This window comes from Nesoenas mayeri (genome assembly GCF_963082525.1).
Source record: "Nesoenas mayeri genome assembly, chromosome: 6".
NCBI classification, from domain to species: domain Eukaryota; kingdom Metazoa; phylum Chordata; class Aves; order Columbiformes; family Columbidae; genus Nesoenas; species Nesoenas mayeri.
In genome coordinates, this window is record NC_137545.1 from 5,729,951 (window position 1) to 5,802,039 (window position 72,089).

Sequence of the window (72,089 nt, forward strand, 5' to 3'; positions counted from 1 at the left end):
CCAATGGAATTTGTGACACACACGCTGTCCAGGTGGGTTTGTGACACACACTCTATCCAATGGGGTTTGCACACAGACGCTGTCCAATGGGGTTTGTGACACACACACTGTCCCATCGGATTTGTCACCTACACGCTGTCCAATGGGGTCTGAGACAAATACACTATCCAAAGGAGTTTTTGAAACACAGGCTATCCAAGGTGTTTTTTGACACACATGCTGTCCAGTGGGTTCTGTGACACACACACAGTCCGATGTGGATTGTGAGACGCACGCTGACCAGGGAGGTTTGTGACTCACACACTGTCCAGGGTGTTTGTGACAAACACACTGTCCAATGCCGTTTGTGACACACAGACGCTGTCCAATGGGGTTTGAGACACACACACTGTCCAGGGGGGGTTGAGACACACACGCTATCCAATGGGAATTGTGATACACACGTTGTCCAGATAGTTTGTGACACACACAAGCTGTCCAATAGGGTTTGTGACACACACGCTGTCCATTGGGGTTTGTGACACACACACTGTTCCTAGGGGTTTGTGACACACACACTGTGCAGAGTGTTTTGTCACACGCGTCTGTCTAATGGGGTTTGTGACACACACACTGTCCAATAGGGTTTGTGACACACACACAGTACAAGGATTTTTGTGAGACACACATTTTCCAGGGGGTTTGTGACACACACACTTTGCAATGCTGTTTGTGACACACACGCTGTCCAGGGTGGTTTGTGAAACGCACATTGTCCAATGGGGTTTGAGACACACACGCTGTGCAGGGGGATTTGTGACAAACACACTCTCCAATGGTGTTTGTGTCACACACGCAGTCCAATGGTGTTTGTGACACACACACACTTTCCAAAGGCCTTTGTGACACACAAGCTGTCGAGGGGAGTTTGTGACACACACACTGTCGAATAAGGTTTGTGACACACAAACGCTCTCCAATGGGGTTTGTGAAACACACACTGTCCAAGGGTTTTTGTGAACACACACACTGTCCAGAGGGGTTTGTGGACACACATACTGCCCAGAGGGTTTTGTCAAACGCACGCTGTCCGATGGGGCTTGTGACACACACACTGTCCAGGAGGGTTTGTGACACACACACTGTTCAATGGGATTTGTGACACACATGCTTTCCAATGGGGTTTGAGACACACACACTGTCGAAAGGGGTTTGTGACACAATTGCTGTCCAGGGTGATTAGTGACACACACACTGTCTAATGGGGTTTGTTACACACACCCTGTCCAGTGGGATTTGTGAGACACACATGGTGTTCAATGTGTTTTGTGACACACACCCTGTCCTGGGGAGTTTGTGACACACACACTGTCCAGGGGACATTTTGAAACATACACTGTCCAGGGGACATTGTGAAACATACGCTGTCCAATGGGATTTGAGACACACACAAAGTCCAAAGGGGTTTGTGAAACACACACTATCCAATGGGATTTGAGACAAACACGAAGTCCAATAGGCTTTGTGACACACGCGCTGTCCAATGGGGTTTGTGACACACACACTTTCCAATGGGGTTTGTGACACAAACACTGTTCAATGGGGATTGTGACACACACATTGTCCAGGAGGATTTGTGACACACACACGTACTCCAATGGGGTCTGTGACATATACAGTGTCGAGAGGGTTTGTGACACACACACGCTGTCCAATGGCGTTTCTGACAAACACACTGTCCAGGGAGGTTTGTGCCACAAACAATGTCCAGGGGTTTGTTTTACACACACACATTGTCTAATGGGGTTTGTGACACACACATTGTCTAGAGGGATTTGAGACACACACAGGCTTTCCAATGGGGTTTGTGACACACACCCTGTCCAGAGGGGTTTGTGACACACACACTGTCCAGGGGGTTTGTGACACACACTCTTTCCAATGGCGTTTGTGACAAAATCACTGTCCAATGGGGTTTGAGACACAAACACAGTCCTTAGGAGTTTGTGAAACACACACTGTCTAATGGAGTTTGAGACACACACGTTGTCCAATGGGGTTTGTGACAAACACACTGTTTAATGGGGTTTGTGAAACACAAGCTATTAAAAAGGGGTTTGTGACACACACGCTGTACAGGGGATTTTGTCGACACACACACTGTCCAATGGGGTTTGTGAAACACACACTGTCCAATGGGGTTTAGGACAAACATGATGTCCAATGGAGTTTGTGGCAAACACACGCTGTCCAGGTGGGTTTGTGACACACACTCTATCCAATGGGGTTTGCACACAGACGCTGTCCAATGGGGTTTGAGACACACACACTGTCCAGGGGGGGTTGAGACACACACGCTATCCAATGGGAATTGTGATACACATGGTGTCCAGATAGTTTGTGACACACACAAGCTGTCCAATAGGGTTTGTGACACACACGTTGTCCATTGGGGTTTGTGACACACACACTGTTCCTAGGGGTTTGTGACACACACACTGTGCAGAATGTTTTGTCACACGTGTCTGTCTAATGGGGTTTGTGACACACACACTGTCCAATAGGGTTTGTGACACACACACAGCACAAGGATTTTTGTGAGACACACATTTTCCAGGGGGTTTGTGACACACACACTTTGCAATGCTGTTTGTGACACACACGCTGTCCAGGGTGGTTTGTGAAACGCACGTTGTCCAATGGTGTTTGAGACACACACGCTGTGTAGGGGGATTTGTGACAGACACACTCTCCAATGGTGTTTGTGTCACACACGCAGTCCAATGGTGTTTGTGACACACACACACTTTCCAAAGGCCTTTGTGACACACAAGCTGTCGAGGGGAGTTTGTGACACACACACTGTCGAATAAGGTTTGTGACACACAAACGCTCTCCAATGGGGTTTGTGAAACACACACTGTCCAAGGGTTTTTGTGAACACACACACTGTCCAGAGGGGTTTGTGGACACACATACTGCCCAGAGGGTTTTGTCAAATGCACGCTGTCTGATGGGGTTTGTGACACACACACTGTCCAATAGGGTTTGTGACACACACACAGTACAAGGATTTTTGTGAGACACACATTTTCCAGGGGGTTTGTGACACACACACTTTGCAATGCTGTTTGTGACACACACGCTGTCCAGGGTGGTTTGTGAAACGCACGTTGTCCAATGGGGTTTGAGACACACACGCTGTGTAGGGGGATTTGTGACAAACACACTCTCCAATGGTGTTTCTGTCACACACGCAGTCCAATGGTGTTTGTGACACACACACACTTTCCAAAGGCCTTTGTGACACACAAGCTGTCGAGGGGAGTTTGTGACACACACACTGTCGAATAAGGTTTGTGACACACAAACGCTCTCCAATGGGGTTTGTGAAACACACACTGTCCAAGGGTTTTTGTGAACACACACACTGTCCAGAGGGGTTTGTGGACACACATACTGCCCAGAGGGTTTTGTCAAACGCACGCTGTCCGATGGGGCTTGTGACACACACACTGTCCAGGAGGGTTTGTGACACACACACTGTTCAATGGGATTTGTGACACACATGCTTTCCAATGGGGTTTGAGACACACACACTGTCGAAAGGGGTTTGTGACACAATTGCTGTCCAGGGTGGTTAGTGACACACACACTGTCTAATGGGGTTTGTTACACACACCCTGTCCAGTGGGGTTTGTGAGACACACATGGTGTTCAATGTGTTTTGTGACACACACCCTGTCCTGTGGAGTTTGCGACACACACACTGTCCAGGGGACATTTTGAAACATACACTGTCCAGGGGACATTGTGAAACATACGCTGTCCAATGGGATTTGAGACACACACAAAGTCCAAAGGGGTTTGTGAAACACACACTATCCAATGGGATTTGAGACAAACACGAAGTCCAATAGGCTTTGTGACACACGCGTTGTCCAATGGGGTTTGTGACACACACACTTTCCAATGGGGTTTGTGACACAAACACTGTTCAATGGGGATTGTGACACACACATTGTCCAGGGGGATTTGTGACACACACACGTACTCCAATGGGGTCTGTGACATATACAGTGTCGAGAGGGTTTGTGACACACACACACTGTCCAATGGCGTTTCTGACAAACACACTGTCCAGGGAGGTTTGTGCCACAAACAATGTCCAGGGGTTTGTTTGACACACACACATTGTCTAATGGGGTTTGTGACACACACACTGTCTAGAGGGATTTGAGACACACACAGGCTTTCCAATGGGGTTTGTGACACACACCCTGTCCAGGGGGGTTTGTGACACACACACTGTCCAGGGGGTTTGTGACACACACTCTTTCCAATGGCGTTTGTGACACAACCGCTGTCCAATGGGGTTTGAGACACAAACACAGTCCCGAAGAGTTTGTGAAACACACACTGTCTAATGGAGTTTGAGACACACACGTTGTCCAATGGGGTTTGTGGCAAACACACTGTTTAATGGGGTTTGTGACACACAAGCTATTAAAAAGGGGTTTGTGACACACACGCTGTACAGGGGATTTTGTCGACACACACACTGTCCAATGGGGTTTGTGAAACACACACTGTCCAATGGGGTTTAGGACAAACACGATGTCCAATGGAATTTGTGGCACACACGCTGTCCAGGTGGGTTTGTGACACACACTCTATCCAATGGGGTTTGCACACAGACGCTGTCCAATGGGGTTTGAGACACACACACTGTCCAGGGGGGGTTGAGACACACACGCTATCCAATGGGAATTGTGATACACATGGTGTCCAGATAGTTTGTGACACACACAAGCTGTCCAATAGGGTTTATGACACACACACAGCACAAGGATTTTTGTGAGACACACATTTTCCAGGGGGTTTGTGACACACACACTTTGCAATGCTGTTTGTGACACACACGCTGTCCAGGGTGGTTTGTGAAACGCACATTGTCCAATGGGATTTGAGACACACACGCTGTGCAGGGGGATTTGTGACAAACACACTCTCCAATGGTGTTTGTGTCACACACGCAGTCCAATGGTGTTTGTGACACATACACACTTTCCAAAGGCCTTTGTGACACACAAGCTGTCGAGGGGAGTTTGTGACACACACACTGTCGAATAAGGTTTGTGACACACAAACGCTCTCCAATGGGGTTTGTGAAACACACACTGTCCAAGGGTTTTTGTGAACACACGCACTGTCCAGAGGGGTTTGTGGACACACATACTGCCCAGAGGGTTTTGTCAAACGCACGCTGTCCGATGGGGCTTGTGACACACACACTGTCCAGGAGGGTTTGTGACACACACACTGTTCAATGGGATTTGTGACACACATGCTTTCCAATGGGGTTTGAGACACACACACTGTCGAAAGGGGTTTGTGACACAATTGCTGTCCAGGGTGGTTAGTGACACACACACTGTCTAATGGGGTTTGTTACACACACCCTGTCCAGTGGGGTTTGTGAGACACACATGGTGTTCAATGTGTTTTGTGACACACACCCTGTCCTGGGGAGTTTGTGACACACACACTGTCCAGGGGACATTTTGAAACATACACTGTCCAGGGGACATTGTGAAACATACACTGTCCAATGGGATTTGAGACACACACAAAGTCCAAATGGGTTTGTGAAACACACACTATCCAATGGGATTTGAGACAAACACGAAGTCCAATAGGCTTTGTGACACACGCGCTGTCCAATGGGGTTTGTGACACACACACTTTCCAATGGGGTTTGTGACACAAACACTGTTCAATGGGGATTGTGACACACACATTGTCCAGGGGGATTTGTGACACACACACGTACTCCAATGGGATGTTTGTGAGAAACACTCTAACCAAAAGGGTTTTTGATATACGCACTGTCCACTGGGGTTTTGTGAGACACAAACTGTCCAATGGGCTTTGTGACACTCACGCTGTCCAGAGGGGTTTGTGACACACACACTGTCCAGGGGGGTGTGTGACACACACACTGTCCAGGGGGGTTTGGTACACACACGCTGTCCAATGGGGTTTGTGATACACATGCTCTCGAATGGGTTTTATGACCCACACATGGTCCAATGGTGTTTGGGACACTCACCCTGTACAATTTGGTTTGTGACACACACGTTGTCCAGGGGGTTTTTTGAGACAGACACACGCTTTCCAAAGGAGTTTGTGACACACACACGGTGTCCAGTGGGGTTTGTGACTACACACACTGTCTAATGGCATTTGTGACACACACGCTGTCCTGGGAGGCTTGTGAAACACATGCTGTCTAATGGGGTTTGAGACACACACAATGTCCAATGGGGTTTGTGAGAAACAGGAAGTCCAATAGGATTTGTGACACAAGCGCTGTCCAATGGGTTTTGTGACACACACACTGTACATTGAGGTTTGTGACACGAACACTGTCCAATAGGGATTGTGACACACACATTGTCCAGGAGGATTTGTGACACACACACGTACTCCAATGGAGTCTGTGACATACACACTGTCGAGAGGGGTTTGTGACACACACACGCTGTCCAATAGCGTTTCTGACAAACACACTGTCCAGGGAGGTTTGTGCCACAAACAATGTCCAGGGGTTTGTTTTACACACACACATTGTCTAATGGAGTTTGTGACACACACACTGTCCAGAGGGATTGGAGATACACACAGGCTTTCCAATGGGGTTTGTGACACACACCCTGTCCAGGGGGTTTTGTAACACACACACTGTCCAGGGGGTTTGTGACACACACTCTTTCCAATGGCGTTTGTGACACAACCGCTGTCCAATGGGGTTTGAGAAACAAACACAGTCTCGAGGAGTTTGTGAAACACACACTGTCTAATGGAGTTTGAGACACACACGTTGTCCAATGGGGTTTGTGACAAACACACTGTTTAATGGGGTTTGTGACACACAAGCTATTAAAAAGGGGTTTGTGACACACACCCTGTCCAGGGGGTTTTGTAACACACACACTGTCCAGGGGGTATGTGACACACATGTTTTCCAATGACGTTTGTGACAAAACCACTGTCCAATGGGGTTTGAGACAGAAACACAGTCCTGAGGGGTTTGTGAAACACACACTGTCTAATGGAGTTTGAGACACACACGTTGTCCAATGGGGTTTGTGACAAACACACTGTTTAATGGGATTTGTGACACACAAGCTATTAAAAAGGGGTTTGTGACACACACGCTGTACAGGGGATTTTGTCGACACACACACTGTCCAACGGGGTTTGTGAAACACACACTGTCCAATGGGGTTTAGGACAAACACGATGTCCAATGGAATTTGTGGCACACACGCTGTCCAGGTGGGTTTGTGACACACACTCTATCCAATGGGGTTTGCACACAGACGCTGTCCAATGGGGTTTGTGACACACACACTGTCCCATGGGATTTGTCACATACACGCTGTCCAATGGGGTCTGAGACAAATACACTATCCAAAGGAGTTTTTGATACACAGGCTATCCAAGGTGTTTTTGACACACATGCTGTCCAGTGGGTTCTGTGACACACACACAGTCCGATGTGGATTGTGAGACGCACGCTGACCAGGGAGGTTTGTGACTCACACACTGTCCAGGGTGTTTGTGACAAACACACTGTCCAATGCCGTTTGTGACACACAGACGCTGTCCAATGGGGTTTGAGACACACACACTGTCCAGGGGGGGTTGAGACACACACGTTACCCAATGGGAATTGTGATACACACGTTGTCCAGATAGTTTGTGACACACACAAGCTGTCCAATAGGGTTTGTGACACACACGCTGTCCATTGGGGTTTGTGATACACACACTGTTCCTAGGGGTTTGTGACACACACACTGTGCAGAGTGTTTTGTCACACGCGTCTGTCTAATGGGGTTTGTGACACACACACTGTCCAATAGGGTTTGTGACACACACACAGTACAAGGATTTTTGTGAGACACACATTTTCCAGGGGGTTTGTGACAAACACACTTTGCAATGCTGTTTGTGACACACACGCTGTCCAGGGTGGTTTGTGAAACGCACGTTGTCCAATGGGGTTTGAGACACACACGCTGTGCAGGGGGATTTGTGACAAACACACTCTCCAATGGTGTTTGTGTCACACACGCAGTCCAATGGTGTTTGTGACACACACACGCTTTCCAATGGCCTTTGTGACACACAAGCTGTCGAGGGGAGTTTGTGACACACACACTGTCGAATAAGGTTTGTGACACACAAACGCTCTCCAATGGGGTTTGTGAAACACACACTGTCCAAGGGTTTTTGTGAACACACACACTGTCCAGAGGGGTTTGTGGACACACATACTGCCCAGAAGGTTTTGGATAACGCACGCTGTCTGATGGGGCTTGTGACACACACACTGTCCAGGAGGGTTTGTGACACACACACTGTTCAATGGTGTTTGTGAGAAACACTCTAACCAAAAAGGTTTTTGATACACACACTGTCCACTGGGGTTTTGTGAGACACAAACTGTCCAATGGGTTTTGTGACACTCACGCTGTCCAATCGGGTTTGTGACACACATGCTGTCAAATGGGGCTTGTGATACACATGCTGTCGAATGGATTTTGTGACCCACACATGGTCCAATGGTGTTTGGGACACTCACCCTGTACAATTTGGTTTGTGACACACACGTTGTCCAGGGGGTTTTTTGAGACACACACACACTGTACAAAGGGGTTTGTGACACACACACGGTGTCCAGTGGGGTTTGTGACTACACTCACTGTCCAGGGGTGTTTGTGACACACACACTGTCCAGGTTGTTTCTGACACACACACTTTCCAATGGCATTTGTGACACACACGCTGTCCTGGGAGGTTTGTGAAACACATGCTGTCTAATGGGGTTTGAGAAACACACAATGTCCAATGGGGTTTGTGAGAAACAGGAAGTCCAATGGGCTTTGTGACACACACACTGTCCAATGGGGTTTGTGACACAAACGCTGTCCAGAGGTGTTTGTCACACACACGCTGTCCAATGCCGCTTGTGACAAACACACTTTCCAGGTAGGTTTGTGTCACACGCACTGTCCCGGGGGATTTTTGACACACACACACTGTCTGATGGGGTTTGTGAATCACACACTGTCCAATGGGGTTTGAGACAAACATGGAGTCCAATAGGATTTGTGACACAAGCGCTGTCCAATGGGTTTTGTGACACACACACTGTACATTGAGGTTTGTGACACAAACACTGTCCAATAGGGATTATGACACACACATTGTCCAGGGGGGTTTGTGACACACACACGTACTCCAATGGAGTCTGTGACATACACACTGTCGAGAGGAGTTTGTGACACACACACGCTGTCCAACAGCGTTTCTGACAAACACACTGTCCAGGGAGGTTTGTGCCACAAACAATGTCCAGGGGTTTATTTGACACACACACACTGTCTAATGGGGTTTGTGACACACACACTGTCCAGAGGGATTGGAGATACACACAGGCTTTCCAATGGGGTTTGTGACACACACCCTGTCCAGGGGGTTTGTGACACACACACACTGTCCAGGGGGTTTGTGACACACACTCTTTCCAATGGCATTTGTGACACAACTGCTGTCCAATGGGATTTGAGACACAAACACAGTCCCGAGGAGTTTGTGAAACACACACTGTCTAATTGAGTTTGAGACACACACGTTATCCAATGGGGTTTGTGACAAACACACTGTTTAATGGGAATTGTGACACACACACATTGTCCAGGGGGATTTGTGACACACACACGTACTCCAATGGGGTCTGTGACATATACAGTGTCGAGAGGGTTTGTGACACACACACGCTGTCCAATGGCGTTTCTGACAAACACACTGTCCAGGGAGGTTTGTGCCACAAACAATGTCCAGGGGTTTGTTTGACACACACACATTGTCTAATGGGGTTTGTGACACACACACTGTCCAGAGGGAATTGAGACACACACAGGCTTTCCAATGGGGTTTGTGACACACACCCTGTCCAGGGGCTTTTGTAACACACACACTGTCCAGGGGGTATGTGACACACACGTTTTCCAATGGCGTTTGTGACAAAACCACTGTCCAATGGGATTTGAGACAAAAACACAGTCCCGAGGGGTTTGTGAAACACACACAGTCTAATGGAGTTTGAGACACACACGTTGTCCAATGGGGTATGTGACAAACACACTGTTTAAAGGGATTTGTGACACACAAGCTATTAAAATGGAGTTTGTGACACACACGCTGTACAGGGGATTTTGTCGACACACACACTGTCCAATGAGGTTTGTGAAACACACACTGTCCAATGGGGTTTAGGACAAACACGATGTCCAATGGAATTTGTGACACACACGCTGTCCAGGTGGGTTTGTAACACACACTCTATCCAATGGGGTTTGCACACAGACGCTGTCCAATGGGGTTTGTGACACACACACTGTCCCATGGGATTTGTCACGTACACGCTGTCCAACGGGATCTGAGACAAATACACTATCCAAAGGAGTTTTTGAAACACAGGCTATCCAAGGTGTTTTTGACACACATGCTGTCCCGTGGGTTCTGTGACACACACACAGTCCGATGTGGATTGTGAGACGCACGCTGACCAGGGAGGTTTGTGACTCACACACTGTCCAGGGTGTTTGTGACAAACACACTGTCCAATGCCGTTTGTGACACACAGACACTGTCCAATGGGGTTTGAGACACACACACTGTCCAGGGGGGGTTGAGACACACACGCTATCCAACGGGAATTGTGATACACACGATGTCCAGATAGTTTGTGACACACACATGCTGTCCAATAGGGTTTGTGACACACACGCTGTCCATTGGGGTTTGTGACACACACACTGTTCCTAGGGGTTTGTGACACACACACTGTGCAGAGTGTTTTGTCACACGCGTCTGTCTAATGGGGTTTGTGACACACACACTGTCCAATAGGGTTTGTGACACACACACAGTACAAGGATTTTTGTGAGACACACATTTTCCAGGGGGTTTGTGACACACACACTTTGCAATGCTGTTGTGACACACACGCTGTTCAGGGTGGTTTGTGAAATGCACATTGTCCAATGGGGTTTGAGACACACACGCTGTCCAATGGGGTTTGTGATACACATGCTGTCGAATGGGTTTTATGACCCACATATGGTCCAATGGTGTTTGGGACACTCATCCTGTACAATTTGGTTTGTGACACACACGTTGTCCAGGGGGTTTTTTGAGACACACACACACTGTCCAAAGGGGTTTGTGACACACACACGGTGTCCAGTGGGGTTTGTGACTACACTCACTGTCCAGGGGTGTTTGTGACACACACACTGTCCAGGTTGTTTCTGACACACACGCTTTCCAATGGCATTTGTGACACACACGCTGTCCTGGGAGGTTTGTGAAACACATGCTGTCTAATGGGGTTTGAGACACACACAATGTCCAATGGGGTTTGTGAGAAACAGGAAGTCCAATGGGCTTTGTGACACACACACTGTCCAAAGGGGTTTGTGACACAAACGCTGTCCAGGGGTGTTTGTCACACACACGCTGTCCAATGCCGTTTGTGACAAACACACTTTCCAGGTAGGTTTGTGTCACACGCACTGTCCCGGGGGATTTTTGACACACACACACTGTCTGTTGGGGTTTGTGAATCACACACTGTCCAATGGGGTTTGAGACAAACACGAAGTCCAATAGGATTTGTGACACAAGCGCTGTCCAATGGGTTTTGTGACACACACACTGTACATTGAGGTTTGTGACACAAACACTGTCCAATAGGGATTGTGACACACACATTGTCCAGGGGGGTTTGTGACACACACACGTACTCCAATGGAGTCTGTGACATACACACTGTCGAGAGGCGTTAGTGACACACACGCGCTGTCCAATAGCGTTTCTGACAAACACACTGTCCAGGGAGGTTTGTGCCACAAACAATGTCCAGGGGTTTGTTTGACACACACACACTGTCCAGAGGGATTGGAGATACACACAGGCTTTCCAATGGGGTTTGTGACACACACCCTGTCCAGGGGCTTTTGTAACACACACACTGTCCAGGGGGTTTGTGACACACACTCTTTCCAATGGCGTTTGTGACACAACCGCTGTCCAATGCGGTTTGAGACACAAACACAGTCCCGAAGAGTTTGTGAAACACACACTGTCTAATGGAGTTTGAGACACACACGTTGTCCAATGGGGTTTGTGACAAACACACTGTTTAATGAGGTTTGTGACACACAAGCTATTAAAAAGGGGTTTGTGACACACACGCTGTACAGGGGCTTTTTTGACACACACTTTCCAATGAGGTTTATGAAACATACACTGTCCAATGGGGTTTGTGACACACACACTGTCCAATGGGATTTGTGACACACACACTTTCCAATGGGGTTTGAGACACACACACTGTCGAAAGGGGTTTGTGACACAATTGCTGTCCAGGGTGGTTAGTGACACACACACTGTCTAATGAGGTTTGTGACACACACCCTGTCCAGTGGGGTTTGTGAGACACACACGCTGTTCAATGTGTTTTGTGACACATACCCTGTCCTGGGGGGTTTGTGACACACACACTGTCCAGGGGGTTTGTGACACAAACACTGTCCAATAGGGATTGTGACACACACATTGTCCAGGGGGGTTTGTGACACACACACGCTGTCCAATAGCGTTTCTGACAAACACACTGTCCAGGGAGTTTTCTGCCACAAACAATGTCCAGGGGTTTGTTTGACACACACACACTGTCTAATGGGGTTTGTGACACACACACTGTCCAGAGGGATTGGAGATACACACAGGCTTTCCAATGGGCTTTGTGACACACACCCTGTCCACGGGGGTTTGTAACAGACACACACACTGTCCAGGGGATTTGTGACACACACTCTTTCCAATGGCGTTTGTGACACAACCGCTGTCCAATGGGGTTTGAGACACAAACACAGTCCCGCGGGGTTTGTGAAACACACACTGTCCAGTCGGGTTTGTTACACACACATGCGGATCAATGGTGTTAGTGACACACACACTGTCCAATGGGGTATGAAACATACACGCTGTCCAATGGTGTGTGTGACATACACACACGGTCCAATGGGTTTTGTGACACAGACGCTGTTCAATGGGGGTTCTGACACACACACTGTCCAGAGGGGTTTGTGACACACACACTGTCCAGGGGGGGTTGGGACACACACACTGTCCAATGGGGTTTGTGACAAACACGCTGCCCAATGGCGTTTGTGACACACACACTGTCCAGGGGGGGTTGGGACACACACACTGTCCAATGGGGTTTGTGACAAACACGATGCCCAAAGGCGTTTGTGACACACACATTGTCCAGGGGGGTTTGTGACACATACACTGTCCAATGGGTTTTGTGACACACACACTGTCCACGGGGGTTTGTGTTCACACACGCTGTCCAATGGGCTTTGAGATACACATGCTGTCAAGGGGGTTTAGTGACACACACACTGTCCAAAGGTTTTTGTGACACACACGCTGTCCAGGTGGTTTGTTATCACACACGCACTCCAATGGGGTTTGAGACCCACGCTGTCCAAAGGGGGTTGTGACAAACATGCTCTCCAAAGGGGTTTGTGACACACACACAGTCGAATGGGATTTGTGACAGACACGCTGTCCAGGTGGGTTTGTGACACACACTCTATCCAATGGGGTTTGCACACAGACGCTGTCCAATGGGGTTTGTGACACACACACTGTCCCATGGGATTTGTCACATACACGCTGTCCAATGGGGTCTGAGACAAATACACTATCCAAAGGAGTTTTTGAAACACAGGCTATCCAAGGTGTTTTTGACACACATGCTGTCCAGTGGGTTCTGTGACACACACACAGTCCGATGTGGATTGTGAGACGCACGCTGACCAGGGGGGTTTGTGACTCACACACTGTCCAGGGTGTTTGTGACAAACACACTGTCCAATGCCGTTTGTGACACACAGACGCTGTCCAATGGGGTTTGAGACACACACACTGTCCAGGGGGGGTTGAGACACACACGCTGTCCAATGGGGTTTGAGACACACACGCTATCCAATGGGAATTGTGATACACACGGTGTCCAGTTAGTTTGTGACACACACACGCTGTCCATCGCCCATTTGCCTTGCCCTTTTGCGTTGCCTTGCCCTTTTGCCTTGCCTACCTTGCTCTTTGCCCTTGCCTTGCCTTGCCATGCCGTTTTGCCTTGCCCTTTTGCCTGGCCTTGCCATGCCATTTGCCTTGCCTTCCCCTTTTTCCTTGCGCTGTCTTGTCTTGCTCTTTTGCTTTGCCTTGCCTTGCTTTGCTCTTTTTCCTGGTCTTGCCTTGCCTTGCCCTTTTACCTTGCCTTGCCCTTTTACCTTGCCTTGCCTTGCCCTTTTGCCTTACCTTGCTTTGCCCTTTTGCATTGCTTGGCTTTGCCTTCCTTTTTTTTCCTTGCCTTGCCTTGCCTTCTTGCGTTGTCTTGTCTTGCCCCTTTCCCCTGCCTTGCCCTTATTCCTTGCCTTGGCCTTTTCGCCTGCCTTGCCTTGCCTTGCCTTACCCTTTTCCATTCTCTTGCCTTGCCTTGCCCTTTTGCCTTGCCTTGCCCTTTTGCCTAGCCCTGCCTTGCTCTTTTCCCTTGCCTTACCTTGCCCTTCTGCCTTGCCTTGCCTTGCCCTTTTGCCTTCCTTTGCTTTGCCCTTTTGTCTTGCTTTGCTTTGCTTTCCTTTTTTTCCTTGCGTTGCTTTGCCTTACCCTTTTGCCTTGCTTTGCCTTGCCCTTTTGCCTTGCCCTACTTTGCCTTGCCTTGCCCTTTTCCCTTGACTTGCCATGCCCTTTTCCTTGCCTTCCCTTCCCCTTTTTCCTTGCCCTGTCTTGTCTTCCCTGTTGCTTTTCCTTTCCTTACTTTGCTTTTTTCCTTTTCTTCCCTTGCCTTACTATTTTGCCTTGCCTTGCCATTTTCCCCTGCCTCGCCTTCCCCTTTTGCCTTGCCTTGCTTAGCTTTAGCCTTTAGCCTTGCTTTGCCTTGCCCTTTTGCCTTGCCCTGCCTTACCTTGCCTTTGTTGCCTTGCCTGCCTTGCCCTTTTGCCTTGCCTTGTCTTCCCCTTTTGCCTTGCCTTGTCTTGCCTTCTCTTTTGACTGGCCTTGCCCTGCCCTTTTGCATTATCTTGCCTTGCCTTGCCCTTTTGCCTTGCCTTGCTTTGCCTTGACCTTTTTCCTTGTCTTGTCTTGCATTGCTCTTTTGCCTTGCTTTGCCCTTTTGCCTTGCCTGCCTTGCTCTTTTCCCGGTCTTGCCTTGCCCTTTCACCCTGCCTTGCCTTGCCGTTTTGCTTTCCCTTGCCTTCTCCTTTTTCCTTGCCCTGTCCTGTCTTGCCCTGTTGCTTTGCCTTTCCTTACTTGGCTTTTTTTCCTTTTCTTCCCTTTCCTTGCTATTTTACCTGGCCTTGGCCTTTTCCCCTGCCTCACCTTCCCCTTTTGCCTTACCTTGCTTAGCCTTAGCCTTTGGTCTTGCTTTGCCTTGCCCTTTTGCCTTGCCTTGCCCTTCTGCATCGCCTTTCACTTTTGCCTTGCTCTGCCTTGCCTTGCCCTGCTTTTTTTGCCTTACCTTGCCTTGTCCTTTTGCCTTGCCTTGCCTTGTCCTTTTGCCTTGCCTTCTTGCTGTTTCTTGTCTTGCCCTTTTTCCTTGCCTTGGCTTTTTCCCCTGCCTTGCCTTGCCTTCCATTGCTCTTTTGTCTTGCCTTGCTTTTCCCTTTTACCTTGCCTTGCCTTGCCCTTTTCCCTTGTCTTCTTTGCCTTCCACTTTTGCCTTGCCTTGCTTTGCCTTGGCCTTTTGCCTTGCCTTGTCTTGCCTTGCCCTTTTGCCTTGCCTTGCCCTTTTGCCTTGCCTTGCCCATTTGCCTTCCCTTGCCTTACCTTGTCCTTTTTACCTTGCCTTGCCCTTTTCCTTTGCTTTGCCTTGCCCTTTTCCCTTGCTTTGCCTTTTTTCCTTTGCCTTGCCCTTTTCCCCCGCCTTGCCTTGCCTTTTTTTCTTCCCTTGTCTTGCTTTGCCCTTTTGCCTTCCCTTGCCTTGCCCTTTTGCCTTATCTTGCCTTTCCTTCTGCTTTTGCCTTGCCTTGCCCTTTTGCTTTGCCTTCCTTTGCCTTGACCTTTTGTCTTGCATTGCTTTTCCCTTTTGCCTTGTCTTACATTTCCCTTTTGCTTTGCCTTGCCTTGCCCTTTTCCATTGTCTTGTCTTGCCCTTTTTCATTGTCTTGTCTTGCCTTCCACTTTTGCCTTGCCTTGCTTTGCCTTGACCTTTTGCCTTGCCCTGTCTTGCCTTCTCTTTTGCCTTGCCTTTCCTTGCCCTTTTCCCTTGTCTTCCTTGCCTTCCACTTTTGCCTTGCCTTGCTTTGCCTTGACCTTTTGCTTTGCCGTGTCTTGCCTTGCCTTTTTGCCTTGCCTTGCCTTGCACATTTGCCTTCCCTTGCCTTACCTTGTCCTTTTTACCTTGCCTTGCCCTTTTGACTTGCTTTGCCTTGCCCTTTTCCCTTGCTTTGCCCTTTTCCCTTGCTTTGCCCTTTTCCCTCGCCTTGCCTTGCCTTGGCTTTTTTTCTTCCCTTGTCTTGCTTTGCCCTTTTGCCTTCCCTTGCCTTTCCTTGCCTTGCCCTTTTGCCTTATCTTTCCTTTCTTTCTGCTTTTGCCTTGCCTTGCCCTTTTGCTTTGCCTTCCTTTGCCTTGACCTTTTGCCTTGCATTGCTTTTCCCTTTTGCCTTCTCTTACATTTCCCTTTTGCTTTGCCTTGCCTTGCCCTTTTCCATTGTCTTGCCTTGCCTTCCACTTTTGCCTTGCCTTGCGCTTTTTCCTTGTCTTGCTTTGCCTTGCCTTGCCCTTTCGCCTTGCCTTGCCCTTCTGCATTGCCTTGTCCTTTTGCCTTGCCCTGCCTTGCCCTGCGTTTTTTGCCTTGCCTTGCCTTACCCTTTTGCCTTGCCTTGCCCTTTTGCCTTGCCTTGCCCTTTTGCCTTACCTTGCCTTCCCCTTTTGCCTGCCTTGTCTTGCCTTCTCTTTTGCCTTGCCTTGCCCTTTTGCCTTATCTTTCCTTGCATTCTGCTTTTGCATTGCCTTGACCTTTTGCATTGCCTTGCTTTGCCTTGACCTTTTGCCTTGCCCTACTTTTCCCTTTTGCCTTGCTTTGCTTTCCCCTTTTGCCTTGCATTGCCCTTTTCCTTTGTCTTGCCTTGCCTTCTGCTTTTGCCTTGCCTTATTTTGCCTTGACCTTTTGCATTGCCCTTTTGCCTTGCCCTTTTGTCTTTCCTTGCTCTTTTGCATTGCCTACCTTGCTCTTTTCCCTTGCCTTGACATGCTGTTTTGCCTTGTCCTTTTGCCTTGCCTTGCCATGCCATTTTGCCTTGCCTTGTCTTCCACTTTTTCCTTGCCCTGTCTTGTCTTGCCCTTTTTGCTTTGCATAGCCTTGCTTTGCTCTTTTTCCTTGTCTTCCCTTGCCTTGCCCTGTTGCCTTGCCTTGCCTTGCCCTTTTGCCTTCCCTTGCTTTGCCCTTTTGCCTTGCTTTGCCTTCCTTTTTTTCCTTGTCTTTCTTTGCCTTACCATTTTGCCTTGCTTTGCCTTGCCCTTTTGCCTTGCCTTGCCATTTCCCCTTGCCTTGCCCTTTTCCCTTGCCTTGCCCTTTTACCCTGCCTTGCCTTGCCCTTTTGCCTTGCCTACCATGATCTTTTCCCTTGCCTTGCCTTGCCTTGCCCTTTTGCCTTGCCTTGCCATGCCGTTTTGTCTTGCCTTGCCTTCTCCTTTTTCCTTGCCCTGTCTTGTCTTGCACTGTTGCTTTGCCTTTCCTTGCTTGCCTTTTTTTCCTTTTCTTCCCTTTCCTTGCTATTTTGCTTTGCCTTTCTTAGCCTTTTGCATTGCCTTCACCTTTTGCATTGCCTTGCTTTGCCTTGACCTTTTGCCTTGCCCTTCTTTTCCATTTTGCCCTGCTTTGCTTTCCCCTTTTGCCTTGCATTGCCCTTTTCCTTTGTCTTGCCTTGCCTTCCGCTTTTGCTTTGGCTTCCGCTTTTGCCTGGCCTTATTTTGCCTTGACCTTTTGAGTTGCCCTTTTTGCCTTGCCCTTTTGTCTTTCCTTGCCCTTTTGCATTGCCTACCTTGCTCTTTTCCCTTGCCATGCTGTTTTGCCTTGCCCTTTTGCCTTGCCTTGCCTTGTCCATTTGCCTTCCCTTGCCTTGCTCATTTCCCTTCCGTTGTCTTACTTTGTCCTTTTTACATTGCCTTGCCCTTGTCCTTTTGCCTTGCTTTGTGACACACACACTGTCCAGTTAGGTTTGAGACAGACACGCTGTCTAATGGGATTTGTGACACATAGACTGTCCAGAGGGGTTTGTGACACACAAATATTGTCCAATGGGGTTTGAGAAACACATGCTGTCCAATGCGGTTTGTGACACACACACTGTTCAATGGGGTATGTGAAACACACTGTCCACGTGGGTTTGTTACACACACGCTGTCCAGAAGGGTTTGTGACACACACACTGCCAATGGGGTTTGAGACACATGCGCTGTCTGATGGTGTTTGTGACAAACCCAGTGTCCAGGGGGGTTTCTGAAACACGCACTGTCCAATGGGTTTTGTGACACACACATTGTCCAATTGGGTTTGAGAAACACATGCTGTCCAATGCGGTTTGTGACACACATGCTGTCCAATGGGGTATGTGACACAAACACTGACCAATGGGGTTTGTGACACAGACGTTGTCTAATGGGGTCTGTGAGACACACACTGCCTAATAGGGTTTGTGACACACACTCTGTGCAATGGGGTTTGTGAACACACAAACTGTCCATGGGGATTTGTGAACACACAGACGGACGAGTGGGGTTTGTAACACACACGCTGTCCAATGGTGTTTGTGACACACAGGCTGTCCAGGGGGGTTTGTGGCATACACATTATCCAATGGAGTTTGAGACACACACGCTGTCGAATGGGGTTTGTGACACACAGACTGTCCAATGGGGTTTCTGACACACACTGTCCAATAGGGTTTGTGAGACAAAGAGTGTCTAATGGGGTTTGAGAAATACACGCTGTCCAATGGGGTTTCAGACACACATGCTGTCCAATTTGGTTTCTGATACACACACACTGTACAATGGGGTTTGTGAAACACACTGTCCAATAGTGTTTGTGACACACACACTGTCCAATGGGGTTTGAGACACACACGCTGTCCAATGGGGTTTGTGACACACACGCTATCCAGATGGATTGTGAAACACACACACTGTCCAATGGGGTTTGTGGCAGACACACTGTTCCTAGGGGTTGGTGCAACACACACTGCCGAGAGGGTGTTGTCACACGCATGCTGCCCAATGGAGTTTGTGACACACACACTCTCCAAGGAAATTTGTGACACAAACACTGTCCAATGGGGTTTGTGACACACACACTGTTCCTAGGGGTTGGAGCCACACACACTGTCGAGAGGGTGTTGTCACACACACGCTGTCCAATAAGGTTTGTGACACACACGCGCGTGCTGTCCAATGGGGTTTTTGAAAAATAAACTGTCCAATAGGGTTTGAGACACACACGTGCGTGCTGTCCAATGGGTGTTGTGACACACACACTGTCCAATGGGGTTTCTGACACACACGCAGTCAAGCGGGTTTGTGGCACACACACTGTCCAGAGGAGTTTCTGACACACACCCAGTATCCAATGGTATTCATGACACACATCCTGTTCAATAGGGTTTGAGAGACATGCTGTCCAATGGGGTTTTGACACACACACTCTCCAATGGGGTTTGAGACACAAACACTGTCCATAGGGGTTTGAGAAACACACGCTGTCCAATGGCATTTGTGACACACACGCTATCCAATGGGGTTTGTGACACACACTCTTTCAAATGGGATATGAGACAAACACTGTCCAATGGAGCTTTTTACACACATGCTGTCCAGAGGGGTTTTTGACACACACACTCTCTAATGGGGTTTGTGAAACACACTATGTCCAATGGGGATTCTGAACACAAAAACTCTCCATGGGGGTTTGTGAACACACAGACAGACCAATGGCCGTTTGGAACAAACATGCTGTCCAATGGGGTTTGTGACACACATGCTGTCCAATGGCGTTTGTGGCACACACACTGTCCAGGACGGTTTGTGACACACACACTGTCCAATGGGATTTGAGACAGACGCGCTGTCAGATGGCATTTGTGACACACACACTGTCCAGGGGTGTTTGTGGCACACACACAGTCCAATGGGGTTTGAGAAACACATGCTGTCCAATGTGGTATGTGACACACAGGATGGCCGATGGCGTTTGTGACACACACACTGTACAGGAGGGTTTGTGGCACACAAACTGTCCAATGGGGTTTGAGACACACACACTGTCAAATGGGTTTTGAGATACACACACTGTCCAATAGGGTTTGTGACACACACGCTGTTCAGTGGGGTTTGCGACACACACACTCTGTGCAATGGAGTTCGTAAAACAAACAGTCAAATGTGGTTTGTGACACACACACCGTCCATGGGGTTTGTGACACACAGACTGTACAGTGGGATTTGTGACACACACAGTGTCCAGTGGGTTTTGTGACACACACGCTGTCCAATGGAGTTTGTGAGTCAAACACTGTCCAATGGGGTTTGTGACACACACATAGTCCAATGGGGTTTGTTAGACACACATTGTCCAATGGGGTTTGAGACACAAACACTTTCCATAGGGCTTTGAGACACAAACGCTGTACAATGGCATTTGTGACACACACGCTGTCCAATGGGGTATGTGACACAAACACCCTCCAATGGGGTTTGTGACACAGATGTTGTCTAATGGGGTCTGTGAGACACACACTGTCTAATGGGGTTTGTGACACACACTCTGTGCAATGGGGTTTGTGAACACACAAACTGTCCATGGGAGTTTGTGAACACACAGACGGACGAGTGGGGTTTGTAACACACACTCTCTCCAATGGCGTTTCTGACACACAGACGGTCCAGGAGGGTTTGTGGCATGCACATTGTCCAATGAGTTTTGAGACACACACGCTGTCGAATGGGGTTTGTGACACACAGACTGTCCAATGTGGTTTCTGACACACACACTGTCCAATAGGGTTTGTGAGACAAAGAGTGTCTAATGGGGTTTGAGAAATACACGCTGTCCAATTGGGTTTCAGACACACATGCTGTCCAATTTGGTTTCTGACACACACACGCTGTACAATGGGGTTTTTGACACACACCCTGTCCAATAGTGTTTGTGACACACACACTGTCCAATGGGGTTTGAGGCACACACGCTGTCCAATGGGGTTTGTGACACACACACTGTCCAGATGGATTGTGAAACACACACACTGTCCAATGGGGTTTATGACACACACACTGTTCCTAGGGGTTGGTGCCACACACACTGTCGAGAGGGTGTTGTCACACGCATGCTGCCCAATGGGGTTTGTGACACACACACTGTCCAAGGGGATTTTTGACACAAACACTGTCAAATGGCGTTTGTGACACACATGCTGTCCAGGAGGGTTTGTGGCACACAAACCGTCCAATGGGGTTTGCGACACATACGCTGTCAAATGGTGTTTTTGACATACACACTGTCCAGGGGGGTTTGTGGCACACACACTGTCTAATGGGGTTTGAGACACACACGCTGTCGAAGGGGTTTTGAGATACACACACTGTCCAAAGGGGTTTGTGACACACACGCTGTCCAGTGGGGTTTGTGACACACACACTCTGTCCAATGGGGTTTGTAAAACAAACAGTCAAATGGGATTTGTGACACACACACAGTCCAGGGGGTTTGTGACACACAGACTGTACAGTGGGATTTGTGACATACACAGTGTCCAGTGGGTTTTGTGACACACACATTGTCCAATGGGGTTTGTGAGTCACACGCTGTCCAATGGCGTTTGTGACACACACACTGTCCAAAGGGATTTGTGAACACATGCTGTCCAGGGGGGTTTGTGACACACACACTGTCCAATAGGGTTTGTGACACACATGCTGTCAACGGGGTTTGTAACAGACACGCTGTCCAATGGCAAGTGTGACACACACGCTGTCCAAACGGTTTGAGACACACACACGCTGTCCAATGGCGTTTGTGACACACACACTGTCCAAAGGGATTTGTGAACACATGCTGTCCAGGGGGGTTTGTGACACACACACTGTTCCTTAGGGTTTGTGACAAATACACTGTCCAGACGGTTTTGTCACACGCATGCTGTCCAATGGGGTTTGTGACACACACACAGTCCAATGGAGTGTGAGATACCCAGGCTGTCCAATGGAGTTTCTGACACACACACACTGTCCAATAGGGTTTGTGACACACACGCTGTCCAGGGGGTTTTGAGACACACACTGTCCAATGGGTTTTGTGACACACATGTTGGCCAATGGGGTTTGTGACACACACGCTGTCCAATGGGGTGTGAGACAAAAAAACTGTCCAAAGGGGTTTTTGACACACATGCTGTCCAGGGCGGTTTGAGACACACATGCTGTCCAATGGGCTTTGTGACACACACAAAATCCCGGGGTGGTTTGTGACACACACGCTGTCCAATAGGGTTTGTGAACACACAGGTTGTCCTATGGGATTTGTGACATGCACACTGTCCGATGGTTTTTTTGACACACACACTGTCCAGGGGGTTTTGTGAAAAACACACTGTCCAGGGGGTTTGTGACACACACACTGTCCAATGGGGATTGTGACAAACACAAGCTGTATAATGGGGATTTTGACACACACACTGTCCAAAGGGATTTCTGACACACACACTCTCCAATGGGTTTTGTGACACACACGCAGTCCTGGGGGGTTTGTGACACACACGCTGTCCAAAAGAGTTAGTGACACTCACGCTGTCCAATGGAGTTTGAGACACACACTGTCCAATGGGGTTTGTGACACTCACACTGTCCAATTGGGTTTGAGACACACACTGTCCAATGGAGTTTGTGACACACACGCTGTCCAATGGGATTTGAGGCACACTCATGCTGTGCAATAGGATTTGAGACACACACACTGTCCAGGGGGGTTTGTGACACACAAACTCTCCAATGGGGTTTGTGACACACACGCTGTCAAAAGTCTTTGAGAAACACACGCTGTCGAATGGGGTTTGTGACATAGATGCTGTCCAATATGGTTTCTGACACACAGTTTGTGACACACACATTGGCCTATGGGGCTTGTCACACACTCTCTCAAATGGGGTTTCTGACACACACACTGTCCAATGGGGTTTGTGATACACACAATGTCCAGAGGGGTATGTGACACACACACGCTGTACAATACGTTTTGTGACACAAACACTGTCTAGGGAGGTTGTGACACACACACCGTCCAATGGGATTTGTGACACAAACACGCTTTCTAATGCAGTTTGAGACACACACACTGTCCAATAGGGTTTGTGACACAAACAATGTCCAATGGGGTTTGAGACACACACGATGTCCAATGGGGTTTGTGACATACACGCTGTCCAATGGAGTTTGTGACACAGACAATGTCCAGGGGGTTTTTTGACATACACACTGTCCAGTGGAGTTTGTGACACACACGGTGTCCAGGGAGGTTGTGAGACACACACTGTCCAATGGGGTTTGTGACACACACATGCTGTCCAGTCGGGTTAGTAACACACACACTGTCCAGGGGGGTTTGATATACACACTGTCCAATGAGGTTTGTGACACACACACTCTCCAAAGGGGTCTGTGAAACAAACGCTGTCCATGGCGTTTGTGACACACATGCTGTCCAATGGGGTTTGTAAAACAAACAGTCAAATGCGTTTTGTGACACACACACGGTCCAGGGGTGTTGTGATACACACACTGTGCAGTGGGGTTTGTGACACACACATGGTCGAGGGAGGTTGTGACATACATACTGTCCGGTGGTGTTTGTGACACACACACTGTCCGTGGGGGGCTGTGACACACACACACTGTCCAATGGGGTTTGTGACACACACGCTCTCCAGGGGGTTTTGTCACACACACACAATGTCCAATTGGGTTTTTGAGACACACTCTGTCCAGTGGGATTTGTGACACACACACACTGTTCAATGGGGTTTTAGACAAACACACCATGTCCAATGGGGTTTGAGAAACACACGCTCTCCAATGGGGTTTGTGACACACACACTGTGCTATTGGGCTTGTGACACACGCGCTCTCCAATGGGGTTTCTGACACACACACTGTTCAATGGGATTTGTGAACACGCAGAATGTCCAGGGGAGTTCGAGCCACACAGGCTGTCCAGGTGGGTTTGTGACACAGAAAATTTCCAACGGGGTTTGTGACACACACGTTGTCCAATGTGGTTTGTGACACACACATGCTGCCCAACGGGGTTTGTGACACACACACTGTCCAATGGGGTTTGTGACACACACAGACGCTGTCCGATGCGTTTTGTGACACAAACACTGTCCAGGTGGGTTTGTGAGACACACACTGTCCAATGGCATTTGTGACCTGCACGATGTCCAGGGCACTTCGAGACACACAGGCTGTTAAGGGGGGGTTGAGACACACACACTGTCCAATGTAGTATGTGACACACACACGCTATCCAATGCGGTTTGTGACACACACAAGCTGTCCAATGGGTTTTGTGACACAGACGACGTCCAATGGAGTTGGTGACCCAGACACGCTGTCCAATGGGGTTTGAAACACACACGCTCTCCAATTGGGTTTGTGACACACATACTGTCCCATGGGGTTTGTGACACGCACACTGTCCAATGGGGTTTGTTACACACACACTGTCCAAAGGGTTTTGTGAAACACAGACACTGTCCAATGGGGAATTATTCAGATGCTTGTGACACCTGGATAAAAGACTAATCTGCACATTAGATCCTTTCTGGTTTTGGGTGTACTCCATGCATATTCTAAAACTGGGTGACTGTGAACCACCTGCATCAGAGGCTTCTTTGCATTTTTTGTCAATGTATAATCAAAAGATACCCACCCTTTTATCATGCTGATAAATTATTCTGTAATAATGTCTGATTTAATTTTTGTGTGTTGTTATATAGATATACTTAAATATATATATATATACACACACATATATATATATATATTCTCCTGCCAGGATTGGACCTGAGTGGCAGAGGAGAGCTGCTTGTGGGCTGGGTGCTTGCTGCTGCACTTGAAGCTAGGGAGGAAATCCTTCTGCTGGAAGGGCAGGCTGCTCCCCATGCTGCTTTTGGGGCAAGAGTGCAGCTGGGGAACCAGCGGGTGTGCCTTAACTAACTGTTAGGAAGTGTAGAAACCGATCTTCTACTCTGGGCCCAGAAAAATGTTTGTTCTGGTGTCTGCTGATGGCAACCTTGGGTTTAGTGATGAGTTAGGATCCTATGCGCAACTTTGTGGGATGTGAATCCACCGTATTAGCAAGCAAAGGCTGGATTTTACCTAATAAAATGCATGGCCCAATAGCAGACTACAGGTCAATATGATAATCAGGAATGCAACAATATTACCTATTCTCTTGCAGAGAATAATTCAGACAAAGGAATTAATGCACTGCAGTTTATCAGTTGAGTTTTAATGCTGGGCTTACAGCACTCTTCTGCTGCCCAGTTGCTGACTGGTCATACTTCTTACTTGTCCTTTGGTTAAAGTTTTTAAAGATCTTAAGATTTCAACTGGTCCTGCCTGCATGAGGTGGATGATAGAAAGCTGGTTATTCCTGAATACAAGAAAGTGACAGTTATTCTCTCTCTGGTCTTACAGTGTTTGCTGAATACTGGGGAGGAAGGGGAATAATTGTACAGAAGCTATTACATCTGCTGCACCCTGCTATTCTATGCTGAGATAATTGGCTGGTGACAGTCCTAAAGGTCCATGTATTACATCGGCTTTGTATGTGTCTGCTGATGCGAGGCCTTGTATCCTCTTCTCTTCATGGCCAGTGGCCTAGGATAAAGATGAGGAAGAAGCAAGAGGAGGCATCCAGTGTGAGACATTTCTTCTCTTGAAGCTTCCGAATGATCTTCCATGAGCAATTTATCAGTCAAATCAATACAAGTATGTTGCATTCAAGAGAGTATGTTAGTGTCAATGTCATGAATATTTGGGACTAACATCTCATTCATGTTTATTGGAAAACATAAAAGGGAAAGATTGCATGTATAGCACTACATAAAGCCTAGGGATATTGTGTCCTGTTTTTCATTAGCGTATACTAAAAAAAGTTCAAATGCAAATTTCCTTAAAAATACATTTTCCATAGTGCTACTGCTATGTGTTGGACCATTTCCTTTCTATTTGAATGCCAGTGTTTAAGAATGCAAGATGTGAAAAAGCCTTGTATAAACTGCACTGAATAACAGAGCCTACAATAATGAGGTAACATACGTGACATTCTCCCAGGTGAAAATGATACCAAATTCTCAGTAAAAAAATTTGGATGCTTGTTAGAAATCCAAATTAGCAATACGACAAGGCTATCTTATAAAAGTATTTAATAAGTTCTCAAAAGTCCATCACAGAAGTGATTTCTCAGAGGATATTTGGTGTATATTCACCTGCTGCAGCAGCATGCCCTGTCTCTTATACTTCAAGATTCTCATTACTGCGTGCCTTGTAATTAAACTAAAGTTGTAATATATCCTCTTTCTTTCCCCTCTTTCCCCAGTCAGTGGGAATGCAGGACAGAAGTATTGATAAGGTACCACGAGTGCTGGGTTAGACACAGGTCTGAGCTCAGGACCAAGTATTAGTGGAGCTGGGAGATATGGCTAAGACAGATTGTAGGATTCTCAGGGAAGTAGCTAGAAGCTGTATAGGCAGACACATCTGTCACTCTTTAGCAGAAAGGATTATGATTACACTTGTTTTTAATTGGGTTCTGTAAGTAAGCCTAGCCCTGGGATAAAAGAATGTGACAGGCACGGATGGGGAAAGATTTTGAACAGAGTGTGACAGAGCAGGATTGGGGCAAAAACAATTGGGATGTCTCAGGGCAGAAGTGATACTGGGGCTATGGAGTACTGGGGGAAGCAATGGCAACGTCTGCATGGCAGCGTGTTCTTGCACGCACAGCTGTCATCTGCTATTTCCTGCCTATTTTAATTGCATGATTGAAAATCAAAAGACGTTTTAGTTGTCTACCTAAAGGAAGTCATTCAAATGAGAGCTGTCCTTGAAGGACAAAGGCTCACAGACACAATTTAGATGATGAGTATTTTAACCAGATTCACTCAGTGCCATTCTTGTCTGGCTGGACTGTTTCAGGTTCCCTTGCCTTTCCTAACTTTACCATCTCTCTGTTCCCCAATTTTTCCACCTCAAACTAAGTCTTTCCAATCCTGTTTTTCCACCTCCTTGCTCTATAGAGTGTAGTACTCACCTGAAAGACACCCTGATGCTGAAAAACAGGAATTACATTTAAGTGTTGTTCTCTTATAGCTGCAGTTTCTGTATGTCTGCTGACCAGTAGTAACTCCAATGTGAAACACTGTGCACCCTACACCTGGGGAGTGAAGCAATGAGGAGCGAGGGTTTGGTTACACAGGGTGTAGCGTATGTTGGCAACTTCTGGGGATGGTCCCAGTTCAAGAAATAGTCCTGAGAAAAGCAATGAATGGATATTAAGCGTGTTTAATCTAAATCAGATCCTAAATTTCTGCTTTGTTTACCAAGATTAGCAGATGCCTTCGTTCCAGGAATATAGCTTAGACAATCTGGTGTTTTCTAGGGGAAGTTGTAATTACATAAAGTTATGCATACCTTAAATTATTATAGTATTTCTATATTTCTTTTAAATGATTACAAGCTTTCGCAAACTCTGACTTCAGAGGAATTATCCTGGGACCTCAGCAAAAGGTGACACATTCTGTGTTTGTGGACTAAATATTGTTGTATTTTTCCTTGCTTATTTGAGGTTGTTGGATGAACAAGTGTATAAAAATGAAAAAAAAAAAAGAAAAACAGACATCACTTGCTTGACTAAATAATGTTTCAAAGAAAAAATAAAAAAAATTAACTAGACAAACTGAAATTCATCTAGTTAGAAAAATTGCAGCAAAACAGTCTGATGTTAGTACAAAGAAAACAGCAGATAATACCAATTGTCCAGCTATCCATAGCAATTTCTAAATAATGCTCTTTATGCTAGCAGAGAATTAATCATGATGGAAACGTAATTTAAAAAAGCAAAACAAAAAACCCAAGATTTCAAATAAAAATCTTACATGAGAGCAAAAGATCATTCTGTTCTCTGAAAACTAATCATGTCAATCTTTCTCAAGCATTTTAGATACGTTTTTATCGCTGTCTTAAGTAAATGCTAGTCAAAGTCATCTTCATCTTGCCCAATGCAAAGTGATTCATTTTGTCAGTGGAAAGGTGTGATACAAACCTTAGCCTAGAAATCTTCCAGTCTTTAACTGCACAGCTTTATCCCCAAAAATGGGGTGAAGACCCTATTTTCTTCAGAGCTCATGAGTTGTGCTCAAAATTTTGCAGACTTGTTGTATCGGTATTGGAGTTACTGCTGGGTTAGCTAGGGTAAGTGCTACATTGGAGGCTGCTGTGACTGGACGTGGCATTGTGAGGCTGATTTTTGCCTTTCTTGCTTTGCTTTGGCTCCTATGGCTACTTGGAGTTGAAACTTCATAGATTCATTTTGATTGAAAAGGACCTCTGGGGGTCATCTAGTCTAACAGCCTGCTCAAAGTAGTGCTGATCTTGAAGATACATCAGGTTGCTCAGGACCTCTTCCTGTTCAGTGTTGAAAATCTCCAAGGATGGAGATTCCTCAGGCTCTCTAGGTAACCTGCTCCAGTGCTTGATCACTGTTTGCCCCTTTTCCTCTTAAATCGAATCAGAATTTGTCTTGCTGCAGCTTGGGGCTGTGACCTCCTTTGTTGGTTATCTATGAGAAGAGACTGGCTTCTTTTGCATTGCCCCTGTTAGGGCCCAGAAGGCTGTGATTAGAGACTGTGGTAACCGTCTCTTCCTGAGGCTGAAGGAGCCCACCTTCCTCAGCCATTCTTATGCACCATGTGCTCTCTCACCATTGCAATGCCTCTCCTTGGATTCTCTCCTGTTTATCAGTATTTCTTCTGTATCCGAAGGCTCAAAAATGAGCACACGATTTGAAATGCAGCTTTAACAGTGATGACTAGAAGGGAATAGTCGCTCTCCTCAAACCACTGGCTATGCTTTTGCTAATTCAGTCCTCACTGCTGCACAGGCACACTGCTGAATCGTGTTCAACTTCTTGTCCAGCAGACTCCCACTTCCCTTTCCCACGGAGTTCTCCATAGCTTCTTAGTCTCCAGCCTGAACTGTTGCACGAGGCTCATTTCTTCTGTATGCAAGACTTTGGATTAGCCTTGATGAAATTCATGAGGGTGCTGTCAATCGATGGCCTCATCTTGTCAAGGCCCCAGTGAAGGGCAGCCCAGCCCTTCAGTGTACAAACATAACAACTTAATTTGGCTGAGCTTGGGTAAATGAGTTATGAGCAAAGCACTTCGGTTTGCTGTTCCACAACTTCCCTGAAGGAGAAAGCTCTGTCTTTCAGAGATCTGGCAAGGTGTGAAGTCTTGGCCTCTATCCTTTTCCACTGGTCTCCACAGTTTGTGGTGTTGCCTTAATGTTCCCTGTATCTCGTTCAGCTTTTGCCTTTTGGAACTTTCTGAGGAGTTCCTGAATCGTTACTGTAACTTACTGAATTCTGAGCTAATATTCTCTACTCTGCTAGCTTGTTATATAATTAATCAATGACATCAAAAGAGAGTTTTATGTTTGTACATCACCATACTCTTTCTTTGGGGATCAATGGCATCAAGGAGTTATTGCATTTAGATGTGAGTCTAAAAAGGGTTAGTCTGACAAGCACTCGCTGGCAGGGGTTTGACTCAGCATAGAAGGAGGGTGAGCTGAATTTGACCTTTGTGTTTAGAGCATTAGCTGATATTTAGAGCCTCATGTTTGTGTCTCCTCGCAGCTTGAGGTAATTCAGTCCTGACACTCAGAGGAGTTTTTTTAACTACCAGGCCCAAGATGTTCTGGATAAGGTATGCTTCTGTTTTTCTGCTAAAGGTGTCCTGAAATTATTTGAGTTAAATTCAAAGCATTACTCTGTCTAGATGCTCAGATGGGAAAAAAGCATCTTCTACTCAGGTCCTTGATGCCCATTTTTGTGGTTTATATTAAAAGGAAATGATATTATCCTACACAAAATAAGCATTTTTCATTAAGCAGAAGAAGTATCTTTTTGAAGACATTACTCAATCATAAATATTTTAAATTTGAAGTCCCAGAGTGAATAATGTTAATAGGAGTGCTTACAGAAACTCTGCAGAATTTTAAAATGGGACTTCTTTGCAAATGGCAGGCAACTAAATTATTTATAGCCGATTAAAGCAGTGCCAATATCACTTCTGTTTTATTATTCCTAAACAGAAAACAATTCTGTTTGCATTCTTTTGCACAGTCTGGCACAATCTGTGTGTTACCTTTCATGCAGATACTGTGTAAGAATGTGATTTATTGGAAAAAAATGAGGGTACTATGCTAAACTAATACTTCATATCAAATTAATTCTCACAGGTCTTTCATAAAATAGTAATACTGGTTTACACGCTTTTAAATAAATGGCCTTTGGAATCATAGCATCCTGTTTGCAGGACCCTAAGAATTTGTAATTAGGAACTTATCCCATGTTTACTGAAGATGAGAAAGTACAGGAACTAATGCTGCTAAATTTTTTGAAAAGACCAAACTAGACTATTAAATGATGTTTCAAAGTGTGTGTGCAAATCCACTGAAAGTGTTGAATAATTGCATTTGAGGGCAAATGATTTCTACTCTGTGAGGAATAACAGGGTGAAGTACAAAGTTGCTTATAATATACCTGATAGAGTTAATGCACCAAAAAAGTTGAAAAACCACCAAAATTACTTTAAAGGGTCTCTTTTACATTGCCAGGAGTTAGCCAAAAGAAGAACTAGTACTTTGTGAACTGTGAGATAATCTGTTTTCCATATTTTGTGGTATAGAGCAGAAGCACACAGTGCTCAGAACTTGATTATCAGTAGTCTGTGTACCACGTCTTAACTACTGAAAAACCTTTTATATTTTGATTGCATGTTAAAATACAAACTCAAGAAATAATTTCTCAGAGTAATACTGCAAATGACTCTTGTAGTCTATTTTTTTCCTAAATTCATGAGTTTTCTATTATGATCTCATTTACTTAATTAAATATGTTCATATTTGTTTCTAATGTTTATGGATGAACACACTGATTATGAATAAATTGTCAGAAGTGATTACAAACACCACCATGAAGAAAGCAGAGGACAAATTTTCTATTTCCTTTCCCTCAACAGAGTTGTGTAATCATAGAACTTCTCATGCTTTAAATTCACTGAAATCTGGAGGTGTAGTTGTTTTGTCATATCTTCTTCTAACTGATATCTGTTGGAAAAATTCTGGTAGGCTGAGCTTGAAGGAGTGAATAAGCTTGTGTGGTTAGGGGAGACATACAACGCTTTCCCCCTGCTCTCCCGACTAAACTCAGGCACATGTTTGCATGTTAACACACCATATGCCACCCAAATCCATGTTAATATTGTGCATTATATGATTAACATCCGTCTTTGCCTGTCTCTCTTCTTTGGCGTGGGTCTCCTAGCTTCCAACACATACAGTAGCTTAAACTACATTTTGAGCACACCGGAAGCCTACGCTTGCTCAGTCTTCCACCAGTTATCATCTAGCAATGCCAGCAGAAGGCAGTAGGAGAATCTAGCCGTGTTTGTTTTACTGGTTTTAGTGTTGCTAAGGAATACAGTCTCCACTGTGCCTGGGAAAGGGTCTGTTTCATGGTCATCACCAGGTGCTTCTTAGCTCAGCAAGCTGACTCGTGCTACCAGCTCCATTTGCTGGAGAGATTGGTTGGGTGGTCTGTATGTGTTCATTGTTGGTTTTTGTTTGTTTGCTTGTGGGTTCCTTTTTTATGATTAGTATGTAGAAGCCTGTTGGTAAACTGTCATTCTTGAAGGCTGAGATATGGGGTGTTGAAAGGAGAATCTCCTTTTGACTGCTGTGTTGTCATTCGCCCTCAAAGCATAGCAGTTGAATTAGCGGTGCAGGAAGATCTGTGGCAACCAGCGAGCCTGTTGTCCTCCTCCGTCTGTCCCCGCTCCTGCATTCGTGCACCAACACACACACATACACATACATATGCATCCCGATTTGTGAAAGCAGAAAAGGTGATGTGTGAGGTCAGCTGACTTGTATGTGAACAATGATCATTATCCACTGTAATTGGTCAAATTTGCTTTACCTGCAGTGGGAACCACTCACATGAACTCTTTGCAGTGAGATGTGGAAGGGTGGCAGCCAGGTGATGTTTTCTGACCACAGTCTAAGTAGAAAATGTTTTTCTTGGTGCTTCTATGCCTCTGGCCTACAGCACTGGAGTGTGTCTGCTCTTATATTTTCTCAAAACCTTGAAATTCTATGTACAGGCTTGTTAGTATGCATTTTCTCTACTGTTTTTTTAAATAGACGTGTGCCTGCCTCTTGCACCAACACTTTGCACAGTTTCCAAGTTTTATGCTGTGTCAGGTAACCAACAGAAAACCTATTTAGGTCTCTTTTACTACGCCACTACTTTGTACAAGAAAACAGTAACATCTTTCCTCCCCTTGAGGCACTCTGTGTGTTGTACTTAAGAAAGATACTTAAAATTTATTAAGGTATCCAAAGCACTGGCTCATTATAAGAAAGGTTTCACTAGGCAGGTTCATTGTCAATTTGATATTTCACCTGGTCAGGACTTTCATATTTTCCTTCAGTTTGTTGCTGAAAAAAAAACAGCAAGAAACTTTTAACTCATTCACACATTTTCTTTTACATTTCTGATGCCATAGTAAGAAATAAAATTGATCCAGAGCTGTACAAAGTACTTTTTCTTCACTTGACAATGTGGTGTCAGCCACACTTTACAAAATGATTAATATCATCCTATTAGTGTTTTATACCAGTTCAACCTGTTAGGATTCTGGAGGACAGTCTGTACTTACTTAGCAAAGGGATGTCAAGAATCTGATCAGTTTCCTGTGCAATCTTAAAGCAATTTAGGTCTATTGGAGTACATATTGTAAGAGAAAGCAGGCTGTTTCAAGTAGCTTGATATTTTCATGAGCTATTATAAGTTAGGACTGTGTGAGTCTGGAAAAATCATGGAGATTTTTAAGGCGGAGTAGACAGAAGAAAAACTAATCTGAGAATTTGCAGCTATGATGATTTAGTAGAGTTTAGTTGTTTTAGACTCTAGCAGAGACTGGTTGAGGCATTTTCAGTAGAGTTTAGGCAAGTCAAAAAAAGTCAATTTACACAGCTGTAAATTCTCCTCATGTATATGAGCCTTGTCTACAGGGTAGCAGTGTCTAGCAGAGTATTATGTGCCAAACTAATAGCAGCAATCAGTGAGGTGCCAAATATAACCACAGTGTGAAGGTAACGAGATAAACTAATGGAGGATTTGGTGACCTGGAACTTCTTCATGGTGCATGTTTATGAAACTTCTGTACGGTTTGGTTGCACACAAAAGGCAGGTATTACTCGTTCAGTGGGACATGTCTGAAGGAGTTCATGTTGGGATTTTATTATGAAGGTGAATTGTGCACACAGAAACAAAACAGGTTCTTCTCTGGGTAGCACCTCTTACAGCTCATCTTGGGTGGCAAGCACGCAAGGAATTGAACAAATGAGTTTGTTGTGAGTGTGTCACAAGCATATGTCATATTTAACAAACTAAATTAGGTAACTAAGGAAGAAAATTAGGGTGACCTAATTAGGATAAGGTGGAGAAGTTAGGAGGTCTTGTCTTCTCGTATGGATTGTTAGTAGTTTCCAGACTTGCACTGAACGCATTTGATTTTAAACATCTGTGAGGTTGATCTGGGACTGACTGCAGGTTTGATCTATGCAGTTTGTGGGCATTTCCCCTGCATGCAGCCTCGCTCTATTTGACTTTTGTTCAACATGTCCTGTTTTTCCTGGAGCATAAAGAGGGAACCCCCAAGGGTTGATACATCAAGGTGAGTAATGCCCTGTTCTTGGCAAGCTTAATTAAGATTCACTCTAGGTGCTCCAAGAGGGAAGAGCATTGGTAATTCTGCTTACAGAAATTCTGTACTATGCTGTTCAGTGTGAGTATTGAGGATTTATTTGGCAGTCTGCTAGCCTGTCTTGATCTTGCAAAGGAACAGCTCTTTTTAAACCAGGTTGTAGTTTGCAGCATGGAGGCAATATCTTTCTTGCCTACCTTTAAAACCAGAGAAATACAGTGTCCACGTGTGACAGGACCACAAGTCAGACATAACCATCATTCCATGTTTTTGAAGTGGTTTCTAATCTCTCTACTGATTACTTACCTGGAATATAAAACCCAACTAGACCAAGGTGAGCCTTTAAGTAGGGAAAACTCAAATGATGCTGGGCACATTATTAAATAACAGGCTTAAAGAAATATGTGTGATGACCATGCCCAATAAGTTCATGAAATTTGAATCCTTTTTAAACATATTTCCATTCCAACATGTCTCTGTCATTCCAGGGCTGCTCTTTTTCTTCCCTTTGCCTCTGAGGCAATGTTCCTTGTTGCAGCTAAGCCTGTGACACCTTAGGCTTGTGTCAGTCTGCCAGTTCCATGTAGGAGTCCCTCTGTGCCTCTCTGCCTTCTTGCCTTGTTCTGCACACAGCAACTGCTTGTCTGTGTGGGAAATTGATAGTTCACCATTGCAGCACAATGATGTCACACATGGTGACACCATTTGTCACAGTGGGTTTGAATCAGGAGTGCATTCAGTCTCTCATATGCTTCAGATCAATTTGCTAGCTTTTTTTTTTTTTTTTTAATTTAAAAAAGTCCCTCTTTTTCAAAACATTCCAAGAAATGGGAAGATGTTTGGACTGTGTAGTTCTCCTATGAATAACGGAGTTTATTGTGACAATTTGCACTGCATGAAATAAGAAGGACATTGAGGTACTAGAGAGAGTGCAGAGAAGGGCGATGAAGCTGATGAGGGGTCTGGAGCGCAAGTCTGATGAGGAGCAGCTGATGGAACTGGGGCTGTTTAGCCTGGAGAAAAGGAGGCTGAGGGGAGACCTGATCGCTGTCTGCAACTACCTGAAAGGAGGTTGTAGCATGGAGGGGGTTGGTCTCTTCTCCCAAGTAACAATTGATAGTACGAGAGGAAATGGCCTCAGGTTGTGCCAGGGGAGGTTTAGATTGGGTATTAGGAGAAAATTCTTCACAGAAGGGGTTGTCAGGCATTGGAACAAGCTGATTAGGGCAGTGGTGGAGTCACCATCCCTGGAGGTGTTTAGATGAGGTTCTTAGGGACATGGTTCAGTGCTGGAGTTAGGTTAAGTTGTGGTTGGACTCAATGATCCTGAGGGTCTCTTCCAACTGAAATGATTCTATTATATTCTAAATATGATGGCCCATGGGGTCAGGAGAAAGTTTTAGAGTGTGGTAGCCATTGCAGGCATATTCCACTTACTAGAGAAAGCCACTGTCAAGCATAGCTAAGGCAAGCGCAAGTCACCATTCGTAAATCTCGTTTTCAGTCTGTGGGAAGAAAAAGATACTTTGTTTTTTGGGAAAAAGGAACTAGGGTCCTAACCGATACTTGGATTTTGAGGGTTTTTGATACCTCCCAACTGTGAAGCACTGTGCCTACTCACACAGTGAATGTCAAGCCATCTTGGCAGTTGTTAAAATAAAATTATATTCTCTCCACACTGTGTCTTTTACCAGGCATTAAATGAAAAGCATGTATGATGCTTACCTGTGCTGGTATGCAATCCATCCATTTCCAGTCTGAGACTTCTGTAAAATGATGAATTATTGTAGTCTGGTGCTACCTTAATTTAAACCAAATTAAAACATACAAGAACTTAATTTGGCCTTTATGGGCTAACTTAAATGGTAACATATCCAAATCATCACATGTTATTCCTCCTTAAATAAATTAGCTTAGCAGAGTTTTATTCACTATAGACAAAGTTTAACTGTTTTACCTCAAAGAGAGATTAAAAATCATAGATGTATGTTGAAGAATAAAAAATCATATATGTGTTTTGAAGAATATTACACCAGATTTTCTTGACCTTTGGGTCAAGAAATTTATTTTTGCTATTCTTAATGTATTAAGCCCTTTTAAAAACCCTTTTTCAGTTGTATTGTTCTTCTGACCTGTGTCTGTGTTTCTAAAATTCTTGTTGGGGAATGAAAAGGAAAAAAAAAAAAAAAAAGTTAGACAATATTGCTTCAGAAAAAGTCATACTGGGAACTACTTGTACCACTTTGCACTCTGTATGAAGAACATCATCCTCTAAAGGAAAAGAGTTTAATCTTATTTTCCAAAAATACCAGACGCTTTCTGACCTTTGATTAAAATTCAAATTTGTTTTCAAAAACACCACAGACATCCTTGTGATAGCTTAAGAGATCTTCTCATGTTTTCCAGGTAAGTGACTTTCAGAAGCTATGAAAATTACTCCTTTGGATTTTTATACTTTTCCGTAATTCCACTTATTTTCATAAAACATAATAGCAATGGAGCAGTATAGTATAGGGAGGAAGAAGCAGAAGTGAGCAAGGCATTGGTCTCACCATCAATACTGAATGTACCAAAATATCTCATAAGTGAGCAGTGGAACATCAGAGAAAACTATACAGTAGTAAGATATAGTTCTTCTTTTTACACATTTACGCTATAAAACTGTGAATGAGAATGTCCACATGAAGCTTTAAGAATATTTGGAAAAAAATCTAATTCAAAATGGTATTGTGTATGTGAACATTCATCCATTTTAATCAATGCTAGTAATTAGAAAACATCCGTAAAACCATCTTGTGTAATATTATTGGACTGATGCAGAAATGAATGCGTTAAATGAAATGGACTGTATGCTGTGGGTGAGCAAATATAGTGTGGATGTTATAAAATCCCTTCTGACCCAGGAATATTTGAGTCAACACCAATTTGATTCTGTTTAGATGATGGGTCCAGCTGCAGAACAATCCAGGAGAACTCAATAACTTATACTGTGGGATCTGACTAATTGCTCAGGTTCCACAATAGAAACTCTCTAAGGCCCAAATGTTAGCTTTCCATTAGCAATTCAGAATGAGATGTTAATGTTTTGAATTAATATTCACCAGCTTACAGAAGTCTTGGCCAGTGTTACCTGAATTACGAGTTTCATCACTGTACAGCCCTAGAACAGCTTCTGCATTTGATCAGTGTTACTGCCAGAAAAAAAAAAAAAAAAATTCAGTAGACCCTATCTAAAATTTCCCAGGTGTAGGGTCCTCCATGGGCTGCAGGTGGATCTCTGCTCCACTGTGAACCTCCATGAGCTGCATGGGGACAACCTCTGCATCACCTTGGTCTGCTCCACAGGCTGCAGGGAAACCTCTGCTCTGGTGCCTGGAGCACCTCCTGCCCTCCTTCACCGACCTTGGTGTCTGCAGTCTCTTTCTCTCTCATTTTTCTCATTCCTCTCCTACAGCTGCTGTGCAGTGTTTTTTACTCTGTCTTAAATGTGTTATCACAGAAGTTCCACCAATGTCATTGATGGGCTTGGTTATGGACAGTGGCAGGTCTGTTTTGGTGCTGGCTGGAACTGGCTCTGCTGAAGACGGGGGCAGCTCCTGATGTCTTCTCACAGAAGCCCCCCTGCTACCAAAACCCTGCCACATAAAGCCAATACAGAATCATGAAAGGGAGTGATCTTCATATCACAAAGATGCAAAATGTTCCTTGATGGTCATCTTAGCTTCTCTGTGTAACAGTTATGGATCAAGGAAAGGCTTTAACTTTCTTTGAGGAAAGACTTCGAACTCCAAGGTAAATGAGAATTTACTGTGAAAAGGGGGAGTTAATTTGATCTCTGCTAATGCCACATATTTAATTATGGTGGAAACTTAGGCAGAATCAATTTTGATTACACAGGATTTAGCCACTTGCTACACTCCAACTCTATTTCATATTGCAGTTCTTAAATTGGCATCTTCCAGTGTAAATGTTATATACTCAAAGAAAAAGTCATATAAATGACCAAAATAAAGGTTAAATGGAAAAAAAAAATGAGGAAAGTATATATACTCCTCTTATTATGAGAGGGAAAAAAATTTTGTTTATCTTGCTGGGTGGACTCAGTTCCCAAATAGTGACCCAGGAAAAAGAAAACGACATTGAGCAAGAAGCTCAATAAGAAGGTGTTTAGACAGTCTCTGAGGGAACGAGGTGACAGAAGGGTGAGTGGCCAGCCTTGCTGTGGAGTCCTTCACTTAAGAGGCAGAAGATAAGCTGTTAAATGGGATGCCAAGCACCATAACTTAGTGGTGAATTGCTCCCTGTACATCAGGCAGGATCAGATAAGGGAGTTGCTAGGTGAAGTGTGTCAAAGTGTGCCAAGAGCTGTCAAGGTGAGTGGGTTAATTTACTGGGAAATATTTTACTGAAGAATTTAAGTTCTCCTCTGCTGTGTCTATTCCTTCTAAACCAAAATGGAATCTGATTAGTAGTAGTTAAAAAATGACAGAAAAAATCGTATACAGAAGAGTCCGTGGTTTGGGATGAATTAACTTCAGTTTTAAGATACAGAAGCTTGTAGTTGTTGGAGAGGGTTGCTTTTGTTTTTCAAATCGAGAACACAGGCATGGCTACAGTGGTTCAGAGCACAACTTAGTGCAAGTACTCAGCATTGTTCTGGACCAGATGATCTGTAGGACAGGGCAAGGATTTAATCCTGCTTGCCCATAACTAACTTGTCCTAACCACCCATGATCTGTGGTTCAGGAGGTTCCTGAGGAAATCACTGTCTCTGTATTAAGAAGTTTGGGATTGTTTTTTGATCTGTGAATGAGTCCAATTTCTTTTTATTTATCTCTGTAACATTCATAACATCGCCCGGCAAGTTGTTTCACATCTACTTCTCACAGTGTGAAGAAGTTTAGAACAAATGAAAGGAAGTGTTTTTTCTCTTGCTGGATAATTACATTGTCACGGGATGTCGTGGTTGTCAAAGTGGCAGTTCCAAGAGCAGTTGTACAGACTCACAGAAGGAAAAATCCCACTACAGCGATTAGATGCAAAACTAGAATTGCTGGTTCTGATAGTACCTAAAATACAGATGGCTGAAAACAAAGAAGATACCTCAGGAGAAGCATGCCTGTAAACCCAAGCACTGGCTGTTAACCTTATTGACCTTTGTTGTAGCTCAGCACAGTTGTCCATATGTTTTTCACTGAATTATCTGTATTACTTGATCACTTTGAAAGTGGGACAAAAATAATTTTGGTGTTTCTCGTCTTCCAGTCCTTTTCATGCTGATAGTTTAATGTGGAGTTAGTTCCCAAGCAAGATTTCACAGAGGATAGGAATAAGGCTTTGTATCTGTCTTTCTTCAAGGAAGTCTCATCATATATTTATGAGGACTTGCTTCTCTTTCTGATGATATTCAGCGCTGCTGAAACCTCTTGTATCACTTGAAAAAGTTTGATATTTCATTATGCAGATGCAGCTGTTGGTTATTCTCTCTTATCATGAAGGAATTCTAACCTTAGTAGTCAGTAGCTCAATAGATACCAAAACTGTTCCTCAGGTTTACTTTTACTCAGACAAGCAGTTGTGCCAGAATGTAGCTAACTGGGAAACAGCTGGGCATAGCTGTCCAACAGCTAGAAATCCAAATATAATCATGCATTTGACTAGTGCATCAGTTCACAATAGTTCCTGTTACAAGTATCTGCTATTCCTGTAATTACTCACACTGGTCAATGTTAGAGGAATCCTCAAAGCTTTATGTATCAGACCCATATGAATTCCCACTCTGTGCACTAAGGATTTGCAGTGTGTCACACTCAAACCCTGAGGGTTTGAGGACGCACCCTGATGTCTGTCTCTGTCTGCCAAACAGCCTTCTTGGCAGCCACCAACCCCGACAAGTCAGTTCTGTTGCTTCTCCTGACTTGAGTCGTGTGTCCTTCACATGGGACATCCTTCCTCTCACCTGCAGAGGGCCTTTGGAGAAGGTCTTGCTCGTGTACTCGGCTGCCTGTCTGTTCTCTCTGGAAAGGTTTCTTGTCCTTGAGCACCCTGTATGCTTCAGGCAGAAATTCCTCCTTGTGCATCCAGATCCCTTTCTTGGTGGAGGGTGAGAGTTTTTATTTGCCAGCCTCCGCTTTGAAGACGGTTCAGGAAGGTCAACGCTTCAGTTCCCAAACTCATTCAATTCCTCTCCTATGCAGCAGTTCATCTGGCTATTTTTCTTAATGAAAATAAGCGGTTCTGTTTCCTTGGAAGTGGAAACTATGCCTTTGTCACGTGCCACCTGTGATACTAATCACTTTGTCATGGTGTGATATAGGACCCTTTACGGACCTTTGCTTGGGGGGTTTGCTGGTATTTCTCCTTGTGAATTGTCTATCACAATTTGTGATATTGTGAATTGTGCAATCTGTGTCAAATCAGTGTGTTAAGAGATACGTTTCATTATCTCATTAATATGTATGTTTGCTATTAATATCTCACCTATTACTGGTTCTTGGCTGAGACTTAACACAGTGATGAGTGTATTTGGGGTGACTAGTTCTCAGCCCTTTCCTCTGAAGAAAATTGTAGCACGTACCAAATCAAATGGTAAAGACCCAATTTGTTTTTATGCTCCTTGAAATTGGGTCCATCTTTTTGAAACAGACTGTATTTGAAATTAAAGTTACGGTAAAGGCCACATTTCTCCAATGAAAGGTACTGCAAACATCCTCAGTGTTCCAGTCTGCAGCCAAGATCAACAGCACAGCATGGCTGTCTGATTTTATATGAGTGGAAAGTAAGCTGGCCAGAGTTCAGCTCAGCAAAATAGAGATGTTGATGACAATTTAGATGAAAGAGCAAAACTATCTAGCAAAAGCAGTGTTGGCTCCTTTGGTGATATTTTTCATCATTTAAGTTTGTGACTTTTTATGAGGGATTCTTTCCCCTTCGTTGCTGTTAGTCATGCTCCGATTAATAAGCCTGTCAGCTTCTTGTCATCTACATGTGGCCAGGATTTTCTAGCCTCTGCTTTTTAATGTGGATTTTGGTTCTTCTACAGTCTTTTGTTTTACTGTAATTGCACTGATGCCATACCATTGCTCCTGTACCTAGCTGTAGTCACCTGCCGACTTGATTCAATAAGTTATTTTGTTGTTATATGGTGGGAATTTCAGAGACATCTTTGCTTGTTGTCTTTCAAAAAGATTGCCCACTTTTAAGGTTATAGATGTGAGGTTTGACAAGAGAAGATCATGAGCAGCAATGGTGGCCTTCTGGGGTCTCTTGAAGAAGTCAGATTCTTAAAAGGGCTTCAGGAGCTTGCTACGGATACGTTCCTCAGACTAGAGGCAGGAAGAAACCTTTCCAACTGCTTGCTACTTCTCTGTCTGGCTTGACTGGGCTATTATTTTTACCCGAATGTTAATTTTTTAAATTTTTGTGACAGATTGTTCTGTTGCTTACTGGGAAGAATGTCATACATAGTTATATGTTTTGAAATGTAAAGGTCTGCTTTCTCCCATCTTTCTCATTTTTTCTTTTTTTTTTTTTCTGTGTAGTCATGGCCAGCCACAGCATTAAGATCTTTTGTTTTATTTCCAAGACCGGCATTGGACTATTTTGGAAGTTTTGCTCAAGGAGCACACTGTATCCTGTAATTATTTGTGGTGGCCTAGCGACTAGTTATGATGAAAGTACAAAGATGAAAACATAGCAGGTTTTTAACTCAATCACACTGAAGAGATGCCCACAAGTTATTGTACATAATTTGGATTGATCAGTAATATCACCAGTGTGGACTTTTCACTTTGGGAGAGGTGAATAATGCTTTCAGCATACCTTCCCAAGAGACCACTGTGTGATTGAAAAAGTGTTGTTTTCATGCAAGTATTTTTATAAACATGAAAATTAAATAAATAAGAAAGAAAAAGCGTTATCATAATAGCAATTCTGATCCTCCCAGCAAACCAACCTATGAGGATCCTTAACTGTGTAAGGTTACTCTACTGTAGTGAGAAACAATCTTCAGGCAAATAATAGTTAAAAGATGCATCAGTGTTTTTTTATATAAGGCTGCATTTTATATGAATTTTTCTTCGGTTAGCAGATCGCAGGCCTCTATACTTTAGAATATAGAATTTTATTTCTCCATAACGTTTTATGTGGTTAGCACTTCATGGGGTACAGCTTCTGAGTGTTATTTTACTATCAAGGTCTTCCTTATTTCATATATGACTTGTATTCTTCTTAAACTGTTACAGAGTGATACATAGAAAACATGATATAATGCTAAATAATTTTTTTAAAAAGTGTTATCTGGGTTTAGGTTTGTATGAAAAGCAATTGAACAATCTCTGCTACAGCTTGAAATGGTGGAGTGGAATGAAGTCAAAGATTTGGCTAAATGTCAGTTCAGTTCAGATGCTGAAAACCCTAGGGACCTTGGCTACTTAAAAAAGTAAAAGTAACTGAGCCTTCTAATTCTGCTTGGAATAAACTGATCTTTAACTAAGGAAGTGGAGAAATAGGACTGGAGGATGTTGCTTGTTCTGGTAATCACAATCTTAATTTCTCCACAAAGGGAGCCTCTGCCATACTGAATAGTCTGTGTGGGTTGTTTTGTTGTGGGTTTTTTTGGGGGGTTTTTTTTTGGTGGGTGTTTTTTTTTTTTGTTTGGTTGGTTGGTTGGTTTGGTTTGGGATTTTTTTTGGTGTTATATTCTGTAATTTTTAAAAGTCTGTGCGGTAAAAATCCGTATCCATTCGAAGAAGTGGGAGTGATAATTCTATTCTTGCAGATAGAATGTAAATAGAATAGTTTTTCTTTTAGCATATTAATTCAGTAAGAAGATTAATATAAGCTTGCAAACTTCTTAGTCAAAATCTTTATTCTCTCAGCAGAATGCAATACAATTACTACTTGGATGCTGATAGTAAATGAACTGTTTTATTGAATCATCACAAAGAAATGTTGGAGGCAGGTCTATGAAAGTTCTCATAAAGACTATATTTGAGGGGGACTTTGTAGAGGAGGCAAAAGAGGGCAGAAAATTTCATTTTGAAAAGAGAGAGGAAAAAAGTGGCTGCTGCTGGAGCAGTGGGAGCCACCATTATACCCTGTTGGTACTCTTCCAGTACAGTTTGGAATCAAATTCTTAACTTCAGGTATGTTTTATTGATACTCTGCTGCAAGATCAGGAATTAAACCATGACTACATAAGTTATAAATGATTGATGCTACTCTATTCAAGGCATGTTATTAATAATCTTTCGACATACTGACTAGCATCACTCTTTGTTTCTTAGTTTTCAGTCTTGGTCTTGGTTTATGGTAAAATTCTTTACACCTGAAATAACGGTCAAACTAATTATCAGAGAAGCCCAGAATAGGTCAGGCAGGAAGGCACCTCAGAAGGTCATTTAGCCAAGTCTTCTGCTCAAAGCAGGGTGGGCTATGAGAGCAGACCAACAAATTCTTAACAATTTAAAGGAGTATTTTTTTGATATTTTTTTGAAGACTATGTGTTGTTCTTCTAAATAACAGGATCTCTATTTTATGCTTTCGAACAGAATACTGAAGTTGGACCTTAAGGAGAGGTTACTTGGCAGTCTTCATTAGAGACAGAGCTTTTCTTTACAGAGACCATGAGTAGTGTAAATCTTTCCTCCAGCTATGGAAGTCCTGCTGACCTCTGGTCTTACATTCTGAATTTTGCTTTAGGAAATAGTAGTTCTGAATGAGGAAGAGGTTTCAGTCAACCTTTTCTGTTGGGGCTTTTTTATTCTTTGTCAAATGGTGGTATCAAAATTCAGATGGTGCAGCTGCGGCTTGGAAGGAAGAAATAAGGGGTTTTGAGTAATGTAAGGAAAGGCTTTTCTGTTCTTTGACTACAGCACATTACAGGTCCAGAACTGAATGCTCCAATTTTTAATGTTTGATTCTTAAGATGTTATTTATTGTACAGTTTTTACATCAGTGCAACCCTTGATTTTTTTTTTCCTGCTCAGTAGTTTATTTCTTAGTTAATTACGTTATTTGTGATGTTGAACATTGCCTTTTTATTTTTTTTTCCCCAGTGTGACAATGCAAAAGGACTCAAAGCCTTCTATGATGCAATAAAATATGGACCTAATCATCTGATGGTTTTTGGTGGTGTATGTGCAACAGTTACTTCTATCTTTGCTGAATCTCTAAAGGGATGGAATTTGGTTCAGGTAAGGCATGGAGTGGAATGTATTCAAGTGTTGATTATCTTGTATCTCTGTTTATTTGTTTCATTTTGTGTTTTTAATTTAGAAACCTAGTATTTGATGCCTTTCAAGCTTAATATTTTGTGTAATAACTATATCTTAGTTTTGAAGATCACTGAAGTTATGTGTAAAGAACAACAGCTACTTTTACATAGTACTAGATTTTCAGGCTTGTGAGTATGGGGCAGAAGTTGTGTGTCTCAGTAGATTAATTAAATAAAATTAATTTAATGTATCTCAAAACACAACGTAAATGAAATGAAGTTCAGTAACAGTAGCTGAGCAAATCTAGGAATTATCCAAAGTTAGAGGAAACAACTCGACAGCCTTAAATTATGATACGCTGGGATCTTTACTCAGTCATAATGAATTAATTCCTATTTACATTAAAAGTGTTGGAAGTATATGGATCGTAAGTAGTAACCGGGTATGTATCTCAGTATTTGACTCACAAAGCACGTTTATTCCCAGCTGTTCTTTCTGACTTTCTCAAAGGTCAAGTTTGTGGAAAGGTTCCCTCTACTGAGGAATCAGAATTTATTAATACTAATCTTTAAAAGGCAGATGATAACAGCATGATTTTCTTCCTTTCTTCAATCATTTGACCAGTGATGATCTTTTGATTGATGGCTGTTCATGCATGGTAGGCAGCCAGTTTTGCTTTTCATATGTGGAAATGCCCTGGCTTCTTACTCAATATTTGTATTGCCTAAAGATAAGCTTGTATCATTTTTATTAAAATAAACAAAACTTTCTATAGCAAAACAATAAAACAATAAAATATAACAATTACCTGAGGTTTCAGTTACAAACAGACTCCTTTTTTCCACCTGGAATACTCACTGAGATTAGTGCAGAACGAACAAATGAGGCATAATTAAGTTTGTGAAGATGATGATGATTGGAGTGCAAATGGGAAAATCTTAGGAGGATAGTTAAAGTAGCTTGTTAACTGTGTTTGCAATGCTTGTCATATCAGATGCTTTTTTCTTATGCTTCAGGATTTTTTCTGATATGAAAAACATCAGTTCTACTATGGAAACTATGTATCTCTGGGGCAGAATGGATAAAACAACAGAAAACTTGAAACTACTAGCTTAATGCTCTCCTTTGAAAATGGCCTAGTCCATGGCCTGTAAGAAAATATGTGTCTGGGGCTCTGTGTTTTTTGGAATTTGTCATGTGGAACTTTGAGATGATGTAGGATGTTTTAAGGAGTTGGATTTCATTGTGCTAAATCCTTTTCATTTGCAGTCAAGTTCTGGCTCTAAGGTCTGAAAATCAATTTACTAATGCAGTTGCTCAGTCAATAAGGAAGGGCAAGTAGAAAGCCTCTGTTTGCTTTTAAATGCCTGAATTTGTCAATATATGTGTTAACTTATATAATGATATGAAGCATTGCTACCAGACAGCATCTATTTCTTTGTATTTAACCACTACAGCTGTGACTAAGTCTTAAACATTATTAATGATGTCAGTACATCAAGGGATTCTCCGCTGCTTGGGCTTAGCATCCAGCAGGCACTAGATAAATCCTCACATGGCATAACTCCACTTTGTGTCAGTTTTTTTATAAATTGATTGGCTGAATGATGAAAGAACACAAATGATGGCATGGCTGGGAAGTGTGGTGAAACTTATTGGATGATATACGAGGAAACAGCCTAAATACAGCTTGTGAAAGTGTTATGTCCTATGGTGACAGCAATATGCGCATCTGCAAATCAGCATACATAGCATGCATGAGATAATGGGGAAATGGAGTACAAATCCTTCCACTCCTCTAGTTTGACTGTCATAAGCATCTTTGATTAAAAGCATAGCTTGAATAGAAGAAATAGAAATCTGTAGTTCTTGGAAGTGAAGCAATAACATTCAGACCAATAAAAGACAAGATTGTCCTCCCTCAAAATTTGAAACTTCACCTCAGGTAATCACAGCAAAGTCATGTAGTTACTTAACTTCACAATCACAAATTCATGTATTTTATGTTGCAATCAAGAAGAAAAAAAAAGCATATAGACAAAAACTAACCTAATGTATTATTTAATAGAGGATATGCATTTGATGTCTGACTCTATCAGTTTTTTTTCCTATGCAGGCAGTCAAAAACCTGAGCTCTTAACCTTAGCAGGAATATTTGATTTGATTTACACAGGTGTCATGTGGTTGAGCAAAGTGATGACTCTTCCACACAAGAGAAATGCAGGATGATACTCATAGTACTGGGAGGAATAGGCAAGAAGAGATTCACAGAATATAAAACTGAAAAATTGGTTTTGTTAACAAATATGATATGAGATGAGATGAGATTGCTTGTAAAACTTTCCTGAAAGGCTTTTAACCTTTCCTGAAAGGCTTTTAATTCAAGGCTTCTGTGTGACTACTTTTTCTCTCTTTGGGGTAATTTTTCTTTTCTTTTCTGCCTCTTCCTCATTCTCTGCGGTAAAAAGACTCCAAAAACATGCAACAAAGTAAAAGGCAAAGAGTAGAAATGTGCTGGAAATAATCAGATTGCATTTGCTACTCAGACAATGTTACAGCAGTGATGAGAGGGGAATGAAAAAAAAAAAAGGAAATAAATTTTTGCAGGACAGCTTGAGTCTCTACTCCTCTTACTGTACACTGTTGATAATGACACTGCATTTTTGACTTCACTGATTAATTCAGTTCACTGGTGGCCTGTAACAATGTGAAATAGGGGAGACTATCAGAGCTTGAGAAGAGTCTCACTCTGAAGGTGACTTGGTTTATATCTGTACCAAATATAAACAGAGGCTACTTTTCTTCCCCCACCTTGATAAATTTTCTTATGATCAGCAACAGAACGGGAGATTCTGTTCTAAACTGTCTGCCTTCAACTGCTGGCTGATTTAATTATCTATTACTGTAACAAAATTAATGATTTTTTAATGGAGCATTTTTCTATCTGTGCAAAGAGCAAGTTGCTTTAGCCTGCAAACACTGAAGTCATCCTTAAGGACTTCCACTGAGGGATGGTAGGTGACAACCTGCCAACTGTTTGCTGAACGCACATTCTTAGTAGGACAGATAGAGACCCCCATTCCTTAGCTTCTCAAATGAGAAGCTTCCCTGTAAGTAATTTCTGTGTGCCAGCAGACCTTTGTTGAGTGACAGTCTGAGCACGGGCTGGAGGCTGCACATGCAGCTTTGATGTCCAGTTGATAGTGTGGAATCAGTTTGAACCTCTGGTATTTTAGTTAAAAAGTGCCAATAATATTCTGTGCATCTGACATTAGGTCATACAGGCATGAAGGTCTAATATCGGGCAATTACCCAGTAAGTCAAGTACAAATATGTCAATGTCAAATACATCAGGATTTGTCTTAGCCTTGTTCCATTTCCATGTGTTTTCAAAGCCATTAAGCAGAATGAAGAATCATTAACAGTATCTACAATGTCTTGTAAAAGGCCAGTTACACATTTTTGTTTCATACACTGGAACTTTCCTGTTAGTATCCACGTAGTGCAAAACAGAGGAGATAGTTTGCAATTCAGTCTTCTATTCCAGGATATCCATCAATTTTTTACCCCTCCATGTGAATTTCTTTCAGTGGCATAAGTGTCTAATTTGTATAGATTGCTGTTTCTCCTATTTTCCATTTTAATCTCTCACTTTTCCTGATTGCTATATTGACACTAACATTTAACAAGGGTGAGGTTTTTTATCAAACTGACCAGCTCTCTTAATTTGGGAAACTCTTCATTTTGGAGACTTGCTGTTCTCTTCTGTTGTGATGTTTTCATTTCCTGCTTCTTTTCCAATTTCCTTTATCACTGGAAATAAGCCTCTGCCAGAAAAAAACATAAATATTACCCTTTCCTTAGAATATCCTGTGTTTCTACATATTTAATGTAATCTAGTCTTAACTGCTGACTTTTAGGCTGGTAACTGATACAAGTGATCCAGTGATTAGATTGTAACAACATTCAAGAGAGAGAAAAACCTTGTTCTGGATTCAGCATCTCATGCTGGAAAATTTTCTAGGAAAATTCTAGGTGCCGTAATCATGATGTATTACTCATTTTATGCGCCCAACTTCCAGCAAGTATAAGTCTCCCATATTGATATAAGGCAAGTTCACATGTTAGAATGGGAAAACTCCTTTAGTTCTCAGGCTCAATATAACTGAGTATTAAAGAGCCTACCCTGAGACTTTTATTATTATCCCAGAGATCCACAGGCATTCAAGATCCCATCTCTGAACTAGCAGAAAGACTGACAGTGTTTAAGAAAATTAATGATGTTTCTTGTCCTTGGTTTTCTACTGAAACAAGGCTGATACGATTTCATGGTCAGTTCCATCTAACAATTTCTGACCACTATCCAATTGCAACCAAACTTTAACAAAGGATTTCCCAAAGTTTATTAGCTTCTATACATATCTGTGAAAATGAACTGCTGAGGGGAGGGATCCACATGAACAGAAGGGAGGCTACAGCGTGAGCACAAAGATAACTTGGAGCCAGCCATGATGTGCGGTGCTCCCTGTCCAGCTGCAGCTTATGGGAAAGAAACTGATTGTGTTGAGAAGAGAGTCAAAAAAGAGAGAAACAAAGCTGAGAAAATACAGAGGAGAGGTGAGGCCCAGAAGGATATGAAATAGGAGCTGGTTTGTGTGTTTAGAAGCTTAAGCCACATGTATCTGTAGGAAACCGGGCTTGATTAGCTGGCTCTTTTACTCATCAAAATACTTTTTAATACAGAATTTCACAACTCTATGCAGGTTTTAAATGGTATTTTTTAACGCTTAAATAATGCAAGTCATCACAGAGGTTTCTATACTGGCCACCAAATCAAATTTCCTCTTGGTAATATCTGGATTTTCTAAATCTTCATGCTCATTACCTGGAGGCCTGGCATGGTCATTTATTTATTTGTTTGTTTGTTTGTTTACTTACTTACTTACTTATTTATTTATAAATATTCTTTATCATGTTTGTTCCAGCACAGTGAGTTTGTGCTACTTTTGCCTTCACTGCACAATTTCCATGTATTATTAGTCTGAGCAATGAAAATGGCATTTAAACTAGTCTTTGACTAAGAAGATTAGCTACTTGTATCTGTAAGATGCAGGTGGTCCCACTTGAGCAGGCCTTCTTCCCACTGGGATGACCCAATGCACCACAAAACTAGAGTCTTCAGCTTCTTGGCCCACAATTCACTATCATAATCCTCTTTTTTTCTTTCCTTTTTTTTTTTTTTTCCTCCTTTGCTTTCCTATTTTATCTCCTGGGATTGGAGGGATTTTTTGTAGATTTTCTGTACCCATGCTGTTCTTCTAACAGACAAAGTGTGTGAAGGGAAACACCTCTTAAAGTCTTATTATATAAGGTGCAAACCTGATGATGTTCCTGTCTTGCTTTCCGGACTTAGCTGAGCACATAAGGAAGTTTTGCTTGCCTCACCGTAGGAATGCTTGGGAGCTCCTGAACGGGAAGGAAACACAGCAGGCCTGACCTTCATGCGTAATTTCATGTGAAGTTTCTCCTCATCTGAGAGAAGCTCTGGTGAATTTGGAGGGAGAGAGACCTTTTAGTTCTGCCAGTCATCCCCTTGATAGAAGCTGTCAGCAGAAGCTCTGCTGTTATTGATTTGGCCCTCCTGAAGCTCTGTGGTTGCTGCTGAGAAAGAAAACACAAGGGGAGTTGAAAGAGATCAGCAGCACCATTCCTCCTAATTAGACTATGTCTCTCTGGGGGTGGATGGATGTGGACATGCATGATGTAGAGCAGACTTAGATTTGGGAAGTTAGTTGTATGTTCACCCTTAGACTTAGAGAAATGAATGTTACAGTGCATAGGGGAGACTAGTCTAGGGCAGAAGAATGAATTTAGTGGCGAGTGTTCTTTCATAGTGATAAAACCACTGGCCCTGATTCCCAGTGCATTATTTCAGTTGTTTCCCAGAGAAGACATTAGCATTACGTAGTCATTAACAGTAGAAATTTGGTCGACAAAGATTAAACTGAAAACTTCAGAAAATTTCCAGGCCGAGGTATGGTAAGAAATGCATATCCTGTATTCCAAATGGGCTGCAAGATTTAGTAGAGCCTTCCTTTTCTTTTTTTCTGTCTTCTGCTTAAATGTATGAAATTGGTTTATAGGGAGATGAGTTGGCTTAACCTGGCTTTCCCTCACTTTGAAATTGGCTTTGCCCCAGCGTTTACTTTATTTAAATATGATTAACTGTTCTTTTTCATCTCATTTGTCTTGCATTTCTACTGTTGGAAAAAACAACAAACTACAGTAAACACTCTACTTTTTTCCCTTTGATCTAACATCAGCACATTCAGTTCATTATAGAAAGGGTGAATAAAAGTATTTTAGTATGGTTCTTGAGTTAGGTGAAAGCTGTTAAAGTCTGAACTTGTATATTTATTCCAACTATGACTGCATGTTCTGACAGAAAAAAAATAATCTTTTTTGTTATTTTTGTTCGTAGCTCTTTTCCCATAATTATTCATCCATTTCTGTTTAGTGTTGGATCAATGATATGGAATGAATGAGTGATGGTCTAAGGAACAGACCCAGACTTGAAAGGCAAGGGTGTCCCTTTGCTATGTAGTATACTTTAGGTTTGGGAAAACACATTTAATTCTGAACAAATCAGACATTCCCTCTTCTCCATATACTCCTTCCTTCAATCTGAACAGTCTCATGAAGAAAAATAAAATACATAAAACAAATAAGCAAACAAAAAGCAACCAACAACCCATCCCCATAGTGTTTGGTGACAAGCGTTGGTGTTTTTCCAAACAAGGTGTTTACAATACCCCAGCTTAATTTATTATCAGAATAAATAATGGATGTGTGTGCTTTGTTTTGTTTTCCCTCGTGTAATTTTTATCTAAGTATTCTGTCTTACTTCTTGTTTGTGTTTTGGGGTTTTTTTTTGTATTTTCTGTAAAAGAAGACTGAAGTCTTTTATTCTATGGCTTTCACAGGCCCTCAGCTGGGATAGACGTGCCAGGTAGAATCTTACTCAGTTACCAAAATGTCTCAATATTGCACCCTGCAGCTATTGTTGCAAATTCCTTCACTGCTACAAAAGATATCTCTTCATGTCCCCTCAAGCTGGTTTAATTCTATTTGCTGCTGCTTTTTATGGAGGTGTTTTGGAAAAGTAGATGGGTAGCTTTGGTTGCCATCTCTTCCTTCTCTCCTCCTCCCTTTCCTGATACAATCCGAAGATTGAGGTTTGCTTCTTTGGGAAATGTCTTGTGATTTGGCATCTTCACTAGGCTGAATAAGGAGGACTGACTTCTTTTTCACTGACTTCTTTTTCAGATTTGAGATCTTTTTCATAGCACGTTTTCTAGTACCTTGTCTGATGTCCATTTCCTGTATGGTCCAACCCAGTGGACAGTAGTGCTACTAAATTTCCTTCTAACCCACAGCTGGTCAGTGTGTCTTCTCTCGACTTCCTTTGGGAAATGTCATACAATGTGTGGGTATATAACTATGTGGCACCAACAGTCCATTAATGACACTCTTTGATTCTACCCAAAGTTCTGCCAGCCCAAAGAATCACCCTTGGTTTCTTTAATCCCATTGCTTTTATTACTCTGGGACCCACAAACCTGGCTTGAAATCTCCTATTGTTAGGTGGGAGCATTATTAAAGTTTTTCGGCAATTGCAGCACTGAATTTTGAGGTCCCGTTTGCATTTTTCCCAGTGCATGACTTTATACAAATCTTGGTTTTACGTTTCTTATTTGAAAGCTAGCTCAGGGAAAAGAGATACTAATTTGTTGCCCATCTATACATGATTTTTCTGCTTTAAAGGTTATATTGATTGAAAACTGTCTCACTTCACTGAGAATATGATAACTTTTTCACTTTTTGGTTGGTTCCTGGCAATCATTATTAATTTACTCAAAAACGTTCAGATTGTGGTATTGCATTTCTGTGAATATTGAGACATTTGAAATATTCTAGAAAGTGGGTTTCAAGCTTCTTTTACCATTACTGCCCCAGATATGGTCCTTCTGGCTATTTTTACCATACCTGTAATTTCTGGAAAGCTGGAGTTGGTTATTTTGGTATGCTGTTTGTCAGAGTGACTGCTTAATTTTTTTATTTTTTTCTTTCTGAAAGGCAACATTGAGTGTGTTCTGCAAGACCAGCTTGCTAGTCTGTTTCTTAACAGCTGCCTTGCAAAGCCCAAGGATTGTTTTCTCTCCAGTCTCTTTGACCAGCCTGGATTGAGTGGCCCTATATGAAGTTAAAAGCACTCTCTGCCATAGCTGTTGCTGTCCTTGGAACATAAAAATGTGGCCACGGTAAGGAGGTAAATACATCAAGTTAAGGCAAAATTGCTTTGATAAAATTTATCGCTTCATACTATAGTTCCCGCAATCTTAAATCTACTTTTTCATTTCATTCTCTCTTCCTTTGACATTTTTCTTCATGTTACTGTCCTAAAACAGGACAAAGAAAGCTTTCTCATGTGGTAAATTAACCTGCTTTCCCTTGCATGCTGTTGTGGCAGCAGTTACCTAATTACTTGTTTTGAGGGACAGCATAATGCATACAAATTCAGCAAAAGCAGCTCCTGGGCACAAATTGAAGAAGAAACTCATAAACCACCCAGCTGCAAAAAGAAAGCACCTTTACATAATTTTAAAATTGAAATAAAATATTCACTGGCCTTCAAAAACAGAAAAGGCTTAATTATGCTCCATTGAAGATGTAATACATTGCTGATATGTTTATAGAAAAGTAAGCACTGAAGTACAAATCCTCATATAATAGGAGCTTTTCTAAGAGCCTGATTCTCAAGTGCACTGTAGTGTTCTTGGAATGTGATTTGTCTAGTATTATGATCAGTACAGCATCCATCTTAATTTTTGATATTCACAGTGCTCCATACCTCTAGAGTGGTTCCTGGAGACTTATAGAACTTGAGGCATCAGTTGAGTTTTAACACAACTGGGGAAAAATAAGGCCTATAAAACAAGAGATAGTAATGTTTTAATTGAACTTATGGAAACACATTTATTTCCTTTAGTCTTAGTTACCACAGGTAGCAAAAACAGAATCTCAGTGCCTGAAAAAGTAAATATGATCACTGTAGCAGAAGAGCCTCCAAGTTCTTTTGGAAAAGCTCAAATGAATGTATACAAAAGTGCTGCTGAAACAATATGTGTTTGGAGTAAGAAGGTTTCATCCTAGGATTAGACTGAGAACAGGAACATATTGCACAGCTCTTAAGCATAGACTTGTAATAAGGCATTTCCTTTTACTTCTCATCACATTCAAGACTTATAGCTATAGAAAGCTTAAGTTACTGAGTCTAAACTGATTTTTATTACTGAGAAATAGTTCCAGAATTACACCTTTCTGGTCTTTCAGAATCTTGTGTTGTAATTCCTAACTGGAGTTGCAAATCCGGACTTACTTTGATTTCTTGTCTTTCTTTGGTTTCATTCTTTTTGAGGAGATGAGTAGCTTGAAATTTCTGACCTCTGTGTCAAGCTGTGACACATTCTGCTTGTAATTCTCAGAGTAAAGGAAAGCATTGCCCCAGTGAAGTGTAGTCCTCCTCTTTCATTATTTTGCATAATTCCATTAGACTTTGCTATCCGATAGACAGGCTGTCACAAGCTGATTGATAAGCTATGGCAGGTTTGGCAATATAATCACTATGAGCTTTGTTTGTGTTATGCCACCACACTAAGCTAGGAAACTTCTATGGTCATTTATAACTGAGCTGCCATGAGGGCACAATATGTATCAGGATGTGGATTCATTATGTTGATTTTATTCCTGTAAGTAAAAAGATTAGTTACCAGAGCTTGTAAAAGGTTTCTTCAGATCCTTCAATATTCAGATGAGGGAACAATAAAATATGTGATTGGCAAGTGAGTGATCTCAAGTTCAGCAGTCTAAAGTATCACATGAAGTGCTTGGGAGCTACAATTCTGTTTACATTACTAAATGTTGCCATGTTGACATAAAAAAGATTTAATTTGTTCTTTAAAACAGAGCAAGTTCTTTGTCATAACCCTTTTGAAAATAGGAGCTTTTACAAAAGTGATGACAGTCTCAATTTGAAATAGTCTACACTTATATATAAAAAGCTGAATGCTTTGCAAACAAACTCTCAAACTGGATCCTTTATTCTGTTTAAGAATATCTGTAGCTGCAAGGAAGAGATTGGTTCTAGGACAGACTTGCACCAGTGATAATAATGTGGGGTTTTTGTTGTAAAGACATACTCATGCTAAAGAGATTATTTTCCTAATGTCTCCTGTTAATTGAAACAATCAACCCAAAGATTTGTTTAGGTAAGCAGATATTTATTTATTCTTTTTTGAATGCTCTGAATGCTACTGAGGAAAGATTGACTGAGCAAACAATAGAGAAGATCAGTATTATGTTTCTCTCTTATTAACAAAATGAGGATCAAATAATAACAAAAAGGAAGAAAACGAAGGTGCTGATTCTCTTAGGTGTGTACCTACATATATATGTACACACACATACATACATTTTATATATATATATATGTTTAGAACGACCTAAAACTGCCTGCAGTCCTTTTTATGGCTCGATCTACTGCTGATGGGGAACTTTTATGTTTCAAATAAATGTAGTCATATTCTTGTGTTGCATTGGGATTAATTTACATTCAGAAGTGTGGCTGACATGCATAGGTGGGATGCTACGTAAGCAACCTGCTTTGAAATTTTTTTCTGTGACTTTTTGCTGTCCAGTTCTTTTTGCTTTTCACCTGTTTTGCATTATTCTGCTTGCTTATGAGTAGTTTAAAAAATTTGAATTTGCAAATCTGAAAGAGAAGGAAGGATCAGAACCAACAGTTCACTCTTATATAAAGTTCCTGCATGTTATTTGTGGATATTGATACAGGAGGTCATAATTAGAGATTAGAAACTGTAATCAGGCCAGTCTGGAACAAATTTGGCTATAGAGACAGAAGTTTAAGAAACAATTTCTACCTAGCAAATTTCATGGAATCTTTTCAAGTCCTTATGTCTTTACTGTTAAAATTCAGTAACGTTACAGTTGCCAAATGTGATAATGCTTAATGATGTTAACAGTAATGTTGATAATGAGCTCTTTGAATTGCCAGCGTGAAAACTCTCGTGACTCATGTGATTCTGCCCTTACTCTTGGGAGACTTTCCAACAATGTGATGAGCTCCTGTCTTTATGCTGGTTTTGACTTGGAAAGAAAGAGAAGAATGCAGACAATTGTTTCATTTATTTGCTTTTTTTGGAGGAAAGGGCAGAAAGGTGTAACTATGGGGCCCTGAGTTTCATTACCTGACACATCCACCCTTATCGATTAAGACCTCAAGCTGCTGGTTTTGTGTCTATAATTATCATAGGGTCACCTTATGCATAGACTGTACTCAAGGTTGCATGAGGCATATCCTTAATTATAACACAAATCCTTCCTTATAACAAATGCTCTTGCACTGGCTTGACTTGTCTCCTAGACCACAATAAGAGATTTATGATTCTGCTGCATACGTTGTCTTAAAAGAAGATTTTGGTATTTGTGGGTTTTTTGTGTGTGTGTTTGTTGTTGGTTCGTTGGTTGTTTTTTTTTTTTGCCTTTTTAAAAATTTAAGTCATTATAACAGAAAGACAACAAAACTGAGTAATAATATTTGTACAAATAATTCTGTAGTTTGGTCTTTCTGTTAACCTCAATTTTAACTTCTCAATTTCCCATTGCCACAATGTCGAGGGTTAAGATTGTGGGGTGACAATAAAACCCTGGCAGATGTATTGTTAACCCCTTCTTCCCCCCCACTTCCCCCTTTTGCCCCTCCCTCTCCCCCCTTCCACTCAGGACAGGCGATCGGGAGAGAAAAAGAAGAACAGAGAGAAGAGAGTTGGAAAAAATTAAAGATGTTTTACTAATGCTACTAATAAGAATAGAGAAAATAATACAAAATATACAAAACCAATCTTGAAAGTCTCAGCCACTGCAGAGCCGGCACCCAAAGTCCTGGATTAGACTCCACAGCCAACCAGAGCTGGATTCAGTCTCTCACTAGGCCTCAGTTCGCAGGGACGACTATCAAGGTCCTCTCCTTATGTCAGCCATAAGCAGAAGGGAAAAAGGGCCGAGATCCTCGTGATCTCCCATTTTATATGAAGTATTCACGTGAATGGAATGTTATACACAGTTGGTCAGTTGTTTCTTGTCGCCCCTCTCACGAGATGTCCACTCATGCTTATCAATAAGTTTGCATTCCATTGCTAGGTTTTACCAAAACATGTGTCTGGTTCTCCAGGAAAACGCAGTTAATATGAAGGCTTTAGCTGACAGGCAAAATTCACTGAAAGAGAAACTTGTTTTTAACAAAACCAGGACACACAAGCAGTGCTAGGAGGATGTAAAGGCAACAAGTTGCCAATTAGTCATGGCTTGCAGACTGCTCATTTGAACATTAGGTGTTTATTTTTATGTCCAGAAGTCCACATTTATTACTGCAGACGAACCAACAGGGTGCAGTTTCGTGCTTAGTTCAGTGGTGTAACTGGTTATGTGAACCAGGAAAATAAAACTTTAAATGTTGTTGCCCAATATTCCACTGTTCGGCAGACAGATTATTATATTTTAGTATTATAATCGCCTTGCAAAGACAGCTTGTGTCTCCAGTCACAAGTGAATTCACATGGAGTATGACTTTGTTAGCATAACTGTAAAGGGGAGGGGACACTCTGAAGTAAATCCAATGATTCATGTTTACTGAGAATATGTGGGTTGAGAGTGCTACTTTGGAAGTCTGAGCTGCCTGTCCAGAGATTATGTTAACCCTACCTGAATGTGTTCCCCAAAAGCTGAATTTATAACATATATGGTCCCAAAAAGCAAACCTCACTCTCAAGCATAATGTTATTGCCTCAGCTCTGTAAGTGAATAATGAAATATGGATCACATTAATTCCACAGAGCTGCAGATTTGTCCATGTATGGAATGATTTTTATGATCCCATCTGATCTACATTGTCTCCTCTTAGATTAAATGCTTTTAATAAGAACTAGAAAGGAGAAGCAAGAAAAGCTATATGTGATCTTCCTCAGAGGTTAGGAAAAAGGTGAGCTGTTATCGCAACAGCTCAGGTCCTAAAGTAATATTCTGTTCAAAGTTTAATTACTATCTTATTAACTAGGTGTAGTCATTTTAGAGACAACTGAATGTAACTTAAACTAATATATTTCAAACAGCAAGAAACAGTGAAATGCTCAGTGTGATAATCATTGTCTTAATATCTTTATCTTACCAAAACTATGGTCATGACTACTGCCTTTCCCGTTTTCGGAGAGAATGCATGCCAGTTAACCTTTACAAAATACAATTATATTATTTAACATCAAAACAATTTTTTAATGTTTAATAGAGTTAATTTTTAAGTCCCACTTGCACTATATCCCTTTAATGTAGGATTTATATGTCCCTGAGAAGGTTAATGCACAGGGCTGCAATGCATTTTATTAACATACTGAACTTCTCAGATGAAAGCCACTTGCACATGTGAAATTATGTACTAGTGTGGATGTCCTCTGTACTGTTAATGTCTGATAAGGGGAAAATTATGGGCCAACTATTTTCTTTTTATGCAGAAGAGAGGAGCAGACATGCTAGGCAGTTTTAGGTGCCCAGGCTATGTGGAAATTAAGGACCTGTATCAATAAGTAATTAACAGTTGCATTAGGCAGGCTGCTGGTGCACACCTCATCCCTCTTAATGCACTTTATAGCACAGCCAGTTGCTACTCATTTATGGAGCTGGTGCAGTAAATTCAAACAATACTTTAAAATGTCATTAGGAGTTGTGAAACTTAGGTTCATTGAAAGAAAACTGCAACAAAAGAGCTTTGGGGGATTTATTTATTCCTTTTCTCAATAACTTTTTTTTCTAAGATTATCCTACTTCAATATGTACATTTTCTTCCTTCTTGTAAGACTTCTGAATACTAGTTAATTATAGGACAACAATTTTTAACTCCTTTTTAATCATAAACATTATGTTTGGCAAAGGATATCTCTCATACTATAGCTTTCACTCAGAGCCCACTTCTATAATTCGCATCACAGGAATGGTGTTTTATACCCACAAAAAAGTTTATTGAAATCTCTCTTCTGGGCATGAGGTTTTAACTGAGCAGTAGCATTTATTGTGCCTTTAGTTTGTAACAGTAGCTGATAGGCTGAAAAAATGTCTGGATGCTAATAAATAGAAGTTGAAAGAGGTCCTTATTCTTGTAGTTTAATGACAACCTGTTTGTCACTTGTGATAAAGAGCTGGATTGAATGAGGGTTTTTTTCCCTTTTCCTTCCCCCACCCAAGCTGTTTCTTTATAATACTTCCCTCCTTGTTTTCCAAGGCCATCCATGACCAGGTTTTATTCATGGGAACAGATTTTGGTACGTCAACAGAAAAACAACAAGGGCATTGCTGTACACTGTTGCTATACAAGTGTTATTTTTTAAATGCCGAAACTTACCTATCATGATAAGGACTTTAAAACTCATTATTCTTAAGCTGATCTAACTGCTTAATTCAGAATCTTTATTTCAATGCAATCTAGACTCTATAGCTAGAAAAAAAAAATAAAAATAAAAATTAAATATATTCACTTATCTGAATTTCCTTCTGTTCAAATACAGTATTTCAGCAGACACTGTCAAATGGCTACACGCTCAAACAATTATTACATTATGCTAAATATTCCCCACAAACTTAACTAGTTGTGGTGCAATTTGTGACCTTTCTGTCTTGGTGGCATCTATAATTCAGTCTCAGCAGAAAAATATCTAGATTTTTAGAAATAAATAACTAAAGATTTCAAACCAGCTAAGCAGTAGTTCCCTGTTTATTAAAGACAAACATAACATGAGCCAGCAATGTGCTCTTGCAGCAAAGGCTGGCGGTATCTTTAATGACCTCATTAATGTTTATAAATATATAAAGGGTGAGGATGGAGCCAGGCTTTTCTCGGTGACAACCAATGATAGGGCAAGGGGTAATGGGTACAAACTGGAACACAAAAGTTTCTACTTAAATTTGAGAAGAAATTTCTACTCAGTGAGGGCAACAGAGCACTGGAACAGGCTGCCCAAGGAGGTTGTAGAGTCTCCTTCTCCAGAGGCATTCAAGAGCTGCCTGGACACCTTCCTGTGTAACCTCATCTAGGTGTTTCTGCTTCAGCAGAGGGATTGGGCTAGATGATCTTCTGAGGTCCCTTCCAATCCCTAACATTCTGTGATTCTGTCCTTGTGCTTTTCAGCTGCATCTGGGCCGAGCTGGCTAGCACTGTAAGGCAATACCTACATTAACATTTTAGTTCAGATCTGGAGTGTGGTTTTGAAATGAATCCTACTTTTGTCCCCACTTACCGTGCCTTCGTTCTTATCAAGGGGTGGTGTTCGAATGCATGGCCTAGCTCCCACAAGGAAGAGCCAAGAGCCACACATGCTCCAGGAACACAACTAACTCTTCTTCCTCCAGAAACTGGTGCTTACCCACAGGACCAGTTTAGAGCTAATCTGTATGATGTAGTGGACATAGAGTTGTTTGCACCAACTGCTGTGGTAGGCAGATCAGCTCTTCTTAGCACCACTCACTGATGTTCTCACAGCCTGACAGAACTGCAAGCACACAGTAGATCCTTGTCCCCTTTCTGTGGCAGAAGCAGCAGAAACTACTGAGGAGGAGAGGATGATGCCTTCTGCTGTCATCTGTGCCTGGTAAATATTGCTCCTGAACAGCTCTTGAGCTTCTCTGTTCTTTTCCTTCTGCATCTTTAGAAGACCAAAGAGTCATCTTGCAGACAGAATCCTGAATATTCACCAGGCTGGGACGTGAGACCATATGGGTGCAGTTATGACACAGAGCTTATACCATCCTGTATCCAAGGCCTTCCACACTCTTACGCTGGTCCTTCCAAACTTTTATTGAAACTACTGTTTTGTAGAAGTTGGAACTAATTTGTTTGCAGAGTCCAAAAATCTCCAGGTTAGAAGAAGCAAATACAATATTTAGCTTGACATCAAATTAAAACTCAGGCCAAAATTTTTCATCTAGCATACATCTTTGTACAGACTAGTAATTTATGGCTAAGCTAGACTGTATCTTTATAAAACACATTCATTTTTTATTTAAAATGTTCTACAGAGAATCTGGCATACCCTTAAGTGAGGTGTTCCATTGATTAATTGCATTCACTCTTAAAATATTTCCAGTCAGGCTTTGCTTAGCTTCAGTCTCCAGTCATTCGTCTTTGTGCCTTTGTCTGTCAAGGAGCTGCTTGTCACTGAAAAATATTTTAATGCATAGGTGCTTCCAAACTGAAACTTTGCTGCCGTTGGGAAAATAGTTCAGTAAAAGTGACATATATTTTCAAAATCTTGTAAAAGGAAGGGAACCACAATTTAAAACTTCACTTTGTTTTTCAGTTCTTTCCAATTACAGGGGAATAACAAGGAAAGAAGAGGTACTTTTTTTTCTTCTTCCTATACAGTATAGTTATACTGAGTTTGCCAGAGATGGAGAGAACTTTTTTACCAAGCCATGGCTGTAAGTTGAAATGAAGAAACCCTGAAATAGCATTCCTTTTACCTCACAGTTGCCATTACTTTTAGAGAGCTATAACGTGGTTATTTAGAATTTTCTAAAATCAGTTGTGTCTCAGATAACGGTTCCTATTGCAGCTACTACTAACTAGAGCTCTTTTTTTTTCTCTGAATGATAAAGTTAGAAAAACCTAACGGGTAGTGTGGAGGTGGAGCCAGACTTCCCAGCCTGAGATGTACAATAATAGGACAAGAGGCAATGGATATAAGTTGGAACACAGCTAGATATAAAGAAATTTATTTTATTTTTTCACCATGAGAATGATCAGAGACTGGAACAGGTTCCCAGATACGATTTTGAATCTTTCTTTATGGCAGTGCTCAAAATTTTGACTATACACAGTTAAGGGGTTCTTCATCTAGAGGATTCTGCTTCAAGAGGGGAGTTGACTTGGATGATCTCAGGGGTCCCTTCCACTCTGAATTCTTCTTTGAATCTGTGAGGTAAAACCACAAGTTGTTTACACAAGTGTTTCAGCCTTTCTGCCATTGAGGGAACCTGATAAGTGCTCCCTTCTCCCACCTGGTTGAGGATGCGTGAAGCTTGTTGAAAACTAGTGTCTTCAGCGTTTGGGGAACAATCCCACAAAGAATTGGCTGGATCAATGAAGCCCCTTGTCCTTAGGCAAATAGACCCAAAACACACAGCAGGTCCCCATTTGACCATATCACCCAGGCACATGCTGCCTATGAAAGAGTGTGTTAATGAATTGGTAGTCTAAGTTGGCAGCTTTGCTGACATGCAACAAAAAAAGTGGTATAATTAGGTCCAAGATTTCACTATCCATGTTCTGTATTGCGAGTACTAAACCTCAGTTTCATGACTTGATCTTTTGACATGCAGTCACATTTGGGCAAATGGTGATGCCTAAAATTAATTCCACTCTTTCTTTTTTTTAATAAGTAAATTGAGGCATGGTGTTTGCATTTATTGAAAATTACACAGAAAGACACTAGCAATCAGGAAACAGAACTCATTTTTATTCACTTGCTGTTTGCCTCGCAGTTCTCTAGCCGTTACAAAATATTGCCTCTATCAGAGAAGCCAATGTACAAGCTAAAAAGAAAAATGAATCTCTCATTTTAGCACAGTGTATTGTCCCAAAATTTAAACAAGTATTATTCTATTACCTAATTCGTTCCTTTTAATCAAACAAAGGATATGTCTGTCTTTGTAATTTTTCTATAAATAAACCATGAAGTCTGGAAATTTTTAAATCTGAGAAGCCAGGCTGTCAGCCTTCAAATTCATAAATTGCTTGAAGCCTGTTGGAGCAGCTCTTCTTCAGGACTTCTACAAGTCTGTACAACTGCCCTGGTTAAAAGGTGGTTTCAAGTCCATGATGCCAAGTGCAGTGTAAGAATCTCTGTGGAAGACAGAGCTTTAGTTGTGCGTCTGAGGTTTTTGGCCAGTGTTTCCAGCTCTTCCTGTTCCCTCTGCAAAACTAACACTAGTGTTTGCTTCCAATCTTTTTGAACCATTCATTGTAATTGAGTCAGAAGTTCTCAATGGGCAAATCTTCCAGAGTCAGCTGCAAACAAGAATGGCTGATTGCTTTCTCTCCATGAACGGGGGAGATAAAACATTCTCTTTTAGCTTACACAACATTTTGGTATATTTACATTGGAAATCAGAAGTTTTGTCGTCAGTAGAGTAGTGATGTTCTGGACCAATCTCTTAATGAGAGTAGTCAGACCTGTAATATCGAGGGCCTAGATTCTGACTTGAGAGGTCCCATCCAGTCTACTTTCTGGCCAAATATCGAAATCAGAAATTACCAAGTCAGCATAATTAAATTGGAAAAAGGCAATAAGATAAAAGTCACTATTCAGAGCTGTCATTCTGGCAAACATGTGCGGACCACATGTATCAAATTCATGCTACAAATTTAGTCTCTTCACTGCTATTTAGCTTCCTTGTTGCCTGTTGATTATAGTGTGTGATTACAAGGAGAAGAGAAATTAGGTACCTGCTGAGATATGCTCCAACGTTATGGGACTTAATTTTTGAAGAAAGAAGAAATTCTGGTGTATCATTCTGTGATGGAACACGAATCATTAAATGAAATGTTTGTGACCTTTGAAATAAGAATTCCCCTTTTTCATACTGAAGCCCATGCTGAAAGTACATTCTCAAGTATTTTATGCCTTCGGTCTTTTTTCATAGTGTTCATTTTTTTCTTTAAAATTATTTTCAAGCCTTCTGTAGCTCTTGATGTCACTGTCTTTTCTATTCTGGATTATAGTAGGTTTTTCAAGTCTGATTTCCCTCGAACTTCACACACATATATGGGATCTAAATTTATAGGGTCTAGAATTTCTTCTTTAATATAAAAGAAAGGGAGTTTTGCTGACATGTAATACCATGGTGTTGAAGCTTGCTTCCTCGGAATAAATGTGATTAAATAGATCCTAACTTTATATACATTTTTCACATCAAGTGTAAAGACTTGTAAAGGTTCAACATCAGTGAATATAAAGTCATTCAAGTAGTCTTGGTAGGTGAACTGAACACATGGGTCCATGGTTTTAATAAAGCAAATGAAGAAAATACGGAAGAAGGAAAGATGAGTTTGCTTCTAACTCCAGCACAGGTGGAACTACTGGATAATCTGCTGTACCTATGTTACAGAAACTGTAAGAAGAATAGTTTGAGGACTCAAATATTACATGTATTAGAAAATCTTAAAACTTAAATTTGTGAAAATGGTGATGTGACTGGGAACATTTTTGACAATTCTTTTTCATGTTCTTTTTTTCAATCTAGTTTCTCTGAGATTGAATAAAGATTTAGAGAACTTGATTTGTATGAAAGGAATTGATTTATAAGGTTCCTGACCTTCTCTGGTTTATCAGAAAAAATATAATGTGATCCCTTGCTCACCCACAAAAATTCAAATTTGTGTCTAGGAGATATCTTCTTTATATGCAAGGGCCAGCTGCAGTTTCCAAAGAGTTTTGGGAGCTTTGCTGTTACTGGAAGCCTTCTGAATGGTATATTCCAGGTGAAGCACAATTGGTTAGAGGTTGGCATGGGAAGTGTTGAACAACCTTCTCTTGCCTGCCTTGCATGAGGAGGCCTCACACCCTGTGTGTCCTCCATATTAATGCTGTAGGGACTGTTTCCTACCATGACACTGATGGATAGAGGTGAAAGTTTGAAATTAGAACAGGATGTTTCTGTTTGGTTGGCTGTTCCCAATGCCTTTCTTGTACATCTGTTGTGACAGTAGAGAAGGTGCATTTCTCATTGTGCTCCCTGTTGACAGTATTAGGGGCTTTTAAAATCCAAGTTGCACTTGTTATTCTCTGTATTACTTTCTAATGGTTACACATGAAGAAGAAAACTGTCTAGACTGTTAACCATATCATAGGGGAGGACATCACAAACACTGCATGATGTACTCTCTAAGGAGACAATTTAGAAGTATCTTGTATCCTCTGTCAGTTTTCAGCGTCTGCCATTAAAACAACTGCATGGTAATTGTTGCAGGAGGGTTGGGCAGGTATTGCTGCCCTTCTTAGAGTAAAAACAGAGCACAAAAAGGGCCTTGTCAGCAAGCAATAACACTAAAAAGGGAAAAGCAACTCTAGGCAAACACTAGAAAAGATAATGGAATTACTTTCAAAGGCTTCTAAGTGCTTCTTAGTCAGTTGTCTTATGTTATATACCTTTACTGCAAATAAAATCAAGTTGGGAAAGTAATATCAGCCTCTTACTGCTTAGGTACCTAAACTCTTTTATTGATATTGACCATTTTTACCTTTTATTTACTTTTGTGGCAGTATATTTAGGATAACCAGAACAATAGTTTGAAGTCTGACAGAGAATCTACTGAAAGTCCTGTAATTTCTTTCCACTAAGTTTCTAACTAATTTTTACATAATTAAATGAAGTTAGAAGACATGTTTTCCCCTGTGACAAATCTACTGCCCTTGTAAATAATGAATATGTCCTTAAAAATACACACAAATTTCTTACCAAATTTGTTTTGGCACCATAGACTAAATCTACTTTATAGAATTGTCGAGGGTTTAGATTGCGGGGTGACAATAAAACCCTGGCAGATGTATTGTTAACCTCCTCTTCCCGCCCCACCACTTCCCCCTTTTGCCCCTCCCTCTCCCCCCTTTCCACTAAGGACAGGCAATTGGGAGGAAAAGAAGGACAGAGAGAAGAGAGTTGGAAAAAATTAAAGATGTTTTACTAATGCTACTAATAAGAATAGAGAAAATAATACAAAATATACAAAACCAATCTTGAAAGTCTCAGCAACTGCAGAGCCGGCACCCGAAGTCCTGGATTAGACTCTGCAGCCAACCAGAGCTGGATTCAGTCTCTCACTAGGCCTCAGTTCTTAGGGATGACTAGCAAGGTCCTCTCCTAATGTCGGCCATAAGAACAAGAGGAAAAAAAGGGACGAGATCCTCATGATCTCCCACTTTTATATGAAGTATTCACATGAATGGAATGTTATACACAGTTGGTCAGTTTCTTGGTCACTTGTTTCTCGTCGCCCCTCTCGCGAGATGTCCATCCATGCTTATCAATAAGTTTGCATTCCATTGCTAGGTTTACCAAAACATGTGTCTGGTTCTCCAGGAAAATGCAGTTAATATGAAGGCTTTAGCTGACCGGCAAAATTCACTGAAAGAGAAACTTGTTTTTTAACAAAACCAGGACAAGAATGAATTTCTGATAAACAAGCTTTGGCAGCTTCTTGCTTACTGATAGCAGGCGACTTCCGCCTTTTTGCAACTGTTTTGCTTTTTCATGTTAGTTTTGATTGCTTAGATTTTTTTATTTTTCTCGAGAACAAGGCAGCATGTGTTTAAATAGGATACTTTCATTTTTGGCATTGTTGATTTTTTTTCTTTTTTTTGCAGAGCAGTCTAAAAAGTACGTGAAGATTATTAATATGTCTGTTTTTATGACCAGAGAAACACTTTGCCTGTGGTGACATTTGAATCTTTGCTGAGAAAGTGCCTGTAAAGGCTGCATATGATTTTTTTTTTTCCTCCCTACTCTCAGTATTAGTTTATGGGAATCTAATTTAATTTCAGTTATTTTACCAGAAATATTCTCACTGTTTGTAATGAGCTATTCAGCTGAGGTGACCCTTGAGACTTAAATGCCAAGTTACAGTAAGATACTAGTAACAAAATTCTTTATTGATGTGTATTTTTGAGAGTTTTTGAGTATTTAGTTTCCATTCCTCAGGTTCAGGAAAGCAAAATAGAATAGATGTACTATGATTCTTACTGCAAGACTCTTTAAAAAGTTCTCAGAAAAATTAGATCTCTGTGCGTCCACAAAGTTTGATATATGTTTGCTTTATTTAAAATGTTGTTAAAATTCTTTCAGTTAAAATAATTAGATATGCCTAAATGTAAATGATAACAAGATGTTTTGTAATCAGCTAATTCTGGTGGCCTTTGTGTAACCCATTATACATTTTCCATGTATCAAAATGTTAATATTGATCATGATTTTTGTATGTTCTTTTTCTAACAATAATCAGTTTTTTACCTTGATCAAGTACACTTGTCCTTTTTACTTAGCTGTATTTTCAAGTGTTAGGTTATGTCACTCTAATTCAAATATCATATTTGTTTTCACTGCCATAGCTTAATACTTGCAGTGGAAGGTTTCCATTTCTGATATCAAAGGTACCAAATGATATCCCCTTGACAATCAACAATTTATTTATATACAAACAAGATGAGCCCTGCTTTTGCCGTCCTTCACTTTAATAATCAGCAAAACTTTGAAGTCAAGAATATTTTAAACTGAATGTCAAGTGAAGAATGTTTTATTTATCCTTGTTTCTCTGCAATACTTGGTTAGTGTTTGCTTGCTGGAATGTCTTTTATTTCACAGTCCTAAAATTTTCTTTTGATTTGTCTGTCATTCAGTGCCTCAGTATGTTAGAACTGAAACATGCCTGCGAGCCCGTAGCTTTCCTCACAGTAACATAATGCATCTGAAAGGTGCCTGCTACTCATTTATGTTAAAATACTTAGCTTAGTTTCTTCTTATCGCTTAATGAACAGTTGTCTGTGTTATTAAGCAGTGTTGATTATTCTCTGACTGGTGCTATCAGCGGTGTCAAAAATAAATCTACTAGCAAATATTATAAAACACTCTTGTTGCTGTACAAATAGCATGGCCCAGCATGCAGGTTTTAGCAACAGGTGCTGCAAACTCACACCTCCCCTTTTTTATTTTCCATTGCAAGTAATAAAGTTTTCTACTTTCTCCTGCATGTCATCTCATCACAGATAAGTGAGTATTCTTTATTACACACTTCTCTTAATTTGCCCTTCAAAGCCTAGAGCTTATTATGCCTTCTATGCCCCTGCGCGTTCCAGACAAGAAAGTGGTTTTGTTCGGAAAAGCACATATTGCTTGACTTGATGCCCAGAGCACTGTAAACATTTTTAATTTGGTTTGCACTTGGCAAAAATTAAAATGTCCTTCTGCATTACCGATTGGGACTGAACATATCCTCATGAGAAGACCACCTTCAAGTCTCGTACACAGCCTGTGAACTGTCCCCTTCTCCTTCCCCCCAATCAGATTTTCCAGTAAAGTGAGTAGAAAGTTATTGAGAAGATGAAATAAATAATAATATCTAAACGTACTGCTGGTACATGGAGTAAATGTCTCAGTGAGACTCAATGTCAAAAAGAGCTGGAAAGCCAATTTTAGAGCTGCTGTTTATTGTCTTTCTCTTTCCTCCCCCCCTCCGCCCCGGCATTCTTAGCATTTTCTTTCCAGTTCATCCTCTGTTTCTCATTTACTTTTTCCTTCTGTGTTCTATTGCTTTTGAGAACTCCCAGCTGATCCCCCTGTGCTTCGGTTCCACTTTCTCTCACAACTGCTTTCCAAAACAGGATCATGGAACAGTTAATGCCGACACTTAAAATGAGTGAACAACCCAATTAGATTAACCGAGGGCAGGGAAACTCACATCTCAGACTTCTATTCTCTGCCAACTCAGGAAGACAAAAGAACATCAAACAGCTCCCAGGTTCTGCCAGGCATAGCAGTGCAACATATAATTGGGACCATAATGTCCGTGTTGGTGATGATGTTGCTGTTCTTCTGCCTTTAGAGGATAAGGACATTTGCCGTTTGCTGGAGCAGAATTAAATAGATGAAATGAGAGAATTCCACAGGTTTGACCTTATAGAATTTGGGTGTGAACAAATAAATGTAATTATTTAAGCCTTCCTGGGAGTAAAAGACCGTAACCAGCTGTTTGGGTGTGTTTTGGGGATGTTAGCTAATTCATCCATACCTGGCTGGCTTCCAATGGAACAAGAATTTGTGGTTTTGCTCCTGAGTAACACAGGGCATTGGAGAGAGGGCAGAGACATGGTGCTTGGTCTCAAAAGATGATAATATTATTTAGCCAATGTAATTGATACAGAAGGTAGATGACTTTTCCAGCCAATAATTTAGGTTTGTTTGTTTGTTTTTCTGGCCTTCCTGATTGAGCTTCCTGTATTTCTTAAGGGTTTTGCAGCTGTACTGTACATTCTTATTTATAGATGTGTGTGTATATCCAAACACTCCTCCACTCCTCCTCCAAAAAAAATGCTGTCAGGACTAGGATTTAAAAAGTATGTCTTTCAGGTGTGAGCCCCACTGCCACAGAACGGAGGTCAGCACCAGTACCTTTACCAGCTGGCATGTTGGTAACTGGGTTTCAGTTCCCTTCCTTCCCCTGCCAATTGATGACTTTTTAGTGCCAGCCAGCACATGGGCATAGTTCTGTCTTCCAGAGGTTTTGTACTGAACGTGATTTGCTCTTTCCATTGCTCCTCATTAGCAGAATAGAGACAAGCTGCCCTGTTGAACTTCTGATATTAATTCTTATATTTGACTGTTTACCGTTCTCTGTATCTTATTCTTGCCTTTCGCCACCTTCCTTTAGTCTCTCCATCAGTGGAGAAGATTGTGGAATATCTTACAGACAGTCATCTTGAGGAACTGGAATGACCTCGACCAGAATAGAATGAGAAACCAGAATGTTTTTGTTAAGGAAAAATATTTACAATGTGTTAGCCAAACTGCCAGAGCACGTGCAAGATTAAGTCAACCAATCGCAAGATAACTTTAAGCGTGTGAACAGCTAGTCCATTAAAACAGAAAGTTAAATGCATGTACAACAGCTACTAACTATAAACGTAAGTGCCTTGCGGAAATAAAGGGTCTCTTGGTTCACCCACACTGAGAGTCCATGCCGTTAATCCCGCAGGAGATGGCACAAGTTATTTCTGCCTACAGCAAACCCCCAAAAATGCAAAGTCAGCATACAGTTTTTTTTTCTTTTTTTTTCTTTTTTTTTTTCTTTTTTTTTCTCTTCTTATTCTCTTTTTTTTAAAAAAAAAAAAAAACAAAAAACAAAAAACAAACAACTTAGATGTCCTTTATTTGTGCAGCAAGGCAGTTAAGAGATAGTGAGGACATACAGCCTTAGCACAGGCTGCTATTCGGCAGGTTGCCAAATGCTGTTTGATATCTCCCCTTGTCTCCCGTTTGTTGCGACTGGTTTGTAAATAATCTCCTTTAGGTTAAACTCTGGTTTTGAGTCAGGAAGCTAGTTAGATTTTGGCTTAAATATATTCTCTCTCACTTTAATCTGCATAAATTTCAGAATCATTGATCCTAGAAACGTGTTTGCCATTGGAATTTCTCTGAGTTTGTGTGTTTATATATATATATACACACACGTGTATGTATATAGAGATATATATGCACACATTTTTTAAATTTTTTTTTTTTTTTTTTACAAGACAGGTTGGTATGAGACATATAAAACTTCCTTTCATACAGCTTCTTAATTTTGTTTTTGCAAAGTGGCATTGAAATTCATGTGTAATAATTTCTTGCTGGCATAGTATTTCACAGTCCTCAACAGACCTTTGCACTTGAATTCCTATGAAGTGATTTCTAATGGTTAGTTTGTTTTCCTTTCAATAAATTTCAAATGGTAAACATTTGTCAAACATAAATTTCTAGTATTAGTTTCTCTGTAAGAAAATAGTTTCATTTTACTTTATTTGCTGTTTAACAAAATGTGTCACTAGTTATTCATCATGGAAGAAGCCTTCCAACCTGCAGATGATGTTGCATTAACAGATACCCTGTGTTCTTTGTTAAACTTGAAACATTTCAGTAGAGCTTTATAACAGGGACAATATTTAATTTCTCAAAGTAATTGCTCTTACCAGTCTTTCCACGCACCACTTTAGCGTGGAATGAGGCTGTTAACAAAGGGATGCTGCTGATTTCTAATCCTTTGAATTTCTTTCTGTACTCGTTGCAGAGAAAGAGCAAGAGAATGCCTTCTAGAGAACAAGATCAGCTCCCGAGTTGGGCATTGCCTTCAAGAAGGGTCTTTCTCCATGGACTGCAGAAGAAGGCTAGAGAAACTAAAATAACTTCAGTGACTAGCCTGGATTTCTAATTGATTAAGAAGGCTTAATTATATCAACATGTTGGAAATTTTTCTGTGGTATAAACTCACCTTCCATCTGCACAACCTTTTCATCTTTATTTTTTAGTTTTTCAGCTTCTAGTCAAAATATCTTCTCCATGAGTGTCTCAATTAATACACGAATGTGACTGAAAACTGTTTCTGAATTTGGTTTTGAGAAAAATATAGGAATCTTTTGCATGGGAGGCAGTAAAACGCTACTTAGCCTCTTAGCGTAGGTTGTTTATTTGAAAAGGAATTTGCAGGGAGCTCAGTGCTCTTTCTAGCTTGCACACCCAGTTGATATTATTTAGTTTAAAACAGCCCCTTAAAGTGCCACTTAAAATGAAAGTTATTTGACACACATGCAGAATATCTACCTTATAGACCTATGTTCAGTATTATTTAAGGTCAGCCATCACTTTCACATAAAACCTGAATTTTCTATAATATGCTAGATACGATGTATTGTTAAAACAACTAACTCAATTTCACATGCTTGCATTTGTTCTATAGAAATGTATATCCATATAACTGTTTACATTACAAGTTTTAGTTTTAGATCGTGGAATTATTTGTTCTCTCGATTCACTTAAAATGGCATACCTTTTAAATACAAGCCACAGAGTTTTGTTCTTTGTACAGTAAGTTGTGTTAACAGTTTTTCTTTACCAAAATGAGTGTGCTACGATACATAATTTGAAGTGTTGCTCTGATTATTTCACATATCAGAACCTACTCTTTAAAATCATATTACATTTATATTTTTGTTGAAGAACAAAAGGAAATATGTCTCTGTAATTACAGCATAAGAGTCTTTTTTAGTAATTTGTGTACTGAATGTTTAATATTTATTTCTAGTTTGTAGTAGAAAAAGGCTGGAATTTCTGGTTAAATGTGTGATTTTTTTTGCCACTTGTTTTGTTTATCTGCAATTGGTAGTTTTCATTTGCTTAAGATTGCATTATTTTTTTTATCCTCTGGAATGCTGTACTTTTACCTATGGAAGTTTTCATTCTTCTCCTACATGTAACATTTTTATTTTCATGTACCTTTTAAGTCCATGCTTCTCCTGCCAAGCCAAAAGTATTTTCAAATTTCCAAAAGTAACCTTGCTATATTCAGATTCAATTTTGTCATAAATAAATTTCATTTCCAGTTAATCCACATCAATGTGATTTAGCTGCATTACCTAGTTGCTTACCATAACTCGGGGCCTTATGGTGCAGCTGATTTCACATAAATAAAAGTGGGTTGTTTCCTGACTATGAACTTCCAAATATCATTGAGTAGTGAGTCACCCAAAAATTTCAAACAGACCATCAGTTTTTGGAGAGCAAACCAGAGAAACTTAGATTGTTGGAGCAAGAAGTTGTGCAAAATTAAATGGTTTATGAAAGTACGGGAAGACTACAGGAGTTTTTCTGTCAGGTTTTTCTGATATAAGGTAATTTTTTTTAGAAAAACTAGCAATATCGTTTT